At 36.0% G+C, this 72,089-nt stretch overlaps 3 protein-coding genes across 9 annotated transcripts; 1 reads left to right on the top strand and 2 right to left on the bottom strand.

Annotated features, from left to right (window-relative positions):
• Positions 1–1,947: 1,947 nt before the first annotated feature.
• Positions 1,948–2,994, bottom strand: LOC131165944 (ethylene-responsive transcription factor ABI4). Its single transcript, XM_058124123.1, has one exon. The coding sequence runs from the start codon at positions 2,992–2,994 to the stop codon at positions 2,104–2,106; it is 891 nt and encodes a 296-aa protein (XP_057980106.1). The 3' UTR covers positions 1,948–2,103.
• Positions 2,995–38,284: 35,290 nt separating this feature from the next.
• On the bottom strand, positions 38,285–40,089 carry LOC131166439 (alcohol acyltransferase 9). The gene has a single exon (XM_058125004.1). It carries the CDS (start codon positions 39,942–39,944, stop codon positions 38,583–38,585), a length of 1,362 nt encoding a protein of 453 aa, XP_057980987.1. The 5' UTR covers positions 39,945–40,089; the 3' UTR covers positions 38,285–38,582.
• A 15,843-nt stretch (positions 40,090–55,932) lies between these two features.
• LOC131165964 (pentatricopeptide repeat-containing protein At3g56030, mitochondrial-like) lies at positions 55,933–71,318 on the top strand. Of its 7 annotated transcripts, XM_058124150.1 has the most exons (6): positions 55,933–56,269; positions 56,420–56,491; positions 61,813–61,890; positions 68,867–68,984; positions 69,083–69,191; positions 70,213–71,318. In XM_058124150.1, the coding sequence occupies exons 4-6, from the start codon at positions 68,886–68,888 to the stop codon at positions 71,226–71,228; spliced, it is 1,224 nt and encodes a 407-aa protein (XP_057980133.1). In that variant the 5' UTR covers positions 55,933–56,269; positions 56,420–56,491; positions 61,813–61,890; positions 68,867–68,885; the 3' UTR covers positions 71,229–71,318. The 7 variants fall into 7 exon arrangements, 6 of the variants coding, with proteins under 6 accessions (XP_057980133.1, XP_057980136.1, XP_057980135.1 ...); XM_058124153.1 differs by lacking the exons at positions 68,867–68,984; positions 69,083–69,191 and having other exon boundaries at positions 55,973–56,269; positions 56,395–56,491; XR_009139695.1 differs by lacking the exons at positions 68,867–68,984; positions 69,083–69,191; positions 70,213–71,318 and adding an exon at positions 64,195–64,254 and having other exon boundaries at positions 56,139–56,269.
• Positions 71,319–72,089: the final 771 nt, after the last annotated feature.

Below are 72,089 nucleotides of genomic sequence, written 5' to 3'. Positions count from 1 at the left end.
AGAGGAGCACTCAGTCACTGGCTGTGACTGAAACTCAGTGAGGATAAATACCAAACAAGTATATTTCAATCTGAAAATAATACAGAGGAATTAAAATCTCTCTCACGGCTCACTGGCTAATCTCTCTCACACACCACATTTTGCTCACATTTACTCACACACAACTCAGCTATTTATAGTAATTATAGAAATCAAATAATCAACAATGGTGGGTGCAAATCTTCAATAGAGGTGGGCTGGTAGGTGGAGTAGGTTGCCTGCAAATCTCCAATGTCCACAACGGTGGGCTGCCGGTCTTCAATGGAGGTGGGCTGCCGGTCTTCAAGTTTAATCTTCAACACAAAATCAACCTCTATAATTGCTCTTACCTAGAGTTCTTCATTAAATCCAAATGGGGTCTATTCTTCCACATCATCTATGCACTCAAATTAACTAAGAAGCAAATAGTGTAAGAATGAAATACACAAACTTTTTGAACTCCACCCAACTCCTGGTTCCTTCTCACTCTAAATTCACCACTGCCTAATCTGAATACTGCCCATAAAGACTCCTGGGGAGAAAAGAATTGTTTATATATATTGGGCAATGGGCAATATTCCAACCTTGACCCTTCACAAATTAAGAAGACCCCAAGCTCTCAACTTTCCCCATTTCTAAGTATTGGTAATCAAACAATTGAACTATAATTTGACCCTAAAGAAAGATGCATGCATGCATTCATATACAGTTAGTCAAAAGAGAAAGACTAGCCAAAGGCACCATTCCATTTCACTTAACTGCGTAGAAAATCTTAAATGGCACAAGAAAAATTTCATACTTATCATTAATTCATGCATGGTATATGCACATAGGCAGACTTCTTGTACATTCCCAATCAAAAAGAGAACATATATACATCAGAGAACCAATTAATTAAGCTATAGTTAATATCTTCAAACTACGGTACCTTTTGAACAGTATGTATTTAAAGTTTAAACTACTAATAGTACAGCAGGAAATATTCCTAGAATGATAAAGAAGCACAAAGTAAGCTAATTCTGAAATCAATTCTATTCTAGTAAGCAGTATATATACATGAAGGAGTTTTTTTTTTTTTTTTTTTACTAGTAATATTGTATTCGAATGAAATTGATTGATCTACTTCTAAAAATTCCTCATACAATTTGTTATTCTATTTAGCTAGCCATTCATTCCAGTGTATAGCATAATAGTCTATGATTACTACTTGAGTGAATGAATTAAGCAAAGTAATCAAAACTCACTCAATCACTGGTTGTGATTGAACTGCGGAACTGCACACATAACTTTTTAATTTCAATAATTGCCTGAAAATTACAGATGACTCTCAATATACAGAATTTCTTCTCTCACTGATTACACTCCCTTTTCTACACCATATCTTTGACACACACATACATCTATATATATATAACAATGAATGTGATGATAGGTGAAGATTAATTCAAAGTACGCTGGGTTTGGTGGGGTGGCTGCCGACTGCAGCTCAAAAAATTCAATAGTGGAGGTAGCTGACTTGGTGGAAATGACTGCTACCGTCTATTCCTAGCTAGCAATGAACACAAAAATTACATTAATAAGGGTGTGTTTAAAACAATGGATTTCGGGTTTTGCATTTGAACTTGTGTGAATTTGGACGTCTAAATTTACACAACAACTACATATATAAAACCCTAAATTAACTATAAATTAGTCCCAAGTAATTAATCTCAACCAAACTCGCAAAACTACAAATTCATGCCGAACAAACACAGTGAAGAATATGAGATGGAGGAAAATGGAATATTCATTTTTGTTTCCTCCATTCACATTCGGGTAATTGCATGAAGTATAAAAATGCTAAGAACTTAAAAAAAAAAATAATGATAATTACCTGACGATGGAGTTTGAGATTAAATGCTTTAAGCATGCAGGATCGAAGACTAAACATGGCCCAGAGTTATATCAATCTCTTCAAACAGATGATCGAATTTGTGCAATACAACACATGCAACCATCTAATTAACTACACGCCTAAGATCGATCATTAATTGCTAACCTCAACCGCATGCATTTACATATGCACCGGTGCCCCTTCAAAATCCCTCAAAAATCAAACAAGAAATTAGGATCCCCGTAATCCCACAGAAAAGCCGCCGGCGGGTACTCGTCGTCGTTCGTCACCGCCCAGAGTGGCAGCGGAGACTCCGGCCAACTTCCCACCCCCGCTTCAGTCCCCGGAAGTTCAACCGCCGGCTCAGACGACAGAGACAAGCTGGCGTCCACCGACCCTACGAGACAACTGATTTCGTCGTAGAGACTTCCCATATGGAGATGATGGTGGCTAGGGTTCTGAATGGTTATGATGGGGTCAGCAGCCCCACCACCGACACTGGTTTTCACATCGGACGGTGGGGGTTGATTCTGATGAGATTCGTGTCCTTGCTGTTGCACCACTTGCTGATGCGGGTGCGGATTCTGTACCGCGCTGGGACACAGTACGGACGACGGGGATCCCACGAGGGGATAAAGCCCGTACGGCAGGTATGACATGGGGCCGAGGGCGGGGCGGGGGAGCAAGGGGCGGAGGGACTGGGCGGAGGAGGAGGATGAGGAGGCGCCGCGGGAGGAGATGAGGGGGACGGAGGGAGAGGGTTGGAGGTTGAGCTGGGCCTTGGAGCCGTAGAGGACAATGGCGGCGCGGTCGTAGGCGCGGGCGGCGTCCTCGGCAGTGGCGAAGGTGCCGAGCCACTTGCGGGTCCTCTTGCGGGGCTCTCGGATCTCGGCGACCCACTTCCCCCAGCTCCGCTGCCTCACGCCTCTGTACCTGAACTTGCCGTTTTCAGGTCCTCCTCTGCCTTTGCTCCTCTTGGCGGGGGAGGGGGCGACGGCGGTGTTAGAGGCGGCTACGGGGGTGGGGGAAAGGGGAGAAAGAGGGGGTTGTTGGTCAGGGGGATTAATATTTTTGGTATGGGCGGTGGTGCCACCGTCGACCATGGTGGAGCTTTAAAGGTGAATTGTGGGTGGGGAAGGGGGAAGGCGGAGAGTGGGCGAGGAGGGAGGCAGAGGCAGAAACAGCTACCTCGTGGTGTGTTATGGATCAGAGTGGGAATAGGTAAAAAGTCTGAGAGGGCTTTGAGTTTGGGTTTTGGGTGGTGGATGAGGGCGGTGCTCTGTTGAAGAGAGAGAGAGAGAGAGAGAGAGAGAGAGAGAGAGAGAGAGAGAGAGAGGCTGGGAAGGAAGCAGACCTAGCTCGTGCACATTGAAGTGGGAATTCGAGATTAATGGATATTTCCACTTTCTAGTTTCTAGTTCAGAATTTTCTAATATTTTTGCAGACAAGTTTTACAAAAAAAAAATTATGAAAGAAAAAATATTCCATAACACAAGAGTTGAAAGGTAGAAAATCGTGATTCTAAATTTATACTTCTACAGATTGAATGAGGCTATGGCTAAACTCAAATCATTCCAGGATTTGGCATTCATCAGCAGCCAAATCGTGCCAATGGACCAGGAGATCAAATTCGTGAGCACTCAATAATTAAATAAAATTTTTCTTTCTCTGCAAATTAATCTGCATGAATTTATTTATTGCTTTCTTCCCCCAGCATTGGAAATAAGCGTTCCTCGATTAATTAATTAATATTTCTTTTAATTTGACATTTCCCATGAAGTTTAAATTCCCCTCGCTCATGCGTCCATATTTACTTAATAAAAATATATTCATATTTTAAAAAATTTATTTAGAAGGGGCGTGTTCGAATCATGTCGATACACTTGAACTTAGCTCAATTAAAAAATATTAAGTTCGAAACTCAACTAAAACTCGACTGATTTTATAATTGTTAAACTTGATTTCGGCTCGGTTTCAAGTTTATAAAACTCGAACTTAACTCGATTAAACTCAACTCGTTTATAAATTAATATTATATATATATATAATGTATATATAATATTAAATGTATTTAGAAAATATATATTATATGATATATATATATAATATAAAAATAATAATAAAATTTAAAAAGTTTGATTAGGCTCAAAACTCGACTCGAATACTATTATTGAACTCAAATTCGACTCGTTTAAATACTCAAATAGCTCGAACTTAACTCAAGCTTGAACAAAGTTGAGTTGAGTCGAGTCAAGTTGTAACGACCTGCTTAATTAACATGATTTTTTTTTCCCACTGTAATAATTATCATACTCTAATACCATAATATTATCCTAAGCAGCGAGAAGCATAATACAATTAAACATTTCCATACATAATGATATACCATACTGTACAATATCAGAGTGCTATCATGTTTCCCAAAAGAATATATACATGTGATACTAAATCCCCAAAATTGCCCTCAGTTAGTTAGGGCAAATACAAAAACCCTCCACTGTACTCACTTTGCTGTCAGGGCACCACAGATGCCCCTCTACCTGCGAGCTTGATCTACTCGCCTACCTGGATTACCTAAAAAAGGTTTCAACACTGGGATGAGCCAACGCTCAGTAAGACGATATATGCTATTAATAGTGTATGGCAAATGAGTCATCATATCATAAAAATTCGTTTCCATATAATCATGTATATCTGGATCTATAAATACAGTACAAATCATAATATTCATTACCATTTTCATGTCATTTAACACATCCGCATTTAAGTTACTATTCAAAATACTTCTAACATACATAAGTACCTCCCTGGTCTCTGTAAATCATAATATACGTAATAATAACTGTAAAATTTCCCATGTGGATATCTGTATGTCATGATTTAACCCCTCATGACAAGGTTGTGCGGCCCGTAGGCGGGATCTACACTGGTTGGCCGACCAGCTTAATCACTATACTCCCTCGATCGATCTGCCCACCTCTACCCATATCTGATAGGGAGCCTGTCCACGTCAAGGGCACTATACGATCGACCTACAGCCTATTATCTGAATAGGCGGTTGTACTCTATAAACTGTATACTGCATGTAGCTACGGTACCGTGGTCTATAAACTGTATGGTTCAACAGGGTCTGATACTATATACATATTCATATATATACTCTTTCGCTGTTTTCATCATGTTTTCAAAATTACCATAACGCTATCTTTTTGTTCTGTACATACTATAACTGTAGCATCTCGATGCTATCTCTGTATAACTTTCTATATATTCTGTAAATATTCTGTCTGTGTACTTTGAATGTTATGGTAATAGAAATCATGACATGCTTTAAACTCTGTAAATCATAATACTGGAACTACGTAATCATAATACTGTATCCGTAATTCGTATAATCATGGTGTTAAAATCCGTAAAATCATGGTACTGTAATTCACATAATCATAGCACTAAAATACATAAAATCATGAAACTACAATTCATAAAACATACTCCCATACTACATACATAATTCTCAAGTCACACCATACTTGAGTACATAATTTTCATAAATATATACACTACATAATACTTAGAAATTTCCTAACATAGCATATATCCCTTACCTCAACTCTGAAAAACCCCTACTGTACTCTAACTCGATACCCGCAAGGTCTCCTACAAAACACCTTGAAACCAATATTTGTCAGAACTAAACATCAGTATTTTTCTGCTTGTATCATTTCCTACAACTACCATAAGGCCAAAAGGAGACTAAAATATCTTACCCTGAATTTGGGATGATTTTCAACTCCGATTCCCCGACAATCCGCTTCAGTAGATGCGTAGAGAACTCCGCCAGGAGCGTTGTGGTAGCTTCGGATCGTCGATCCGGCGACTGGTGGGGCCAAAAATGAAGAGAGAAGGGAGAGAGAGTCGTAGGAGAGAGAGAAAGGAGAGAGAGAGCGGTGAGAGAACTAATAAAAATCTCGATTTTCCTCCTTTTATAGGGCCAGGTTCATTGATGAGACACGTCATCTCGTCTACGAGCCCTTCACAAATTTCGTCGACGAGGTCCTGTGTTCGTTAATGAAATTCAGAGCAGCCCGAACCGTCTCTCGGTATTTTCTCGTTTACGAAGCCCTGTGTTCGTCGACGAAATTCTGAAGACCTTCATCGACGTGACCCTGTGTTCGTCAACGAAGCTGGACAATTTCCTGAATTTATGATTATTTAATATTATCTCCAAAGTCTATAGCCTCCTTCTGTTTCTGGTTCTATTCTCTCCCTCTTATTATTACTAACATGCTATTATTCTTCGGGTCACTACACAAGTTCCGTACAAATAGCTCGCAAGTAAACTTAACCTGCTTACACCCTAGTCATGAGTATGGAAGCTAACAATCTAATTTTGAAATATCCAATACTCCGTTGAGCATATAGAGTGTTTTAATAGTATTTCAATATACCTAATATACATGTTAGGAGTGGTTGATTTCTTTTTCTTTTTCTTTTTTGAAAATTTGAATTGAATCAAAATGGATCAAATTTTGTTCAAATTTTCTACTCATAAAACAAATCAATCTGTTTTAATTTTTTTGTTTATTGATTGTTGGGTTTGATTTCTATGTGTTTGAATTCATTTGGATAGCATTAAAGGATTTGACAAATGTATAACTACATATCCATTAGTTAGTCACACTTCATATAATAAAAAAATGTAACATATTGTTCATGTGTTAATGGTTTGATGTTGGAAATATGAGCAAAGCCAAGATTCTCAATTACTTAGACAAAATAATATGAAGTCCGCTACAAAAGAATTAAATATCTCAAATGATGAACATTTATAATATCTTGACAATCTTAATGATAATATTTTTTTATTAATTAAATTTTATCATTTTTTTCAATTTTGAGTTCGATCTTTTTACTACAAGAGAATTTTTTATCTTTCATTTAATCAATTTGTTAGCTTTGGTGTATTTCCAAGAGGGGGTGAATTAGGTATTTAAAATTTTCTAAGTTGATTTCAATTCCACAAGCAGTAATACTCAACTAGGGTCTATCTATAAACACATAAACCCAAATGCACAGATAAATGATATGCGGAAATTGAATCATGCGCAACATTCACACTATAACATACACGTGCAAGAATATAAATTGTGGAAATATAAACAGTGCACACACGATATGTTATCGGAGTTTGACTAATATTGCCTACATCCCCACCTCTAACTCGCAAGCCCGAGAATTCCACTAATACTCACTTAACGGGTGGAGCAACACCGGTTACAATCAAGTCAATTAATGGTGCTAACCTCAACCAATACACACCTTACTAGGATGATGTGCCTAGCTTTCCTAACCGGACCTAAGCCAATCCAGGACTATTCAATAGGGCTAGTCTCCCTCTTCAGGTCCACACCTGGAATACAATAGATATAAAAATTTTCGTACAAATAAATGCTTCTTACATAAGAAGATATGTACCACTATGCATAAGCACTAATCAATTCACATCAATAATATAGGAACTATAAGTTCGGTGCTCTGTGTGTGCAAACAATACTTAGAATAATGATTTTATCTAATCAAGCACAAGAGTGTATTCTACAACTATATTTGTGTATCAATATATCTCAATCACAAGCATAGAGTTTCAAAGATTTTTACAAAAAGTATTTTAAATATCTCTAAACAATATTTTCTAAATAATCAAGCATAAGGAGATATTTAAAAATAAACTTGTAAAAAGATTTTTGCATACACAAAAATACAAGCTCAATGAGTCTTGCAACAGACAATGCAAAGACTCACTTAGCTATAATATTTTTCCCAACCATAGATTTATCGATTAAAATCGAGGGGAAAATCTAGCCCAACCCTCAATATGAAAAATCAAATGTGCAATAAACAAGTGAAGGTTTCTAGCACAATATAACAAACAGGAAACACTCACAAGGCTTTGATTTCTCAAAAGAATGGAAGTATATGAGTGTATAGGATTTGAATGAACAAATAGGGTTTAGGAAATTTAAGAGGATTTGTAGTTAATCCTATTTGCTAATCACCACTAATCCAAGCAAATGAGCAAGTATATATAGGCAAGGACAGATTTATAACCGTTGGGGACCTAATGGAAATTTTTAGAAAAGTTTTAAACTTGTTTAAGGAAAATAACCCCATTTAACCATTTTAACCTCGGTAAAAATTAATTCAACCCGAGAGCTTTCGAGTGCCCAATTCAAGGTTCAGGTGCCCGAACAAACTCAATGCTAAACAGGTGTTTTTGAGGTTCGGTCGCCTGAAAGATACTTCGATTAGCCGAACAAATGCGCTTGCTCAAACAAACTGCAGTTCGGGTGGCCCGTCTATAATTCGATTAACCGAACTCACAAGTTCGGTCGCCCGAGGCCATTTTGAACGCAAAGGTTTGGGCTCCCGAGCTGGTGAAAAGTACCCTGACACATGTTCGGTCAACAAGGAAGATGTGTTCAAAATGGTTCGGTCTACTGAACATAAGTCAACATGTTGACTTGTCCAGGGTTCGGTCGCTCGACCTCTCACAATGTTTGCCTATTTAAGTCCAATTTTTGCTTCAATTAACTCCCCTAATATATTAAGTGATGTGGGGACTTTCTTATGTAATTGTACGAGGACCTAGGGTCTTTCTAAGGTCATTTTTCTTGCCGAAAAAATCTAGCGTTGATTGACCGATACCTAAGGTCTTTCAACTATGGTATTGAGCTTATAAGTTCATACATGTATGATGCACATTAATCATTACAGATCATTTTTAAAATGAAATTATTACAGACCCAAAATATAAAAATACGACAAGTAAATATGTCGAGGTCTTTAGTCTTCAAGTTGACACGTGCCATCAAAAGATCTTTGCTAATATGAACCTATACACAAACTTGACAAACATTAAATACCTAAATATTTATCATAATCAAAACAGCGTATGACCCATTGGGTCAACACAATTATTGGTTTTGATTTTTGTATGTTTGAAATTATTTGATTACTTGCAGATGATTGCACATATTTTTTTCTAACTTCTTTGAGTTAGGAATAAAAATTCAATAGAAACTTCTAGGATATAGAAGGTTTTTGGACATCTCAAATCAAATGAACATAAGATGCAAAAATGAGCCCATGAAATGATTGCTCGAGCAAAAATAGCACGTGCTTCTGTCAATTAGTCACAACTAATAAAAAGAAAAATATGGAACCTTCCTTATAGGTTAACCATGTTCTCCAAGAGACAAGTAAGATACAAAGACAATAATCCTACCAAGACATGCTCAATGCTCTTTACTATGTAAACTATTGTTGTTTTTAGTTTTTATACGTTAAAAATCATTTGATGCTTTGAATGATTACTGATTTTCCAATCCTGTCAAACTGCATTTACATGTCTTTAATATTAACTTAAGTTGGATTGTCTTTTTATAATTTTATATAAATCAAAGAAACTTCTTGTTGGGGTTATCCCATATCGATTGTACGTGGAAGGGGCTTGGTGGTTAGTTATTTAATGTGAGGGAAAACTTCACCCCATGAGCTAGCATTTGGGGTTGAGAAGGCTCAAGACCACCCAACACTGGCATTAGAGCCCATGATTTCTCCCCAAGGTGCCGGGCATGTGGTGCTACCAATTTGGAACTCAATTCGTGAGGAGTTTGGAGTCCGATGTATAAGGGGGAGATTGTTGGGGTTATCTTACATCAGTTGCGGAAGGGACTTGGTGGTCAATTATTTAGTGTGAGGGAAAGCCTCACCCCATGAGCTAGCTTTTGGGGTTGAGAAGGCTCAAGACCACCCAACACTTCTTGGATGCAGAAGTCAAAATTATGATTGCGCTAATAAGGGTAAAAACCAAAAATATTTCCACCAACTAGTCACGTTTAATTAATGGCTAGTTTAGAAATTAAAAAAATATTAGGAAAAGGAAAATTATGAGGATTTTACTTCTTTTTTTTTTTTTTGTTATCAAGGAAAATGAGAAAGAAAATTAAAAATATACCAAATTAATGAACAAAAATTTAATTTTACTCGTGCTTAGCATTTGTTTTTTCTTTTTTTTTTTAAACTAAATTATAATTATTTTTAATTTTTAATGGTATTTGATATAGAGAGAAAATATAGTAGAGAACAAATTTCCTTCTTATTTTCCCTCTTTTTTTTTTTTTTTTTTTCCTTTTTTCAAGCAAAATCCATAATCCAAACTGGCTCTAAAAGAGAACATAATATCTTATTTGTAATTTAGTAAAATGTTGTCCGTAGGGAGCAAAGCTATAGGGTTCAGGGAAGAAGCAGACTATAATAAGTCTATAGTATGCAACCTTACCTTATATTTTTGTAAGAGGTCGTTTCTACACCTCAAACTCATAACCTTCAGGTCACATGGCGACAACTTTATCATTATAGGCTCCCCTTTGATCATATAAATATATAAAATATTTTTATGAGTATTTCAATGCATACATAAAACATAAAAGGGTGGTGTTGCAGCCAAAAATTGAACGACCTTCACGATCCCTGATCACGACCACCTAAAAAGAGATAAATAAGCAAGGCTTGGAGGACCTGGTGTAATGACCTCCTATTTAAATGGGGTTTTTTTTTTTTTTTTTAATACTATGATATTTAACATGCTCTGATACTAAATTGGATTGAACCCAATCATTAACCTAAGCAACAAGAAGCGGAAATCAAATAAACATATCCATATATAATTATATTTAATATAATACCAGAGTGCTAACATGTTTCCCAAAATATGCACATATCACTGTTTCCCAAATATCCTCAACCGGTGAGGGGTATATAAAAATATTCCCAAAATATACTCACTCTCTCTCTAACAGGACAGTATTGAAGCCCCTTTATCTGCGAGCCTGTCTGCTCGCCTACCTAGATCACCTGAAAAATGATTCAACACTAGGATGAGCCAATGCTCAGTAAGACGAAATATGCTATTACTAGTATGTGGCAATTGAGCTACAATACTGAGAAAATCTATTACTATATAGTTATGTATCACTGGATCTGTAAAACACAATACTAGAAATATAATTTTCATCTTTTACCTATTGCTTAACATTTCTGTACTTTAGGTTTCTATTCAAAATACTACTTATATATGTATATATTTTATGTTTCTGTAAGGCTATACAAACATAATAATAACTGTAAACTTCCCTGTGGATAACTGTGTGTCATGATTTAACCCCTCATGACAGGGTTGTGTGGCCCGTATGAGGGATTTACCCTGGCTGACCAAGCAGGAATAAATCACTATAGTCCATAGTCTGATCAGCCCTCCTCAACCCATATCTGATGGGGAGCCTGTCCACTTGTGGGCTCTATGCGATCGACCTTTATACCACGTATTATCTGAATAAGTGGTTGCACTCTATAAACTGTATGTAACTACGGTACCGTGCTCTGTAAACTATATGGTCCAATAGGGTCTAATACTATACAATACATCTCTATATACAACTATCTGTTTTACCATGATTCTGTAATAACTATATAAACCATGACGCTGTGGAAAACTGTATCTATATCAACGATGTTTCTGTAATAAATTGTAAAACTATATGTCATGGTACTGTAAACTGTATCTGTATCAACTGTATAATTATGGTATTTCCGTAATTGCTATAAAATACATTCACTGTCTATATATTATGTAAAACACATCTCTAAAAATACTGTAAAGCATGTTTCTGTACTATATCTATATTCTCAAGCCACATAGTACTTTTAAAACATATTAATTACATTTGATAAACTGTATAAATCTCTTCTGTAAATAATACTTTGGTGGAACATTTATAATTTCATACTGAAAACATATTCTTATAACCTAGTATAGCATATTTCCCTTACCAGTTTCCTACTAAAAATCCCCTATTATAACGAGTCCAACACCCGCAGGGTTCTCCACTCAACACCCTGAAAACCATAAATCCCAGAACAAAACATCAATATTTCTTGGCCTACATCATTTCTTACAACTGCTAGGAAGCCAAAAACTGAATAAAAGACCTTACCTTGGATTTGAAATGAATTCCAACTTCGTTTCACCAACGATCCGCTCCAGCAGACTTGTAGAGAACTTCGCCAAAAGCGTCGTGGTGGCTTCGGATCGTCGATCCGGCAACTGGCGGGGCCGAAATCGAAGAGAGAAGGGAGAGAGTCTGTAGGAGAGAGAGAGAAAGAGAGAGAGAGAAGCCAAAAATGTGATAAAAATTCGATTTTTCACTACTTATAGGGCCAGATTCTTCGACGAGACACGTTACCTCATCAACGAGTCCCTTAGTAAATTCGTCGACGAACCCTACCCTTCGTCGACAAAATTCTAAGTAAGCCAAATCTATCTCTCGGTATTTTCTCGTCGACGAAACGGGACCTCGTCGACGAGATCCTGAAGACATTCGTCGACGAATCCCTGTATTCGTCGATGAATCTTGGAAATTCTTGAAATGGTATTCTCCAAAATGCAATGTCGTCGATGAACGCCTACTGCCTCCTTCTGTTACTGATTCCACTTCTCTCTCTCTCTTCATTATTTAAATACCATTATTTTCCGAGTCGTTATACCTGGGGTGTACTCCGGTGAATCGCTCTGATGCCTAAGTCAGGGATTGGCTTGAGAGGTTTTTTATGCAACAGTAAAGTAGAGTTTAGAATGAGATACCTTAACCTCTTCTCTAAATAACCATTTTATAGTGATGGATTTTGATTCAAGGGTGATGTGCCATTTATTAGCGAATTATGGCACAAGTGTGAATCGCTCCGGTTGTTATAACGTTGGCATAGATTGCTCTAGTCATCATGGAGCTGACGTCAATTGCTCTGCCTGAGCAGTTGACTTAGGTGGTAATTGCCCTCATCAATATTGGGCTCTAGTCTCCTTTGAATTTATGGTAAGTGATATATTTGGGGTATATCAGTTGTCCCCCCTTCAGTTTCGAATTTTTGAAGCTGGCTTCCAAAGTTCGAAAGTTGTATTTTTTTTTTTTTTTTTGTCGAGCAGCTCTTCTTGATGCATTTTGGGCTGCTCGTGGCTTCATGAGTCATGCTCTTTTTCTTCTTTTTTTTTTTTCCGTTTCTAGCCTAATGAGCTGTGCTCATATTTTGGGCCGTTTCTGGGCCTCACGAGCATTACTCATCAGTTGGGCCGATTCTTCTTTGCCTAATGAGTTGTGCTCATTTTTTGGGTAATCATTTGGCCTCACGAGCGTTGCTCATCTGTTGGGCCGATTCTTCCTTGTATAATGAGTCGTGCTCATTTTTTGGGCAGTCTTCTAGCCTCGCGAGCATTACTCATCAGTTAGGCCGATTTTTCTTTACCTAATGAGCTGTGCTCATTTTTTGGGCAGTCTTCTAGCCTCACGAGTGTTGCTCGTCAGTTGGGCTAATTCTTCCTTACCTAATGAGTTGTTCATTTTTTGGACTATATCTTCAGTAACATTTTGATAATTTATGATGCCTGGATGGTTGTTCAATTTGACAGGTTCTTGCAGTTTTGATTTCATTGGGGTTAAAGATGTGAGTTCTAGTATTTTCAATATCAGTTAGGATTCTTAATCGGTTCGGGATGGATTTGTTTCAAAGGGTTTGGATGTGTATGCACTAAGTGTTCGATCATTTGTGGCAAAGGGAACTGCAAATAAGCGTGCAATGATATAGATTTCGCAAACTATTTTTGTGTTGTCTGTGTCATATGTGGGGTCTATAAACTCATATTATTCGATTGTATCCCAATTGATTCGTGAGTCCCATGTTGAATGGGGTTATGAATGCAGTGGCAGATTGAAGTTTAAGATTGAGATCTGCGAGATGTCTACCATTGACGACGGTGATTTTGTTACTGTTTGTTTTGATTATGGTGTGGATTATTCAGCTGATTGGGCTCTTGGTGCTTGACTAAGAAGCTCAGTTTTTCTATTTGGGGTTTTGCCAATTGCAGTTGGTACAATTATGCAATTTCAGTGTGCATTGCAATTTCAACTCAAATTTCCAATTGTAATTTCAAATTCACTGTTTAGAGCATTGTTCAGTGCACATAAATCTGCAAGAGTCATTATTGCTGACCCCGTGGTACATTCGGCTAACCCATTGGAATTTTAAAGTTTGGCTTTCTTTATTTGACTGGCAGTGTAGCTGTCATGACCTCACTATGCATTTAGTGCATAGGTCACTGTTCAATCAATTAAATATCTTGAACAGCCTATTAATTATTATTAGCCATTAAGGCGGAGCTCTTCAAGCGTTGAAATTGTGCCATCTATTTATTTCATTTTTTTTAGAATTATTATTGTATGACGAAGAAAAAATCATACCTTGAGAATAGGCACGTTGGCTACATAAATCTTGTGCATAGAAACATCAATTGTAGTCAGATTCGTATTAGATCCGGAATTTCCCAATATCGCAAGTTGGGTCCCAGTTATTCGTCCGTCAATTTTCTTACTTGGCTTCTTCAAAATGAGTAAAGCGCCAATGACAATATTTGCATACCGAAATCCTTCTTTTTTTACATAAACCAATTTGCAACTAATTGCTTTCTTATCCTTGGGCAGTTGGGCTAGCTCCCAAGTCTGATTCTGATGAAGAGACTGCATTTCTTCATCCATAGCTTTTTTCCACTTGTCTGATTCAAAGTTCCTCATTACTTCTTTGAAAGTGTAAGGAACATTATCATCCACAACTGGAAGTCCATAGGCCACCATATCAGTATACCGAGTAGGTTTTTAAATTTCTCGTCTTGGCCTCTCAGAAACAATTGATTCTTGTTGTTGTAAAGATTCTTGAATTGAAATCTCCTCTTCTTGTACACTATTCCCCGCCGTAACTGGAGAGTTACCTCGTGTAGTCTCATTTCTCACTGGGTTTCCAAAAATTATCTCAACCTCCACCTGTTGTTGAGTTCCACTGTTCTTTTCTTCAATCAGTGACTCCTTGCATATTGCTTTCTTCATCATCGCAAGTTCATCAAAAGTCACATCCCTACTTAAAATCACTTTTTTCGTCTCTAGACCCCAAAGACGGTATCCTTTGACACCTACACTTATCCTCAGGAATATTGTTTTTTTGACTCTTGGATCCAACTTAGATTCTTTAACATGATAATAAGTCATAGTACCAAATACATGTAAAGAATCATAATCACTAACAGGCTTTCCAGACCATACCTAATAGGGTGTTTTTCCCCTATTGCAGATGATGGTAGACAATTGATGAGATGACACGCATATCTAACAGCTTCAGCCCCAAACCTTTTGTCTAACCCAACATTAGACAACATACCTCGAACTTTCTCCAACAAAGTTTGATTCATGCGCTCTGCCTCCCCATTCTGCTGTGGTGTATCTCTAACTATGAAGTATCGAATAATACCTTCATCTTGACAAACCTTCATAAATGGGTCACTCTTGTATTCACCACCATTATCTGATCTGAACTATTTTATCTTTCTGCCAGTTTAAGTTTCAACTAATTTTTCCCACTTAAGTAAACTATCACACACTTCATTTTTATGCTTCATAGAATATACTCAAACTCTTCTAAAAAAATCATCAACAAAAGTGACAAAATATTGCATACCACCCAATGAAGCCATTTTTGTGGGCCCCCATACATCTGTATGGATGTAGTCTAAAATACCTTCAGTCTGGTGGATTGCAGTGCCGAATTTCACTCTAGTCTGTTTTCCTAGAATGCAATGCTCACAAAATTCAAGTTTGCACACCTTTGCACCTTTCAACAAACCTCGCTTAGCTAATTGTTGCAAAGATTTTTCTCCTACATGTGCCAATCGCATATGCCAAAATCTTGTTGTATTTGAACCTACATCTTTCTCAGAAATAACAGTTGTTGAGCCAATATGTCACGCCCCAAAGCCGAAGATGGGTCCCAGGTGTGAATATAGTAACCTAACCTATTTCTATATCAACTAAAACATACATGATACAACACTGAATGAGGGTCCGACCCCGTGGGGTACACGTACACCCTATATACATTCACATACATATCCATACTCATCAAATACGCAGCGAAAAATGTTCTTTCTATGCCTACATCAAACCATACCGGAGTTTATACATAACTGGAATATACGTTCCCAAAATACAAAACATACTCTGGGTGTCTACAAAACTCAACACTCATAATCCGATTACAAAAATCATACCTACACAGGTACTAAATGTAGCTAAACGACACCCCCGCTTTCAGACACTAGGATACTAGTTTCGGCTACCTGAAGTACCTAAAAAATATTTGTATATTTGGGGTGAGACACCTCTCAGTAAGGAAGAAAGCAGATTATATCAGTGTGTGGCATACGAGTTTTATTTTGGCGTAAAACATAACATAATACAATACAGTTCAATACAGTTCCAGTATTTTTCAAAAATTCGTTCCAGTACATACTATACCAAACATACGGTCAGTGTTGTCACACTTAAGCATCTGATACCCTACAATAACCTAAGCTTCACAGTGATATCACTGCTAGTATAGTGTAGCTCACACCCATCGGTGACCATACGGAACGAACAGGCGATATTTCACACCCTCAGATATAGAGCTGGACACTCTCGTCCACAGTAATTAGTTGAGACATGGCATCGGTGTACGGTAATTAGCTGCCCCTAGCTGATTCAACGTATGGTAATTAGCCGCCCCTAGCTGATTTACAAAACCTGAAACAATTTTGGAACTCATGTCCCTATACTCATCAGCGTATGCTAATTAGCCGCCCATAACTGTTTTTACAAAAATCTAGAACATTTTACATACAACGGTTCATTCCACACTTAGTTGTTATACAGAAAATCCTATCGTTTTTAGTTCAAGAATACAGTTTAATACAAATATGGGTACGGTCATCTCAATACTATAGTTTTAATACAACATACGGTTTCTCCAACAAAATAGAGATGATACCCGAAACCCCAAAATTTTCCTAAAAACTATAACCCGAAATTCCCACATTTTTACCCGATAGATTTCCAAATAAGTAATCAAAATATATATACAATCGTAAACTACAGGTTTATCGATATAAACAAAATCCCCTTACCTTTTCCCGAATACCAAAATACGAACTCTACGGCTCCAAAGCTATGAACTGAGACACCAAAACCTAAACATTCAAGAACTATACTTCACTATAATTCTTACTACTATATATAAACCCAAACGAAACTGAAATCGGACCCTTACCTCGATTTTGGATCAAAATCCAAAAATCCTCGAAACGACTTTCCAAGCCGCTAAAAACGTAGAGATTCCTCCCTTGATCCATGCAGTAACATCGAATCGTCGAACCAGGTGACGAACAGCGAAGAATCAAGGAGAGAATAAGAGAGAGAGATCCCGATGGATCAAGAGAGAGAGATATATATATATATATATATATAATTTTAGCTTACTTAGCCATGAAGCAATGAAATAGGATATTTATAGCCCCTTTGATCGGGTCAACCTCATCGATGAAACGGCGCCTTCGTCGATGAGTCATCCACACGTTTCGTCAATGAACCAGCTCCTTCGGTGACGAACCCTATTCTGATATTTTACAACACAATCGGTACCTTTTCATCGACGAGGCTCTGAATTTCGATGATGAAGAGTACGAGGGCCTTTGTCGACAAGAACAATGGCTTCGTCGACAAAGCCAGCAAAATTTACCTTTCTACCCTTTTGTTATTTAGTCAATCTACATATCTTGGATCGGGTTCTTACAACCTTCCCTCTTTACAAAAATTTCGCCTCGAAATTTGTAATCTCTCACTTACCAACTCACTACATACCCAAATGCATACCCAACTCTAGAAAAAGCCGGCGACCACCCACATAGCAACCCCGTCCCAAATACATACATCCTCACTTATGGCGGAGGAATACCTTGGTTACATACATACACTGTCTCGGGAGCTCATAATATCACACACTCTCCTAGATCCTAACCACACAATACTACTATAATAACAAAGTATTACATACATACATACATACACATACTGACCCTATTATCAAAATTACTACTCAGAACAACTGCTGATATTTTTGGAATATTTCTGTCTCTAACTCACAAGAAGCCTCCTCAACCGTGTGATTCCACCACAATACCTTCACTAACGGTATATCCTTGGTACGCAACTTCTAAACTTTACGATCCAGAATCTAAACGGGTATCTCCTCATACGCCAAACCAACCCCAATCTCTAAGGGCTCGTAACTAATCACATGCGATGGATCCGGCACGTACCTCCTCAACATGGATATGTGAAAAACATCATGGATCCTCGAGAGCGTTGGGGGTAGTGAAATCCTCTAGGCCACCGGACCCACTCATTCTAGTTTGTCGAATGGTCCGATATACCTCAGGCTCAACTTGCCCTTCTTCCCGAATCTCATCACCTCTTTCATCGAAGCGATTCTCAGAAATATCTTACCCCCAACCTCGAATTCCAACTCAAGACAACAAACATCCGCGTAACTCTTCTGTCGACTCTGAGTTGATTTAATCCTATCCGTAATCAATCTGACCTTCTCAGACACCTGTTGTACGAGTTCAGGACCCAATATCTGCCGTTCATTGACCTCATCCCAATATATAGGAGACCGACACCTTCGACCATGCAATACCTCGAACGGTGTCATCCCGATACTAGACTAGAAGCTATTGTTATAGGCAAATTCAAATAATGGTAGAACTAAATCCAACTACCACCGCAGTCTAATACACAAGCCCATAACAAATCCTCCAAGATCCGTATCGTCTTTTCTGACTGTCCATCATTCTGGGGGTGGAACGTTGTACTGAATGTGACATTCCAAATAATAATGGGATTTAAATAATAAAGAGGAAGGGAAATGGAGACAGTAACAGAAGGAGGAAGTCGACTTCGTCGACGAACATTTTGCGTTCGTCAACGACATTGCACTTTGGAAGGAATAACCGAGGGAAATCATTAGGGCTTCGTCGATGAAGACAGGATTCGTCGATAAGGAAATATCGAGAGAGGTTTTGGAGCAGACTGAATTTTGTCGACGAGGAGTGGATTTCGTCGGCGAAATTATTAAAGGACTCATCGATGAATGACGTGGCTCGTTGACGAATCCAGCTCTATAAATATCAAAAATCTGGATTTTTACTTCCCAATTAAGAAATCTCTCTCCTCTCTCTCTCTCTCCCCTTCGGTTCTCTCTCTCTATTTCATCAATTTCGGGCCAAACTTACGTCGGATCGACAATCTAAAGCCACCACGACGCTCCTGGGGAAGTTCTCTCCAAATCTGTCGGAGCGAATCATTGGTGAAAGCAAGTTGGAAATCATCCCTGAGTTGAGGTAAGGCTTTTTAAGCCAAATTTGGTCTTGCAGTAGTTATAGGAAATGATATACACGTGAAAATACTGATGTTTAATACTGGGAGTTTTCATTTTCAGGGTACTGATCAGGAAATCCTACGAGTGTTAGACTAAAATATTTTGGGGGCTTTCTCAGTAGTCAAGTAAGGGAATAAACTAAAGCAGTCATTTTCATGCAAATTATTATAATTTATGAGAAAAGTTATTTTCAGAAAAGCATGTATGATATCTGTAAATTATGAAGGAAATGCACGTTTGGGAAAATATTGCAACTATGTTGAAATGTGTATATATATATATATACATATATACACATTTCAACATAGTATGTGTGTGTGTGTGTGTGTGTGTGTGTGTGTGTCAGAGATTATGATTTTTAGAATACAATGTATGGTTTTATACAGCAAATGTGTAGTATGAATGTTATTTTACGTGGAAAAATATCATGATATGATACCGATATGAATGAAATATGTTTTGAGAAATTATGAAAGAATACAGTACATTATGATGTTGAAAATACATGATAGATTGATTATTTTCATAATGATATACATTTATGTATGATTTCGGCGCGAGACCGTATTTATATATGATTTTGGTGCAAGGTCGTATTTATGTATGATTTTGGCGCGAGGCCATATTTATGTACAATTTCGACGCGAGGTTGTATTTATGAGAAGATCGGAACGAGGCCGTATTTATGAAATTATGAAAGATACTATATTATATGTTATCAGAACCCAGATATTAGTTTAGTTCAGTTTCAGGAGCTCGGTACCGTAACTTATAGATCAGATATTTATGATCAGATTAGTGTTAACCACCCCACGAGGGGATGGGAGATGGATAACCGATGTGGCTTTCAGTAGAGTGTGGACGTCCACCTAACAGTCTGAACCAGGGCGTGGCAGGCCCATCGTACTTACAGACATTTTTGACTCGGCAGTGGTCGGCCAGCCATTGTCGAGTCCCGCCTTCGGGCTGCACAACCCTTCATGGGGGGTAATACATGACATTAGCTTGCTATTCATCCTGGGTATATTTTCAGTATTATCAGTTATAACAGATGTTTTATGTACGATATGATTTATTAGCAAATATGAAAGTATGTGATTATTCAGTGCAATATGTTAAACGTTTATAGAAATATGAAATGTACTGTATATGTACAATTGCCTTAAATGTTCATGTTGCCACACAGTTGTATTTTATTTATTTTCCCTTACTGAGATGTGTCTCACCCCCAACATCAATTAAATTTTCAAGAGACCTCGAGAGACCGGCGGGTCGAGGCCGCCATTGAATCAGTGATATTACCCCGTTAGGAGGGTAAGCAATGTACTAGGGTCAAAATTGTTTTGGTTATGTGATCCTAAATGTATTTTGAAATATTTTGGAAGAATGTAAATAAATACAGTATTTTGGGGAATGTAGATAACTCTGGTATTATGTAAAATTAATGGTTGGATGAATGTAATTTATTTTTACTGCTGCTTAGGTTTCTGATGTTTATGTCAGGTTATCCCCGTTACCCACAGGTTCGGGTTGATATTGTTATTATTTATGTTTATTATGTGATAAGTTTTTGAGGTCGTTACACTGAAAGTAAGCTTTATGCCTAGTGCTTCCTGTAAACTCTTTCAGAATCGAGAAGCGAATCTTGGCTCTCGATATGAAACAATGGACATTGGTACTCCATGCATTCTGACTATCTCCTACACGTACAACCCCGCTAGCCTACTTAAAGAATATCTAACCTTCATCGGTACAAAATGAGCAGATTTAGTCAACCTGTCCACGATTACCTAGATGGCATTGTGCCTGTGTAGTGCTGGTGGTAACCCGGTAACAAAGTCCAGGGATATGTGCTCTCATTTCCACTCCGGGATACTCAATGGCTGCAACGGCCCTACTGGCTTCTGATGTTCATCCTTTACCTACTGAAACATCAGACATTGCTCGAAAAATTGAGCAATCTCCCACTTCATACCACTTCACCAGAAGGACTCGTGCAAATCCCGATACATCTTCGTACTACCCGAATGTATCGTATACAAAGAACGATGCGCCTCCTCTAGGATCTTCCTCTTTATTCCCTCATCATTTGGAACACACAGCCTAGTCCCAAACATCATAGCACACCTCCCTCGGAGATGTTAAAATCTACAACCAACCCTTACTGCACTTTCTCTACAACCTTGACTAACTCCGCATCATTAGCTTGTGCAGCTATAATCCTCTCAAATAATGTTCGCTGGATCACCAAGCTAGCAATGAAAGCAAGATGATTACCATCCACAAACTCCAAGCCAAGACTTTCCAAAGCTCATCTAACATGATGCTGACCTACTACTATAGATACTGACGCGTGCTCTGACTTCCAATTCAACGCATCAGCTACAACGTTAGCTTTCCCGGGTGATAACTAATCGTGCAGTCATAGTCTTTGATCAGTTCTAGCCACCTCCTCTGCCTCTAACTCCTTCTTTGTGAAAAAGTATCTAAGGCTTTTGTGGTCTGTGAAGATCTCACACTGTTCCCCGTACAAGTAGTGTCTCCAGATCTTCAACGCATATACTACTGCCGCCAACTCCAGATCGTGTGTGGGGTAATTCTTCTCGTACTCCTTGAGTTGCTGAGAAGCATAAGCAATTACTTTCCCCTATTGCATCAACACACATCCCAACCCCTTCAATGATGCGTCACTGTAAATCACAAATCCACCATCCCTAGATGGGATGGTTAAAACCGGAGCAGTGACCAATCGATGTTTCAACTCTTAGAAACTCTACTCGCACTCGTCGGTCCAATCAAATCTTACACCCTTCCTCATCAACAGTGTCAGAGGCCTAGATAACTTAGAGAATCCCTCCACAAACCACCAATAATACCCATCTAGTCCTAGGAAACTTCGAACATCCTGTACGCTCTTCGGTGTCACCCAATCAACCACTACTTCTATCTTACCAGAATCAACTGAGATACCACCCTTCGACACAACATAGCCCAGAAACGCGACCTAATTCAAGTAGAACTCGCATTTCTTCAGCTTAGCATACAACTTCTTCTCCCATAATACCTGAAGTACCAACCTCAAACGGCTTTCCACAGTTGTAGCAGTTACCACAGAAACGTAAATTCACCATCGTGCTATTTAAACCACTTAGCGTATGGTGCATAGGATGGATCCCCCTGAGAACTCTGCCGCTCGATATTCTGGCGATAACCCGACCTATAGTTCTTCTTCTTCTTCCACTATTCCTATCGAGGACCAGTCTGAGAACTAGAAGATACTAGCCTCTTCCTCTATCCTATACCACCTCATCCCCCTAGAAGTCAAATTTCAACTATGGTGACTTTATCCACTAGAACATAAAACTCTCGGATCTGCAGCATCCCCACAAGCTAGCGGATGTCCTTCCTCAGACCCTTCTCGAACCTTTGAGCCTTCTCATACTCGTTCGAGACTAGGTACGATACGAAACAAGATAACTCGATATATCTGGCGGCATATCTCTACTCCATCAGGGTTCTCTACGTCAGGCTAGAGAACTCATCAGCCTTCACGTCACGAGTAGAGGCCAGGAAGTATCTCTCAAAAAATACCTCCTTGAAGCGGCTTCACGTCATACCAGATGGACCAGCTCTCTGCTTCTCAAGTAGACTCACAGCCATCCACCATCTTTCCGCTTCTCCTACCAGCTAGAAGGTAGAATAGAGAACCTTCTACTGGTCAATACAGTGTAGAACTTCCATTATCTTCTCGGTCTTTTGCACCTAATTTTCTTCTATTATCGAATCAGGTCCTCCTGTAATTGTCAAAGGGTGCATGCGAGTGAACCTCTCTATAGTACAACCCGTAGCCGTAGGAGAGTGCTCACGTCTCCTAACACTCCGTTTGATCTCCCGCATAACCTGCCTCGTCAAACCTCGAGGCACGGAAGGAGACTCATCACTCGCAGTCCCCTCGGAACCACTATCCAAGTTTTTATCCTTGGGATCCATTCTGAAAGTAAGATAGGAATCAGTTAGAATTCCAATATCCTACACATTTAACACAATCATAGCAAACTAATCATATCAACTACAACTCTCACGGCTCCAAGTCTGTCCTACCACAACGACACGAATCCATCAGTAGTTTGCCGTGATTTTACTGAAATCGTCATTCCAGGAAAAACACAGAACACCGCCAATGAGTCCCCGTCTAGCAAAAAAACAACCCTCGACCCACTCTACCCATTTCCTACATCCTATACTCTAGTATGTTCACCTAACTATGCCTAACCAAGTCTACAAGACCGAACAACCTGATTTAGCTAATACCAAGCTGTCGCGCCACGTCCTAAGTGTGAATATAGTAACCTAACCTGTCTCTGTATCAACTAAAACATTTATGATACAACACTGAATGAGGGCCCGACCCCATAGGGTACACGTACACCCTATACACATTTACATACATATCCATACTCGTCAAATATGCAACGAAAAATGTTCTTTCTATATATACATCAAACCATACCAGAGTCTATACATAATTGGAATATACATTCCCAAAATACAATACATACTCCGGGTGTCTACAAAACCCAACACTGACAACCCGGTTACAAAACTCGTACCTACACAGGTACTAAATGTAGCAAAATGACACCCCTACTTCCGGAAGCTAGGATGCTAGTTTTGGCAACCTGAAGGACCTGAAAAACATTTGTATATTCGGGGTGAGACACCTCTTAGTAAGGAAGAAAGCAGGTTATATCAGTGTGTGGCATACGAGGGTTATTTCAGCGTAAAACATAACACAATACAATACAGTACAATACAATTCAATACAATTCCAGTATTTTTCACAAATATGTTCCACTACATACGATACCAAACATACGTTCAATGCCATCACTAGGGGTGTACAAAATTTACCGAGAAACCAAAAATCGCACCGAAACCGCACCGAAACAATAAACAATTCGGTTTTTCGATTTTCAATTTCAATTTCAATTTGCAAATATTTAAAAATTCGATGTCGGTTTCGGTTTCGGTTTTGGGTTTAAACCGAACCGAAAAAACCAAAAAATCGATTTTCATAAATATAATTATATATAGTTATACATGGACACGGTAACACACGTTACACACACGTGCACACGTGCTTAGGGTTTTAATTTTTAATCATTATTTTCCCTTTTCACCTTTTCATTTCACTTTTCACGGTCACCTTTTTTAGTTTTCAATTTCACACCGCCGCTTCCCTCCCGCCTCCTCCTCTTCGTCTTCCTCAAGCCTCATTCCTCAGTTCTTCATCTTCAGATTCTTCACTGTGAATCTGTGAGCGTCGTGCGTGCGCAGCGACCACCAGCCAGTGTGCCTCCCCCCTCCTCTTCCTTCCTCATTTTTCTTCATCTCCGCTGATCTTCTCGGCTCTCGCTGTGACCTGTGAGCCTGTGAGTTTGTGACTTTATCAGCCGGTTGTGTGTCGTCCGCCGTGAGTGCCTCCCGCCTCCACCTCCTCCTCCTCCTCCTTCCTCATTTTTCTTCTCTTCTCGGCTCTCGCCTCTCGCCTCTCGCTGTGAGTCTGTCACTCGTCCGGCCTCGTCTGAGTCGTCTCTCAGACTCTCACAAACTCACTCTCTCGAGTCTCGTCTCTGTTGTGTTATGCCGCCGTGCGTCTGCTATGGCCTGCGGCTCTGCCTCTCTCCTAGTCCTGGCTCCCGTGTCTTCAATTCGCACCACCTGCGTCTGCTGCTGCTGACTGCTGTTGTAGCCTACTAGCCTGTAACTGTAAGGCATAAGTTGTAAGTTTAGTTTTATTGTTTTTCTCTGTTTTATATTTTCTGTTTTCTCTGTTTTATAGTTTAGTTTTAGTTTTATATGTTTTCTCTGTTTTATATTTTCTGTTTATATTACTAATTTATTATTTAGTTTATTTTTTCAAACAATTACTATTTTAAAAAAAATTGAAAATCAGAGTTGATGCCTAGTTTTTTGGTTTCTGAAAGTAATTTTGTGGATCAAATTATTTATTGTTATATGTAAATTAAAATCAAAATTAAAGAAAAATAGCTATGTGAATTTAAAATATAATAAAAAAAAATATTCATAAATTTTCTAAATTTTTCAAGAGAGAATAAATAATATATAGAAAATGTTTTGAATATTTTTTTGTTGTCATGTATGATAAAATTGCTCCTATTTTTAAACTATAGTAATTAAGTAAATTAATTATAATAATTTTTATTTTTTATAATAATATTTTAAATGTTATTATTTTATTCATATGTATTAATTGTTATTTGATTTATAGACAAAAATAAGCGTATAATTAATTAATTTTTTGTTTTGTCATTTTAAACATGTCTCATCTAATAAATTTGCACTTATCTATGATTTTTATAGATGTCTGAATTTGGGGACAACGTAAGTCTTAATACAACTCCTTGTCCGAGCTCATGCCCGAGTCCAAGTCCAAGTCCAAGTCTAAGCATGAATACAGAATCAGTAAATAATGTTGCTGCAGGAACATAATTGGGTGAGAAGAGGAAATTTAAATCAAGATCAGAGGTATGGGATCATTTTACTAGATTATGTGTTGATAACACTGCAGAGGTTAAAGCTCAGTGTAAATATTGTCCTAAAGTGTTTTGTGCTGATTCAAGAAGGAATGGAACACGAGCTTTGTGGAATCATTTGAATTTATGTGCTAAGTATCCCTATAAGAGACCTCATGATCGTAATCAATCACAAATCAACTTCAAACCAGAGACAAAAATGGAAGAAAAACAGTTAACATGTCAAAAGTATGATGCTAATATTCTTAGAAAAGCTTTAGCATATATGGTGATAGTGGATGAACTACCATTCAGATTTATGGAGAGACAAGGTTTTAAATATTTTTGTAGCCTCATGGAACCTAGATTTAAGGTTCCATCACGAGTGACAATGGTAAGGGATTGTCTTCTTTTATATAGAGAAGAGAAGAAGAAATTGAAAAAAATTTTGAAACATAATTGTCAACGAGTTTGCCTTACAACAGACACTTGGACATCTTTACAGAATGTTAGTTACATGTACACAAAAGAATTTTAAGTTTTGGTCCAGTTCCTAGTCATCGAGGGGAAGTGTTAGGTTTTGCTATTGAGAAAGCTTTGTTGGATTGGGGAATTGATAAAGTTTTACTATTACTGTAGATAATGCAAGTTCTAATGGTACGACCATCAATTACTTAAAGAGGAGGGTGAACAATTGGAAGGGTAGTGTGCTCAATGGTGAGTTCATGCACATGAGGTGTGTTGCACATATCATTAATTTAATTGTGCAAGATGGATTGAAACTTGTGAGAGATTCTGTACTTCGAATTAGGCAAGCAGTAAAATATATTAGGCAATCACCTAGTAGAACTGCTAAATTCAAAGAGTGTGCAGATGAGGAAAAGGTTAATTGTAAAAAACATTTGTGTTTGGATATGCCTACTAGATGGAATTCCACATATATGATGTTGGACACTGCTCAAAAATTTCAAAAAGTTTTTGATAGATATGATGAAAAAGACCGAGATTTTACACTTGATCTTTCAAAAGATGGTGGAAAAGGAAAGCCAATGGAAGATGATTGGGATAATGTGAGGAAGATGGTGCAGTTCTTAGGATGTTTCTATCACTTCACTTTGCGTGTTTCTGGTTCTAATTATGTGACTTCTAATACTTTTTTCCATGAAATTTGCATGGTTAATGCTTTTTTGGAAAATTGGTGCAAAAGTGATGATTTTGAATTAAGTGAAATGGCATTCAAAATGAAACATAAATATGATGATTATTGGGGGAATCCAGAAAAATTGAATATGATGATGTTGGTTGCCACCATTCTTGATCCTCGATACAAGTTAGAGTATGTGGATTGGGGCCTTTTTGAACTGTTTCCTCCTCCTACATCTTCAATTTTGAGTAAAAAGGTGAAGGATGTTATTTTTTCAATGTATGATGAGTATAAAAATGGGGGTAGACAATTCCAATGTACTGGACCTAGTGGTAAAACTACCGAAGCTAGCTCTAGTTCTTCTAGTCGTATCTCTGGTATGGACTATGTGGTGGATGATGACGAACCAACAATGAAGATGATGATGGTTATGCTAGATAAATTCAAGAGGCATAGGTCAAAAAGAAGGTGGGGAAGGCAAGAGTGATCTTGAGAGGTATCTTTCTGAGGCACCTGAAGAGGGTAGTCAAGAATTTGATATTTTAGGATGGTGGAAGATAAATAATCCAAGGTTTCCTATCCTTTCACAGTTGGCACGTGATGTTTTGGTTATCCCCATAGCTACTGTTGCTTCTGAGTTTGCATTTAGCACGGGAGGTCGTGTTCTTGATTCTTTCAGGACATCATTGACTCCTAAGATTGTGGAGGCTCTTATATGTTCTCAAGATTGGTTGCGGAATTCACCATTACCAGTGAATTATGAAGAAAGCCTTGAAGAACTTAATAAACTTGAGAAAGGTAAAACATAATTTCTTAAGACATCTTTTTCACATTTTCTATTTGTTTTATTTTAATTATTTTTTTGTATTTATTTTCTCTAATTCATTAACTTTTTCTTTTTCATTCATTTCAGAATTTGATCAAATTGGCATAAATGATTCATTGGTAATTTTATATATTATGAACAATTGAACAGTGATAGTCAATTTAATTTTATCTTGTTATAACTTTCATATTATTTCATTTTATTAGGAATGATGTTTACATCGAGATTGGAGAATTGAAGTAATAATTTTGAAGATGGAAGAATGTGTGATCAAATAAGCATGGATGATTTATTGGTAAGATTATGTATTATGAACAATTGAACATTGATCGTCAATTTAATTTCATCTTGTTGTAACTTTTATATTGTTTCATTTTATTAGGAATGATGCTGACCGATATATTGCAGAATTGAAGCTACAATCTTAAAGATGGAACAATGTGGATGGAAGGATGTGGATTACTTCAATTCATTAAAATTTTGAACCATTGATGAACAATTAGAATGTCTATTTTGTATTTGTAATTTGGGATATTTATATATATATATATATATATATATATATATATATTCTTGTTTATTGTGAATGTTTGCTTGTTTGATTGCTTGTTTTGTGAAATTAGGGATAGAGAGAATTAATTATTAAAAGTGCCTAAGGATTGGGACATTGTGGAATTGATATGTAATTCTAATTTTAGAAGTGACCAACATATTTTATCATTAAAAGTGCCCAATATATTTTATTTTTTTAAAATTATGGGTCCCTATAAAAAATTAAAATGCTCAATAAATTTTCAACTACTTCATGAAAAATAAATGTTATTTTTTTTGAAAAAAAATCGATTTAAAACCGAAAAATCGCAACCGAACCGCCACATTTTCGGTTTTCAATTAAAGCATAATTTCGGTTTCGGTTTCGGTTTCGGTTCAGAAATCACATAACCGAACGGTTCGGTTCGGTTTTCGATTTTGGCCAAAACCGAACCGCACCAAACTGTGTGCACCCCTAGCCATCACACTCAAGCACCTGATACCCTACAATAACCGAAGCCTCACAACGATATCGTTGCCAATATGGTGTAACTCACACCCATCGGTGACTGACCGAAACGAACAGGCGATATTTCACACCCTCTGATATAGAGCCGGACACTCTCACCCATGATAATTAGCCGAGACATCACGTTAGCGTACGGTAATTAGCAGCCGCTAGCTGATTTAGCGTACGGTAATTAGCCGCCCCTATCTGATTTACAAAACCCGAAACAATTTTGGAACTCATGTCCCTATACTAATCAGCGTACGGTAATTAGCCGCCCTTATCTGTTTTTACAAAACTTGAAATATTTCACATACAACAGTTCATTCCACACTTATTTGGTATATAACAAATCCTATCGTTTTCAGTTCAAAAATACAATTTAATACAAATATGGGTACGGTCATCTCAATACTACAGTTTTAATACAGCATATGATTTCTCCAACAAAATAGAGATGATACCCGAAACCCCCAAATTTTTTCAAAAACTATAACCCAAAATTCCCACATTTTTACCCAATAGATTTTCCAAAATAAGTAATCAAAATATATATATATATATATATATATATATATATATATATATGATCATGAACTGCAAGTTTACCAATCCCGATTTCAAAAATAAACTGATATAAATAGGATCCCCTTACCTTTACCCAAATACCAAAATATGAACTCTACGGCTCCAAAGCTATGAACCGAGACACCAAAACCTAAACATCCAAGAACTATACTTAACTATAATTCTTACTACTACATATAAACCGAAACGAAACTGAAATCAAACCCTTACCTTGGTTTTGGATCAAAACCTGAAAATCCTCGAAACGACTTTCCAATCCGCTAAAAACATAGTGATTCCTCCCCTGATGCATGCAGTAATGTTGGATCGACGAATCAGGCGACGAATTGAGGAGAGAGAGAGAGAATTTTAGCTTACTTAGTCATGAAGCAATGAAATAGGATATTTATTGTAACGACCTGCTTAATTAACTGATGTGTGTTTTTTTTTTTACCATGATATCTAACATGCTCTGATACCATACTGTAGAAAAGCCCAATTATAAAACCTAAGCAGCAAGAAGCAGAAATTGAATAAGCATAACCATTATATACAATACAGAACCAATACCAGAGTACTACATGTTTTCCCAATATACACATATATCTGAATTCCGCAAAATACCCCAACTAGCTAGGGTAATACAAAAATCCTCCCAAAACATACTCACTTTGCTGACAGGGCACTACAGACGCCCCTCTATTTGCGAGCCTGATCTGCTTGCCTACCTGGATCACCTGAAAAATGTTTTAACACTGGGATGAGCTAACGCTCAGTAAGAAGACATATGCTATTACTAGTGTGTGGCAAATGAGCTACTATATATCATGAAATTTGTTTTCATATAAACATGAATAACTGAATGCAAAAGTACAGTGTAAATAATAAAATACATCACCCCTTTCCATGTTGCTTAACATAGCATTATTATAGGTTATAATTCAAAATACTTCTAGTGTACATAAGTAGAGTCCTTGTTTCTGTAAATCCGTACGTATGTAATAGAAACTGAAACTGCTCCCTATGGCTATCTGTGTCATGACATGCCCCCTCATGACAAGGTTGTGGGGCCCGTAGGATGGATTTACCCTAACTGGCCAACCAAGAATAAATCACTGAACTCCGTCAGTCAACCTGCCCACCTCAACCCATATCTGGATGGGGAGCCTAACCTCTTCAAAAGCCTAGGTGGTCGACTTTACCACGTATTATCTAAATAGGTGGTTACACTCATAAAGTAACATAGTATCTGTAACAACGGTACCGTGCTCTGTAGCTGCAAGTCCAACAAGGTATGATATCATATAATACTTTTCTATACATATCTATCTGATTTACCATGATTCTGAAGTATTCGTAATAACCATGATGCTGCATAACTGTATTGTAATTCATATGTCGTAATACTGAAAACTGAATAATCATAACACTGAAACTACATAATTATAATACTGATATTCGTGTAATCATGGTACTGAGATCCGTATAATCATGGTACTAAAATTCATAAAATCATGGTACTGAAATTCACATAATCATAATACTGAAATTCATAAAATCATGAAACTAGCATTCGTAAAACATATACCTGTACCATATTCATATTCACAAGCCACACCATACATAAATACATAATTTTCATAATTAAATAAGTTATATAGTATTTTAAGAAATACCTAACATAGCATATTTCCCTTACCTGACTACTGAAAAGCCCCTATGGAATACTAGCCTAACTCCCGCAAGGCTTCCTACAAAACACCCTGAAAACAATATATGTCAGAACATAATATCAGTATTTCTCCGCCTACATTATTTTCTATAACTACCATAAGGCCAAAAGGGGACTAAAAGGTCTTACCCCGAATTTGGGATGAATTTCAACTCTGTTGTCCCGACGATCCACTTCGACAGATTTGCAGAGAACTCCATCAGGAGCGTCGTGGTACCTTCGGATCGTCGATCTGGCGACTGGTGGGGCCGGAATCGAAGAGAGAAGGGAGAGGGAGATGTAGAAAGAGAGAGAGAAAGGAAAGAGAGAGGCGCGGTGAAAATGATAAAAATATCGGGTTTCCTCTATTTATGAGGTCAGGTTCATCGACGAGACACGTCACCTCGTCGACGAGCCCTTTATAAAATTCGTCGACGAGACCCTGTATTCGTCGACGAAATTCAGAGCAACTTGAACCATCTCTCGGTATTTTCTCATCGACGAAGCCCTGTGTTTGTCGACGAAATCCTTTATTCCTTCGTCGACAAAACCCTGTGTTCGTCGACGAAGCCCTGGAAATTTCTGAAATTTTTATTTCCCTCAAAATGCAATGTCGTCGACGAAGTCTACGGCCTCCTTCTGTTTCTGTATCTATTTCTCTCTCTCTCTCTTATTATTTAAATACTATCATTTTTCAGGTCACTACATTTATAGCCTCTTTGACCCGGTCAACCTCGTCGACGAAATGGCACCTTCGTCGATGAGTCATCAACACGTTTCGTCGACGAACCAACTCCTTTGACAACGAACCCTATTTCGATATTTTACAACATGTTCAGTATCTCTTCTTCGACGAGGCTCTGAATTTCGGCGACGAAGAGTACGAGGGCCTTCGTCGACGAGAACAATGGCTTCATCGACGAAGCCTACAAAATTCACCTTTTTACCCTTTCGCTATTTAGTCAATCTACATATCTTAAGTCGGGTTCTTACACAATAAATGTACTACCTTGTAAGTAATACAAGTTATTTTTCCTTATTCCTTTCATCACCACCAGTGCATCTAATTTGATCTTTAAGGTTCCATCTTTCAAAGTGATAGTGAACCCTTTAGATTCCAAGGCACCCAATAAAATCAGATTTTTCTTTAGACTTGGAACATACCTAACATCAGTCAAGATTTTAATAGTTCCATCTTGACATTTCAACTGTATTGATCATATTCCAGTTATTTTATAGGTATTATCATTTCTCATAAAAACAACCCCACCATTTAATTCTTCAAAATTAGAAAATCATTCCCTAGTGGGACACATGTGATAGGAACAACTAGAATCCAAAATCCACTCACCAAAATAATGTGACGAATATGTTCTAACAAGAGAAAAATCTTAATCACTTCCATCATCCTTGGTTATATTGGCATTAGAATATGTTTTTCTCTTATTCTTCTATTGTAATTTAGGGCAATCTTTCTTCCAATGCCCTCTCTCATGACAAAAGGTGCATTCATCTTTAGCAGGTTTCTCATGAGATTTACTCCTCTTATGAGGTTTACTCCTCCTTCCATGTATACAACTCTGAGAACGTCCCCTTATTGTTAGTGCTTCTGTTGTTTCCTTATGGACCTTCTGATCTTTTTTTCTACATTTAGTACTAATCAATGCAGTACAAACAGCATCAAAAGTAACTTTATCTTTCCCATACAAGAAAGTAGTGGTCAGATGTTCATAATCATCAGGGAGAGAGTTCAGTCACAATATGACTTTATCCTCATCTTTCACCTTTTCATCCAAATTTAATAAATCGGCCAAAATTTTATTGAAAGCATTTATGTGGTCATTAATCGAAATACCTGGTTGATACTAGAAGCGAAACAATTTCTTTTTCAAATAAAGTCGATTTTCCAAACTCTTGGTCATAAATGTATCTTCCAATTTCTTCCACAAATTCTTTGTAGATGTCTCTCTCATAACACAATATTTCTAATTTTTAGCAAGACACTGACGAATCGTACCACATGCCCGACAATTGATCTTTTCTCAATCTCTGTCACCCATATCCACTGGTTTATCATCCAAAGCAATATCCAATTTTTGCAAATACAGGATGTTCATCACCTCACATTGTCACATTCCAAAATTATTGGTACCATCAAATTTCTCCACCTCAAACCGAGCACTAGCTATCGTTTTCGATGTCAAAGCCGAAAGGGTTGGAGTTCGTGTGGATAGGGTTTCTTCTACTGCTGCACTAGTTTCTATCATCTTCTATATATTCAATAGCAACTAACAAAGCAAAAGGCCTAAGATGAATAGTACGTACCAACTATGTCTACTCTGTTTTATCCTATGAAATTCCACTTTGACCAGCCCGACCTCCAAGGAGCGACTAAGCCGCAATGGTCTTTGAGCACTCGCTTAGATAAGGTCTTTCTTAGACATCAAATGTGGAATCAAGGATCCTAACAGAGGAACACATCTGTATCGATACTATTCAAACTAGCTCTGATACAAATTGTTGTGCCGGGGGCACCCCACTTGTGCCAAACACCAATACTACAACTAATGCTATTAAATATATAAGAAACTAAAGTAATGCAGAAACTAATTATAAAAAACTATAAAAAGAACAAAATAAGAAATTAACTAGATTTGGTACAAAATTACCTACGTCCTTGGGCACCAACGATCAATCCACTACTTATTGACAAAATACAACTTTGAGATGTATTTTACAAGTGGAGAGTTAAGCTATTTATATAACTTCAACCTCAAGTCCAAAAAACACTTTTCACCAATGTGAGATAAACAAAGAAAAAATTTAAAACAACTTTTTATACTAATGTGGAACTATTCTACCAATATGGGACAAAAAATAACAATAAAGGAATAAAAATTTCAACAAGTATAAAAACTTTTAACTTTATAACCATCTTAACAATATACATTACTTTATAAAGTAAATTTGTCATCACTTGTTAAAATTTTAAGTTTTGATTATAACATATTAATTAAGTAAATTAATCAATTTTAATTTTTTTATCTTCTCATTTGCCAGTATTTTTTAGTTTTATTTATATGTTTCAAATCACTCGATCCTTTAAATAATTTAACAGGTCCATTCATTTGCAGACTTCTATTATTGAGAAGAAAATAATTTTACAAAATAAATTTTTGGAATGCAGAAGTCACGTGAATGTAATTTCTCTAGATTTGAGATCAAATGATTTTTTGAATGACTCCAAGAAATTATGAAGCACCACAAGCTACAAAAGGGATTGAGCACATAAATTATATTTGATTGCACAGAGCGAGAGAAAAAATTTAAATGGTTCCGTTATTTAGTCAATGAATGAATATAATATCTTATTTGTGGGTTAATAATATGATGTTGAAAACAACTACAAACTTAATACTTTCGACGGTAACATACAATATAATATGAAGTGTTAATATTAATAAGAATAAACTTTTTAAATTTTTATACTATCTCAAACATACAATATATTAAGTAAATTTGTCACTTTTCATTTTTAATCTCTAACTTTCTACTAATTAAGTACACTAATTAGTCTCAATTTTTGTTTTCATATATTGTTTGTCATCATTTTGGTTTTTTTTATTTTTAGAACCAATGGATTCTTTGAATGATTCCACAAATTCTTTTACCAACTTCTTTTATTTGAAATTAATCTTTCAAAAATTTCTAGAATGCCAAAACCACATAAATGTAATTTTTGTAAGCATTAGTTAAATAATTTTGTGAATGATTCTACGAAGAAGAACATATAGATTTACGAAGTACTATAAGCTTAAACATGAAGACGTGTCATGATTGTGTAAAAAGGAAACATATTAAGTGTCTTCTACCAAATAATCAAAGCCAGGAGAAGAAAGAATTATAATATATATATATATATATATATTTTTTTTGATAGCTTAGGGATTCCAGCTGTCATCGTATCACTTTAGACAATATAGTGCAGCACCAAATTCAAGAGGTGAAAGTCGTCCACCCATTGACGCATGCTTGATAATTCACTTGGATAAACTCTTAAGAAAAAATCGAACCCGTGCCTTACGTGGAGTCACAAGTCACCCTTACTACTCGAGTCAACTCAACGGGGCAAGGATCATAATATTTTTTTTGTAGATTAATGGTTGGAAGCAGAAATAATTTCAGGGATGTGTCCCTCCAAAACGTTGATGAGGTGTTCTTGTTGGGTTCAGTTAAGCATACGCAATATTTTTGTGCCTATTTCAATATTCCTAATGTATTTAATAAAGTGGGTGTATCCAAGGAACGAAGAGCAGCTGCTCGCATCGCATGTGGGGCTGAATGGAACAGCTACCCTCCCACCAAACAATTCTTCAATATATATATATATATATATATATATATATATATACAAAGGAGAGAAACCCATATGCAATTGCGACTTATATACCAAACGTTAGAAGGCAGAAACGACGACAGAGATTGATCGATCGTCAGGAAAAGAAAAGAGAAGAAAAAGAAATAGAAAGCAGAGCATCAGATGATGTTCCGTCAGAATTCTCTCTCTCTCTCTCTCTCTCTCTCTCTAATAAGTGTAAGTGCATGAACATGGAAAGACAGGCGCTGGGGGGCGGCTTTAATTCAAAAAAATGGCGGTGGGAGTTACGAGGCGGGGCTCCCCTCTGCCTCCTGTCGCTATTCTGCCACGTCCTCACTTCATGCATATATTATATGTTTTAATTTAAAAGCCAAATCTTTATTTCCCCCTCAACAGTCGCAGGCACAGCTCGCAACCATTTGTCATTTTGTCCCCCGCTTTCCTTTTTAAAGAAAAAAAAACAAAGGAAAAGGTTTTTTTATTAATTTGCATATTTTTCTCTTTTTAAAATATCAAATTATTTTTAAATTACTATATTTACATTTTATTAATTCTCCAAATATAGTAAAGGTGTGACTTGCACCCACAAAAAATAATTGAAGCCAATTTGCATGCATCACACTAATCTCAATTTCTTCCATTTCTAAGTATAAATTATAACAAATATTATCTTGATCTTTTAAATGATTTGTTTGTTCCTAAATATGAAATTTCAAACACAAATTAAATAAGATAATTATTATAATCGGTCTAATCTATTACTATTTAATTATTTAAAGGATTGTCTCTTCATCTCCAAAGTCAACATTCCTTAAGTACTATTTTGATATACGTTCAATATTTTTATAAATATTTTATGATAATATATAAAATATATGTTTTAATAATATGCATCTTGTGGTGGACTTATTAGTCTTCTAACAAATATTTTTTATTGCTTTATACATATAGCACTTTGTAATGTATAAATTTATTGTAAATGAAAAATATAAGTACAACACTCATAACATTGATTTTATGTCCAATTATATCCAAAATATCTTTACTTTTTTATTGGACCAATTAACGGAGTGTAGATCGGCCAGTTGAGTAGGGTGGTGGACCTACTTATTAGTCGAGATAAAGAATGCAATTGAATCAAGTCGATTCAAACTTCACCATGTTCATACTTGTTTATTAAATTTTTAACCGCATTCAAACTTGAACGGAGCTCGAATTGAGATTCCAATATACTTGCTCAATTTACTTGCCCAGCTTGCGAACCTTAGACAATATACTTGCCCAGCTTGCGAACCTTACCAAGTAGAGCTAAAGAAATGCTCACGAAAGATTTGGTTGTTATAAAACCTCTGTCCCTGAAAGATAAGATGCTCTTATGATTTTGTTAGGTTAATCTCGCACATTAGCAATATTAGTTGAGTTCAAGTTACTGAAAATGGGATAAACCAATCCATGTTTGGTTCATTTACAGCCTACCACAGACAAACTCATGTTGGGCCTTTAAAGTGTTCATGTATGGTAATGGGCCTAGCTGGGCAGATGGGTCTGTTCGTGTTTGACTTTTTGTTTGGATAACAGTAAATTTTAGATGGATGGGCGGCCCAAAAAGCTGGCGGGTGAGTCCAATCTACTATACGGGGCCCAAAAACCTTGAGAAAGAAGGTTGACTGTCTTGGCTTGTTCACTTCCACAACATTATTCTATTTTGTTATTCTTGAATAATTAAATAAGTAAATATTTTTTATGAAACATGGAAAATGTATTTTATGATTTTATATATTTCTTACATAAATCTTGCAAATTTTTTTTTTAAAAAAAAATATGTATTTTGTAATCAATTAAAAATTATTTTTCACAATTAAATAGGTCATAATATTCTTCAAATAACTTTAAATACAAGTAGTATATATATATATATATATATTCCAATTTATCTATCATTTGAGCATAGATATTTAGTATTAAAAAATTACCAAACAATTATTAAAATTTTTTAAACATATTAATTAATTATTAAAAGCATATTTGAAATAGACAATTTTGTTAGAGAAAGAGACAAAAGTTGTTCACATATAAAAATGCGGAATCAATAATTAAAAATCAACTAAAAATTATCAAATATTTTTAAATAGATTAAATAACCTATTTTTCATAAAATTCTCACCTTCACTAATCAAATAATTGAAGATGGAGTAGATCCATACCTCACCCGTCTAGAGTTGTAGGACTAATGAGCTTGGTTCACACAATTACAAATGGTACCTGAACTATGAAAGTAATATTATTTACTAATGCGAGCCTATTTTGGTGAAATGAGTATGTCACATATTTTAAGCCAGACACAAGATAATTGTTGTGATATAAATATTTTTACTTTTTTATACTTTTTTTAACATAATTTTTAAAAACACTTCGATACTTTGATAAATATTGAAAAATAATATTTGTTTTGCCCATTGAAATTTTTCTGTAGAAAAAGCGATACCCCTAAGCCCCTCATTTGGAGCATGAAAACTTTGGAGGAGAAAAAGAAAAATAGGAAAATGTTTTTTTTTTTTTTTTCAGATTTGATTGTTAATGAAAATGAAAAAATAAAAAATAGTGCCAAGTCAATAAATATAAAATCAACAATTATAACATTGATCCTTTAAATTTTTAACCATACTAAAATAAATTTTTATTTTCAATAATATTATGTCAGCGCAAAAATAAATCTTCCTCTTTTTTTTTTTTTTTTCATTATTTCCCAAATGATAAAAGACGTTCTCTAAAATCTTCTTCTATTTTTATATTGAACATTCCAATAAAAAATTTTAATTCTCTTTGTGGCAAACAAGGAATACATTTTTACAAATTTTTGGATTCGGAATCTGATCACTGAAACTTGGAAGCTAGGCCATGATGAATTGCTTAATCAGTACCGTACACCTACCCGCACCTGATCAATTTAGGAATCCCAAGTTCTGTCCACCAATTAAAATCAAGCAAATGCTGAAACCTATCTACACCCGTATATATTGAAGATTAATCTCTCATACAATTTAAGCTCAAACAGCGATGGTCCCACTGTCCACGTGAACGTCACGAGTAGGGACTCCTAACCAATCGCTCGTACTGGTCTACGGCGGAGGCCGGGAGAGCCACCGTCACCTTCACCGCCTCCCTCCGATTGTCCACCGGCAGCAGCAGGCAGTACCTGTCGCTGCACACGGGCCCCACGTGGACCGGCCTCCCCATCCCCATTCCCAAGTCTACCTTCTCCAGACCCAGCCTTGACCACTGCGACACTATCAGCACCCCCGGCCCCACCGAATCGGGTCTCGCCCAAGTCGATCCGCTCACGGCTTCCACCACCCCCCTCACGTGCTCCTCGTCCACCGTCTCCTTCGCCCCCTTCACCAGCTCCGCTGCATACTCCAGCCCCTTCTCCGCCAAGCACTTCGCGCTCGTCTCCGCGCACCCCAGCACGAACCCGTTCCCGTAGTACCCGCCCGGGAGGTTCGGCTTGACCCGGCTCCGAATGTTGATGGTGAAGAGAAGCTTCAGCGTCTGGTTCGGCGGCAGCTCCAGTGCCCGGGCCCAGCTTCTCCACACGTGGGCCGTGAGAACCTCGAACGACGTGTACGAGATTGACCGGTCGGGTTGGCCCGTGGAGGCTGCCCGGCTCTGGAGCTCGTCGAGGCATCTTTTGCTGAAGCATATGGATGTCGGGGAGAGCTGTTCGTGGTTGAAGCGGGAGACGAACCCGCAGAGGTCTTGGACGGGGTCGAACTCCGGGTGGGCAGCCATGATTTGATTCCTCGTCGGGGTCGGCTCCGTCGGGTCTAGAAGATGGCGGTCCCAGACCGGGTTGGGCTTGAAACCCGCTAGTCCGTCGTTCAACCCGGCGGCCAAATCAGCGAACGCGTTCAGGAACTCGGCGCTCCCGATTCCGTCGCATAGACAGTGGTTAATCCCGACGCCCAATGCAGCCCCGCCATCTGCGAGCCACGTCAGCTGGACAACAAGAGGTGGAGCCCCCGCGAGGACGTCCACCACGTGGACGGCAAGGAGCTTCCTCCACTCCGTGACGTGGCTCGGGGCCCGCTCGAAGTCAGAGACGGCACACCGGTCGGAGACGGCTTGAACGAAAAGCGCGCCCTGGGCTTCGCACACTACCTTGAGGTTGGAGCAGCCACCATCGCCGCCGTTGGGTGGGACGGCGACGACCCTGCCGGCGAGGGGGTAGTAGGGGACGAGGGCTCGAGCGAGGGCGGCCTTGATGCGGGCGGCGACGGCGGCTTTGTTGACGGCGGGGGAGGGGCGGTAGACGAGGAGATATTCGATTGTAAAGCGGAGGAAGAGCTGGGAATCGAGGGCGGAGAGGGAGAGGAGGCAGGACGGGGTTGGCTGGGAAGGCCTCACCATTTCCACTTCTTTAAGGCTGAGGAGGCTTCTCGCCATAACTGTCGAAGATCTGCGAATGAATGCTGTCACGTTGAGTGTCCGGAGGTTGGAAATGGTAATATATATATGGGGGTGATATGATATGTATATGTGGGGCAATTATTGATATATTGTACAATTAAATATTTATAGAAATGTCTTTATATGTGTGTGTCAGGGAGAGAGACAGGGGAGGGTATGTCAAGGTGGAAAATTATATTGGGGGAACTTTTGCCATCGTATTTTAAATATTAGATATGTAATAAATTAATTTTATATTTATTAATATATAAAATTTAAAATATTGACACATGGAAGAAAAAAAATTTCATCATAGTTTCCTATATATGATTTTCAAATTCCAACTCTAGTGTTCTAAAAGAGATGCAAGTTGTTGTTGGTAAAAGTTCATAATATATTTAATTTTTTATATTTGAAAGTAATAATTTTGAATCTTACTTTAGATTTGCATGAATTTGAACAAATTTATTTAAACATAATTTTATTTTATATTTTAATAAAATTTAATATACATTCAAATTCAAAATATTTTAACTCATTTTATGCATAATAAGTCTAATAATTTTTAGTGAATCAAAAATAATAAAAAAAGAGATAATGACAAATTTGTCCTTTCTTACACCAATAATCAATAAAAATAAATAAATAACTCTTTAGTTAATTTTGTCCGTAATTAAGGAGGATGAATTTGATCTTCATAAAATTTTAAATCAATCTTCAGGGAATTTTCCTTTTTAAATAGGACAAGGAGTTGGTGGATTCAAAGCACTCCTTCAATGATTAGCTGGGATTGCTTGATTTTTTGATCAACCGGTTGATATAAGCATAACAAAATAATTAAATTTTTATTTTAAAAAATTAAAAGTATGTGTCAAATAAATAATCTAATAATTCAAAAAAAATACTTAAATAATTTTACTGTCCCAAAATTTGTTATACACCATTTACATGCAAATTAAATGATTAAACATATATTTAAAATCAAACTATAGTTTAAAAATCAAGTCATATCAACCGGTTGGTCGAATTGCCATTTGTTTTCCAAGTTTAGTTGAATCTCATATTTAATAGCATAGCAACTTGGATAAAATATAAAAATATTTGTGAATTGGTTAGATCATAGGTCAATCAATTAATATAAATTTGGGTGTTCTTTATCTATTTAATGTTCATATTTTACACAAAGAACAACTAACATTCAACTTTATAATTTTAATTTATGAAATATGAATTTTGAAATTTTAATTTATGTTTTTTTAGCATTATTTTTGACTAGATAATTTGGATTTATGAAGTATGAATCTTTAAATTTTAGTTTATATTTGTTTAGCATTATGTTTGATAGGTTAATTGAATTTAAAAATATTGAATTATGTTTATTTGTTTTATGTTGTGTTCAGTCTTTAGATTTTTGTGAAATTATATTTAACAAACATTTTGTAATACTATAATAACTAGACATTTGGTATGATTTATTAGTAATTTTTTATATATTTTTTAAAAATATTAAAATATTGATAAAATTATTTTATCGAGCTTATGTCAATTGATTAATCTAAAGTGATTGAATCGGTAAACTGTTTAATTAGAGAATCGATTAGGTTTTCAGTTCATTTATTCAGTTTTCAAAATATCATACTAGCCAATTAATTCAATTTAATTCATTGAAGTCGAGTTCATTTTATTTTTATTTTTTATATATTTTAAAAAGTTTTAAAATAATAATAAAATTATTTTGTCATACTTATGTCAATTAATACAAAGCACTTAAGTTTACAATTTGATTATTTAATTTTCAAGAAATGATCAATTTTTTTAATTTAATTTATTTAAGTCAATATTATTTTCAAATATTATTTTATTAAAAGTAAATTTTTTTTTCATGTGTTGTTAATGGTTGACTGACTCATCGTGCTCTCAATAAATTAAAACTTCAGAGAATTTTTTAATAGTTTTTAAAAGTACATGGGGGTTGCACCGTGATATTTAAAAAACTGAGCCAAAGATTATTGAAGGAAAGGGGGTTGGTGTGGGGGATGCAGTATGCATGCATGCATGCGTAAGGAGGATTGTTTTCTTTGTCAGTGCAGCGTGAAAGATAGGAGGTGGCCAGGTGGGGGCGATGGGGGGATCCCGCGGGCATCGCTTTGTTGAAAATTTCATATCACATGACAAAATCCAAACAGCGTTATGTGGCTTTGCTTTGCTTTGCTTTGCTTTCTGTCTGTTCAATTCGGCCGAATTTGATCGATCCACTAACGCAGCCTCGTCATCCCTCTCTCCCTCTCTGTGACTGTAGATTATAAAGTGCTTTAGGATTTATAATCCGGATTGAGTTGATGGGGTTGGGCTTGGATCGGACTTGTTGCTGTCTCCAATATGCTTACATGAATTTTATATACATATAAAAGCAGTACTGCAGGTGCATGTGAAGGTGAAGGGTGGAGATATGGGGGGGATGGATGGAGAGGTGGGGAGGGGACCCGTCTTGTTTTTTAGGACATTATATGGAATTGATGAGCTCACCCAGGCTATTTATATATATGCATGCAGTGCAGAGACACCTGGTGGGAGGACCACGTATGGATGTCTGCGGGTCGGATCCGTTTGGGATGCACAACCAGCTCATATTTCTCTCTGCCACCCCCATGTGCTTATACGGCAGAAGAAATTAAGCATGCATTCCGGCCCACCATACTCCTCAAACTTTAAATTTTAATAAGTTAATTAGATCACATTAAATTTTAATAAGTTAATTAGATCACATTAGTGAATGGTAGGTGAAATTATCTTATGTTTTTGGCATAGTATGCTGTTCATTCTTTAGTTTTGTTTTTTAACTATATAATTATTTTTTATATTCTCTTTTTAATAAATTTAATTATTGATCGATGTTACTATTAGTGTATCCAAATAATGTTTAAGTATATATATATAAAAGATGCATATATATATAAAAGATGCAGCGTCATTTGAAGAAGAGAATTTCAAAAAGAACTATATTTCTAATTTGCAATCATAAATTGAAACGCTTTATGCTATAAATATATCTTGCATGCAGTTGTCACCATCCACCATCCATCAAAGTTAATACTAATTATTAATTATTATAGTAATAAGCTTAAATCACTTCGTAATTCCTTTCTACGTGAGTGAACATTTCTTATATAAAATGAGATCACTCTAATTTGAAAATGGTAACCTCTAAAGCTTCTTCCAGATATGCCCTTGCATACTAATTTCCAATAATGCAATGTACAATAAACGAATTAGCTGGCCAGCCCCACCCGACTTATTTAAGTAGTACAAACTAATTATTGGGCGCATTAATATTAAGTCAAGGAGTACCCCTACTTTAGGGTAAGTGGTTCTTGGGAAGATAAGCTTAAGATTGAAGGGGGTCCCTAAACTTCCAAACCTGCCCGCCCAATATATGGATGGATCCGGATAAATTAATGGACCCCATTGAATGGAGTTGGTGAAAAAAGCAGTCACAAAATATTGAAGCATCTTAAATAAGCTGATGCTGTCACATTAAAGCATCTTAGCCCCGTATATAATATAAAGTTTGCTTTTTTATAATAAATAAAAATTAATCTGCTCTTTCTTATATTCTATATTGTGACCATCCACATCCACGGGATACTTAAGATAAACCTTACGACTCGTTTGATTTGCTGGAATAACTATTCATTTAAATAAGATAAAATATAATTTAAATTTTGAGAATCAAGGGAACACTTATTCTTTATACATTCCCAATTACTTCATTGACATCCTCATAATGAAATTTTGAAGTAATTATTTTTTATCCATTTCTTATAATAGGCCTATAAAACGGTTTATATTACTATTTCCTTTATAGTAACTATAATTTATAATTAACCTACTAAAAATAATCTATCCCTAAGGATAGGTATTTTGCAAACCAAACGTAACCTTAATTATTACAAAAAAATTATTTTTTAAAATTTATTTAATTATGTGTACCTCGTTGCTTTCCGTTTGAAAAATTAAAAATTAATTAAGATGCATGATCTTCGAGATTCGTGGCACAAAGAAATTGTTCACCTTTGATTCTTAATTTTTCAAAAGCTACAATTAAGTAAGAGTGGAGGGGATCCTTAAGTCCATAAGCTAATCCTAGCTAAGCTTCCTTTATACATACCTGCAGACTTTAGATATGGAAATCTAGGTGAATATTTGGATGTAGCTAGCTCTATAACCTGCTGGCTTATGTCAACTCAATTTTCCGAATCAATCTCCATTTGTCAAGCACAAGGCAAATCAGTATTGGGGAACTAGATTTCGATGCTTTGTATGAGTTGATCAATGAATGAATTTTTTATATTTCTAATCAAGATTAATGCTAGGAAAGTTTTTTCTTAAAATTATTTTTTTTTTCTAGTTGTTCGTTTTCTCGAAATTCAAAATGCAACAAGTTCCGTCATGTTCAATGTCGAGCAATTAATATTATCGTAAAAATCTTTTTATAGAGAAAGTATAAATGTTCATATATTTTTTTATTTATAAACAATAGTTTGATTATATATAAGCGGTGTGATTCAACTGACTAGTTATTGAGCAAAAAAGGATCCGACTTGGGATTATTATTTGGGTTAATTTATGTAGTCTTTTAAATAGGTAAATGGGATAAGGGATAATTAACGTAGGTTAATTATTTTTCTATTTTCTTAGTGAGTCGTGTAGTTACACGTATCCACTTACACAAGATGATACTTCGTGACATAGTTAAAAAGAATAATATATTTATATTAAAATATATTTTTTAAAAACCCATACAAGGTGGCCAAGTGATAAGAGCACGAATTGACAATTTGAACTTCATGATTTTCGCACCTCCGGATCAAACCTGTATTTAAATGTTGAGCACTCACTCATAGTGAAGAAAACATTCTTGTGGGTCTGCCAGAAATAGTCAATCAATGAACAATTGGAGACTTTTGTCATCTCGATCCGTGATTAAAATCGTTAACTAGGAGGATCTGCTCACTAGCTTCTTTTATTTTATTTTTTTCTTGCGTATAGTATTATAACAATAAATATATCTAATCTTATTCATTCACAAGAGCTTGGGGTAAAGTTAAACTTAATAACTTCATAAAAAGTTCTTTCCTTTTTATTACACTTACATGTGATAGTACTATTTTTTTTTTTTCTTATTTTGATAAAATAAAATTAAGGACTCTTACTAGTCCTCCTTCCAAGTTTGCCTCTCCAACTAAAACTATATAGTTAGACGTATAGATATATGCGCACGTCAAATAATTCGACCTACAATTGAGATAACGGGAGGTTATTTTACAAAATTATATATATACATAAATATAAAATAGGAAAAAGGTATAGTTAGGTATGTAGGGTGACAGTAATCATAGGTATGGTGAGATATGCTAACAAGACAAAATCAAATAAGAATATAAATTACTATTCCATAATAATTAGTGTGATTTCAATTGCAATACTTTTCACTCATCTTGAGTACTAGTTGATCATTAATTTGAGTATTTAATTAATAGAGTCGATGAGAGGTAGCCGTAGAGGGCATCAACCCTAGAGTCTGCAAGTAAAATATATATATATATATATATATATATATATAGCTTTAGCTTGAAGTAGGAACTGAGCATCGTAGAGATGCTCTTCAACCGAAAAATGAATAATAAAAAAATCTGAGAACAACAACAGATTTTATATACAGAGAGAGCGTAATAGATTGAGAGATAGATCATAGATGCTCTTGCTTTGTTTCTTTTTTAGATTTTGATTTCTATATAGGCCCTATTAAAATTCCAAAGTGGGGGATAGCAATAGTGTGGGAGAGAGTGGCGAGACATATTGGGGAGCTGGTCAAAGAAGGCCCCACAGGGAGGTGTTAGAGATAAGAACCCTAAGGATTAGCATCCATCACCTTTTTCCCCCTTTTCTATTATTTCTGGATACGCTTGGATCTGCTTCCCCCTTTCAATTCCTCTCTCTCTCTCTCTCACAATTAAAGTTTAAAGTTTTTATACTTAACGTTTGTGAGAGAAAAATGAATAACACATAAGTTTACCTTCCGTTGGATCGTTCGAGTTGTATAGGTTTTTAGCTGACTTAAAACATTTAAATTGAAAAAATATTTAGGAGTCATCTGAAATCACTTATCTAAAAAATATTTTTTTAAAAGTAGTTTGGAATTACGTACTTTTTCAAATAAGTATATTTTTTTAAATTATATATACATATATTCCAAATAATACTTATTTTTTTGAAACAAAAAATTAAGTTAAAAACAAATAAGCTCTTGTTTAAGCGTATACCAAATACTACTTATTGAACATTTTTAAGTGCTTTTAATTTTTGAAAAGGTGCTCATCTCTTAAGCGTTCCAAATAAAGATTTAGTATGCGTACTTAACTGCTATGCTTTACTGACAAAGGCCTACAAGCAAGAGTCGATCCCTTCACGTAGGGTATTTTCGAACCCTCCGACCGTTATATATATATATATATATATATATATATATATATTAATATTTAGACTCACGTAAGTGATAGGATTCATATTATTGAGACAACCTATACCAAGTCATGCCTCTTGTATATATATATATCTAAATTTTAACATAATATCTTGTGATTAAAGGATTCTAAATTCTACATAAATTAAAGGATCGTCTTTGCAAATCTTTCTCGTCTATTATTACATATAATATTCACATCACATTTGTTCTATATATGAAATGGAAAAAATGTGAAAGAGAAAGGGAATGAAAATTTATATATCGAGCTCATATTTATATCTTGAATTGGTGGGTCTTGGTTCAATTGCATGTTAATATCAAGCTCACATTTATATAGCAACTCGAAGCATAATTAAGAAAATTTATTAAACTAATTAATGATTAATTATATATATATATATATATATGACATGATTAATTGAAGCTTGAAGTCGGACTACCTATTAACATATATTGCTATATATTCAAATGATTGAGCATTAATTTCATGTTCGATGATTAGGACTGATACTCATTATTATCACCCCTTAGAGAAGTTATATAGGACACTTCATCCCCCACGTATCCATATGTTTGTATTTTAAATATTAGACATATGACAAATTGATCCTACATTCATTAATATCATAATGAAATCCATTTTCAGTAAGTGTATAATTTAAAAATCGGGCACACAGACACATGGAAGAGGAACTCCCCTATATAATTTCTCCCTTAATTAGTTGCCATCCCCTTATATCAACTTACTTTAATTATACCCCTTTTAAATTGCAGTTTACTCCTTTCATTTTCTATTTTTAATATTAATATTGTTAATTAAGATCTTCTCCATCTCTCTTCCCGCATATATCCATAGGGGAGTACGTGTAGGGCTTAGATTTTTCCTCATAGGCCAAGAAGTGGGACAGGGTATGCCTACGCTAACAAAAGGGCTTAGGCACATTCAAATAAAAACGAAATCATTTAGCTATATTATTTTTTTGGAGGCTAACTCTCTCTCCCAAATCTATGAAATCTACCACTGCACTTTACACTCGAGCATGTATTGATTATAAGTGTTTTAAATTATTTGTGTTTGAACCAGGCATTTGAAAAAAATCATTTGAAAATTGAAGAGTAAATAAAATTTGGGATTGATAATATGATGATTGATGACTTGAGCGTTATATTGTTATGATTTCTAAATTGGACTAAACGTACATATGAATTTTGAGTAAGGCTAAGAGATCATAAATAAATTTTGTGCGTTTTGATTTCATAGTTTAGTTTAGATTCGAATTATAACTAATTCTAGTTAAGTTCAAAAGTTAACTTTAAATCTTAATAATTAAAACAACAATTAGTATGACCAAATTAAGATTTAAATTAATATTTTTGTGTGTGTATCTATATGTGCGTAGTTAATTGAGTATTACCAATTATACTCTTCATAATATCAAAGATTGATTTTCATGGTTGAACCGAAAGCTTATCTTATCCTTCATTGATTGAATTTGGGGGTTATTCAATATCAATTAGCTAGGACTCAAATTAATTGATGTAGTTAAGCTTACCATGCCTTTGAAACATGAATTTCATATCTTATGTTTGGACTTAATAATTTGAACATAACTTATATAATTTTGTGCTATCTGTAAATAAATTCATGCAAATTAAAATCTAACATTTAAAATTTAAGCTCTTAAACTTAAGATTAAATATTTAAAAATATTAAAAATTCTCCAGATAAATTGCACTTACTTGACCCTCACTAGTAGCGAGAAGCGAATAAGAAGTTAATGATAGAAAATGAATTTTCAAGGCAAAGAATATTTTACTGATGTGGACTATAAGAAAAAATACATATTATGTGTGTATCAAAGCACACACACGTGCGCGCGCGCACACACACACACACACACACACATATATATATATATATATATATATGTACAAATACTAGTGTTGTACACGTGTCTTGCACATTTTGCTACTTTTTGTATTCAATTTTTGTTTACATATAGAAGAAATAAAATTTGAAAAACAATGACAAATAGTCAAAAAACATAGGGCAAAAGACATTGATTTTTCCTGAGATTTAATAAAAAGACACTCACCTTCCCTGAGATTTGATTAATGTAACTTGTCTTTTTGATAAATCTCAAGAGAAGTGAGTGTCTTTTATCCAAAAATATAGATCACTTTCCCCAAACCATTGGTAGCACCTTGAGAGTCTCGTTCATTTATATTTTGTAACTTAGAAGAAATGGTAAATGTCTTCATCACAGTAAACAAATTGTCCCAATGTGCTTTGATGCTCCCTATCTATATTAATGAGAATTGTGAGTGTTGACTTTTTGGATCATATCCCGTTTTGATTATGACATATACAAAGTATCTTACCTGTGCATTTAGTATGTGTACAGGATTAACTTTACATGCATGAATGGTAAGAATTAAATAGAAGTCATGAAAAGCAAAAATTTAAAATCACTTGACGTATGACATGGCAATACGAAGTGCAAAAGGAATGAAAACATTATCTATATTGTGCTGTAAAAGCATTTAAGTTTTGGGTCTATAATATTTTAATATGGTCTGTAATAACTGCATCTGCATGCATGATAGGGATGAATGCTCAAGACCATAGATGGGTCGAGATCACCCTTCGGTCGACCAACGTCGAATTTTTGGGACTAACTCAAAAAGGTCTTAGAAAGAACCTAGGGGCACATCACTTAAGGAAAATAACAGGGGTATAATATAACTTAGGTCTTATTTGTGTAAGGGGTTCGGGCGACCGAACCTTGGTGTTCAAAACACCTCGGTTAACCGAATGGTTGAATGGTCAGCAAGTTGTCCTAACTTCGGGCGACCGAACTAGAAAGGACTCTACCGTCTTCGGTCAACCGAACATTAAAACTAACTTTTTCCAACAACTCGGGCGCCCGAACGTTAACGTTCAAATCACCCTCAGGCGACCGAACATGTGAGTTCAGTAAACCGAACTTGAAACCGAGCAACCAAATCTCAGACTTTTGGAAATTTGCCTTGTTCAGCCACCCAAACCATTTTTCAGACATCCGAAGTTCAAAATTACCTTTTTCTCATGTGTCTGTTCGAACGACCGAACCTAGGGTTCGGTCGACCAAAACTTTCGGGTTGGCCTAACTTTTATTAAGGTAATTAGGGTTAAAATTTCAATTAAAATTAAATCCCTAATTTGTCCCCCAACGGTTACTTTTGGCCAAAAATTATATATAGCCCCTCATTTGTTTGATTAGCATGAGATTAGCAAATAAGATTAACAAAAATCCTCTCAAATTTTTTATACTCCCATTTGCCTATACTATATATTTTCAAGCCAAATTTTTTATACTCTCTCTTACATTATTTGCTAAAATCTTTTTAAGAGTTGAGAGATTTATTTGCTTATACTTCTCACTTGCAAATTAATTACAAATTGAAGGGGAGTCTTGAGCTTTATTGTTGTGAGGGTTTTCCTATACAAATTTTTATATACTCTCAAATTTATATACTTATTTGAAAAATCTCCCTTGAGAGTTTGCTTGGTAATTTTCTCATATTGTTGTTGATTGATTAGCATTGTTGGGGAAGATTATTTTAGCTTATGAGTTTCTTGTATACAAATTGCAAAAACTGAAAGTTTGCATTCTTCCTTGATAAATCTTTTTTGAAACTTTATCCATAACCTCTAGTGTGCTTTATTTAAAAAATATTATTAAAGGTACTAGCTTAAGGTTGCTTAGATTCTGTGATTGCTTATATTGTGAATAACATATTTTAGAATCATATACCTTACTTACTCACATGTATACACATTGATATATATCTTACTGTGAGTAGATACCCTGTTTAGAACAAATCTCACTTAAGCATTAATTCTCTATCATATGTAAGTGCATTGATTTTACTATACTTATTGTTGGCACAAATCTGCTTGTTGGAAAAGCACATATCTTCGTACACAAAATTTGCATTGAATATCTATTATATTCTGGGCGTGGCCTGAGAGGGCATTGATCTAAACTGTAAGGATTGGTAGGGCCTTTTTTGGCCCATAAGGAGAGTGTATAAAGGTTGAGGTCAGCCCTGGTAATTTGACCTGGTTGTAATTGATGCCGCTCTATCCATTAAGTGAGCAATAGTAATAATCCTCGGACTTGCGAGCTAAGGCAAGAATGTAGGCAGTATTAGTTGAACCCCGATAATATATCGTGTATGCATTTTAAATTTCCGCAATTTATATTTTTGCACATGTATGTTATTCTGTGAATGCTGCTAATGATTTAATTTCTACACATTTTATTTATCTGCGCATTTGGGAGATTCCATAAACAGACCTTACGTTATGTATCACTGCTTGTGAAATTAAAATCAACTTAAGAAATTTCAAATACTCAATTCACCCTCCCTCTTGGCAAAGCACCAATTCCAATAGTAAGTATCAAGGAAAGTACCCAAATCATGGGGGTACTAAAACTGAAAAATAAATAAGTTATGAGAGAAATTCAAAATCAATACTCCCATTAAACATTTTTTTATATGGCTATATGGTGTTATACTTGCTTGTCAAAAATATCATTCATGCAAAGCTAGTTTTAGGGAATTATCATGGAGATGCCTAGATGTGATCTTTAGTGAGCTAAAATTTGATCTGATCCCTTTCTATTCTCAGGAGCACATCAATAATGTTTTCTTTTTCCTGTTTTGGTCTCCCAGGATCAAGGAAATCACAAATCACTTGTTGGAAGAAAGCATCCAAGTCATGAAAACTTTTCCCTTGCCTTTGATGAAGACTTGAAACCTATCAATAATCCAACATATGAATGGGGAGAAATCTAGCAAAGCTCCCCCCCGCCCCCCGTGGCAAAGACTTCATAAAACACTTTTTGAAGTCTACCCATGTCAATCCATTCCCTTAAAAAATCGTTCAAATGGAAATTCAACAAAATATATTTGCAGCCAAAGAAAGCAACTTATCGCTTAAAATAATAGGGGATTGCAGAAGATATAATAACAAAAATGAAAAAAATAGAGTCTTAGTCAATGTGCTACAACGAAAAAATGAAATTGGTCTACCATGTGACTGCATTTAAATAATTGGGAACTTCCTTTTTTATGTGTTCGTTGGAATCCTTTAGCAGTAATGAATAAGAACATATAATAGATAGAATACTATAGTAAAGATAAATATACAAAGTATAGACACCCCATTTTCTCCCCGACTTATATAATAAAATTAGACAATTTTTATTCCATAAAATGGGAAAATATAGGGAAAATTCTCAATACAACATTTTCACATTGAAAATAATAAAAATAAAAATAAAAGGAAAGGAAAGGAAAGATTGAAATAAAAAGGCCAGACTTTTCATGCTTGCACCTATACACACATAAATGAATTTCAATTAGAAAATCAGAATTGAAAACTAATTAGTTAATTAAGATTGATTGAATAATTTAAATTGATTAATCAAATTAATTAACAAATTAGTTTTAAATTTGATTGATTAATTTAAATTTAATTAATCAATCAATTAAATCAGGATTCAGAAATAGACCTATAAATAGAGGCCTTCTGAGGGTGAAAAAGACACAAATAGAGACAATCATACAGACAATTGAGTTTGGAAGAAAGAAAAATGAGTGTTTGAGAGAATCATAAAAGAATTTTGAATGAATTGTTGAGATATTAAGATCAAAGAAATCAAGGATTGAAGATTGAGGGATCCAAATTGCAGTAGAAGCTTGCGAATTGAGAAGATCGGGCAAAGAGGAAGAACAGAGACTTGTACTTGGGAAGCAACTACAATCAAGAGATTCTGGGTAGAGAATTTTGAAAACAACATAGGTAAGTATGGTTTGGATCTTGCAAATTCTTATTGAATTTGAAATTTCTATAGTTTATATTTAAATTTAAATAATTTCTTTAAAAAAAAATTGGATCAAATTTTGAATATCCAACCCATCCCGAATCCGACCTGTTAATCTTAACCCAACCATTGACCTAAAGCCTCAGACCCAGGTCAACCTTGACTTGGATCCGTTAAGCTTCTTGACCCATACCCATTTTGGACTTGAGGCTTAAAGCCCAATTGGACTCCAGCTAGTTTAGAGCCCAAACCCTCATCTGAATTTTAATCAAAGCCCCAAACTGAGCTTCGCCACATCTAATCAAGCCCATTCCCAAATTAAGTCCACCATGCTTAGCCTAGTTAGCTCAGTATAAATTTCATTAAGCCGAACCCTCTATAAACCAATCATCAAAGCCCCAAGCCCAAACTGAGCCTAGCCTATTTAGACTCAACCTAGCCTAAGCCTAATTTAGCCCGGCCAGCCCAAACCACAAGACCCAATTGACAAAAGCCCAAGATCTGTTTACTAACTCAACCTACCCGAAATCTAACCATAGTTAGATTCACCTAACCTGAACCCCTAAATTGCATTTGGATCCTAAGAAAATGCAAGAAAATTCAAGAAATTCATGTAGGGAAAGATAACTTATCTTAGGGTGTAGGGTCGACCAGATTGTCCTTGGTTTTCTTTGACGAATTAAACCTACAAAAATGAAAAAAGTCAGATTCTTCATATGATGTCACGTGGCAAGTGACATCATGATAACGTCATCCTGCTGTAGAAAATTCAAAAAAAAATATGAAAGCAGAGAGATTGTCACGTGGCGAGTGATGTCATGCTAATGTCACCCAGTTACAGTAAATTCAAAAATAAAAAATAAAAAAATAAGTAGTAGAGTCATCTGTCTCTTCTACTGGCAGGCACGTGGCCCACCAATCCCAACCGAGTCAAACCCGGTTCGAGCCGATTGAACTAGTTTGATTTTGAACCACTGGGATTATTTATTTTGCTTTTAAATTAATTTTTAATTAATAATTATTTTTAAAATAGCTGAAATAGTAAAAAAAATCACAAAAAGGGGACTCACAGGATCTCGTCGACGAACGTAGGGCGCTCGTTGACGAGAACTTACCAAGAGGGCTAATTTTGGGACCTGAAACTCATCGACAAGGGTTAAGTGTTCGTCGACGAACTCCCTTCTAGACTCGTCGACAAGGTGACGTGGCTCGTCGACAAGGCCACGTGGTTAGTCACCTATAAATATGCAAAATGACGATTTTTGACAAAAATTTCAGTCTCCCTTTCCTTTCTCTCTCTAGATTTTGGATTCTCTGTCTTCCCTCTACGATTCCGGCTCCGATTCTCCCCAATTCGACAATCAAAAGCCACCACGGTGATCCTGGGGAGATTCTCTACAACCTAGTCGGAGCAGAAATTCGATTTGGGAAGTTTGGAAACCATCCCAAAATCAGGATAAGTAGATTTTTAGGTATTTCCAGTATTACCAGTTTTATCTGAGCTTGGATTTTGGGTTGTGAGGGTATATACTGATGTTTTGTGGAATAAAATTAATATACTATATTTTCAGGATTAGGGTATTTTTGGGACCCTGCAAGCATGGGTTGAGAAGCCAGGCATATTTTTTTTTTTAGAACCCCAAGTATATTAAAGTTTAAGAAATTGTGAATAGGCAGTTCAGGAAATATGAGTGGATAATTTTCTGGGGAAATCCAGTGATTCACCGAGGAATTTGTATAAATTATTGCAAGATTTTGAGATTGGTACGCCGAGGGCGTGAGGGTAGAGTTGGAGGCGAGTCTCCTAGTCAAATAGGTAAGAGAAATATGCTATGTTAGGAAATTTAGGAATTTTATTAGTAAAATATGGTATTTGTTTAACAATGAGTAGAATATTAATTATATAGTTTTATGAATTTTAGAGCATGTATTTTATTAGATGTGTGGTCTGAGTAGATATTTGTTTAGTATAGAGTTTATACAGTTTTTCAGAATACCATAGCTTATCAAAATTTATGCACAGAAATATGTATTATCAAATTTTACAGAATTATAAATTACAGTGTATATATATATAGACAGATATTTTATAATTATTTTATAGACAGATATTTTACAACATTTACAGAATTTCATGATTTCCAAAACCATAACACTCAGACATTACAAATTATTCAGTTAGATATTACAAATTATTCAGTCAGGTATTTCGGTTAGATATTACAGTTATTTCAGTCAGATATTTCAGTATTTCAAATCAGATTTATAATGTTATGGTTATTTTGAAATCATAATGAAATAGCAAGATAATACATATTTACAGTAGTAGACCCTGATGAATTAGATCATTTGTCAGCAGAGCACGGTACCGTTGCAATTTTAGATTAGTGTTCTAGCTACCGTGCCAGGGAGTTTATGTCAGGGCCGGGCTGAGGATTGGTGGTGAGCAGTTTACCAGCTACCGTGTCACAAAGTTTGTGTTAGGGCTGGGCTGAGGAGGGGTAAAGGTTAAATCATGATATACAGTTTTCCAGGGTAATATCACAGTTATTTCTATGTATATAGATTTACAAAACAGTAGTAGATATTCTATAGTACTAGAATTAATAAATAGTACTCAGATATGTTAGTGATATTTTAAACTATATGAGATGTTTTGTCAACTAAATTTAGTTTAAGTTATTTGTCAGTATAATATGCTTGTAAGCTTCAGTTGCCACACACTAATAATAACATATTTCCTCTTACTGAACATTGTCTCATCCCAATGATTTAATATTTTTTAGGTAATCCAGTTAGGCGAGTAGATCAAGTTCGCAAATAGAGAGTTCGAATGCACTACCCTATTTGTAGGGTAAGTTTTAATAGATTGTTGTATTTTTGGGTACTAACTAGGAGTTTTGGGATATATGATACTGAGATGATGTGTAACTATGTAATTTTGTTTTGGGGAAAAAAACTGGATTCTGGTATTATAAATATGGATGTATGTTTTTATGTTTTTCATTGCTTAGGTATGTAATATGAGCAGGATTTACTCAGTGCTCACTTGAAGCCTGAGATGTTATAACAGATAATTTAGGGGTATCAGAGTAAATAAGTAAAAAAAATGGTATAATTTTTGGGTCGTTATAATATTTTTCACAATGTATGAAAGTACAGACCATTATGATACACCCGTATGTCCCTCTTTAGGGCGGATAGTTTATATGATTATGTATGAATAGTAGCACTCCGGGCCCACCTTAAGGGTCGGGGCGTTACAATGTGTCTATAGCTTGCATTTCCTTGTATGTCGTACTTATCAAGTCTTTCCTTGTATGTAAAACTTCCTTGTATAGTTTTTGCAATTCTATATATGAAACATGTAGAAAATGGTGTAGGCATCGATTGTTATACTGTGTTTGTACAATCTTTACAATTGAATGAAAGACACTATATCTATACAATTATTTGTTTATTTATATTTAGAGTACATCATAACAAATTTTAGTTAATCATAAGAATATTTGAGACTACAAAATATACTTTCACTTATTGTTTCAAATTTATCCCTTCTCACAATTTTAACGCTTCAACTAATATTCCTAATCTGTTTAAGAAGTATCAAATCTGTCTCTACAGGGATCAAATATGGACCAATCTAAATCCGACAGAATATTTTCTAATCTAAAAATCTTTAATTATTTTGTATTGTATATATTCTTAAATTTAAATGCATATAAATGACATAAATTTATTAAAATTAATTAACGGATGCTAATACTACAACCCGTCAAGTTATCGGACATTCCTACACTGGCCATTCCGCTGAGCTCAGAACAGATTTGAAGTTATTTTTCCAAAAATTATAGAACACAGACTCACCCAGTTTCAAAATACTCCTAGGGCATTTCTCGACAGATACTCGATTTCAATGGGTAAGTCTCTCTCTCTCAAAATGTTTACGATTATGCACATTGTTTTTTATCGCCTTTCAGACTGTTTATTGATTACTTTTTGATTTTTTTTTCCTTCTGCGTTGGGTTTGAATCCAACTCACCAGTCAAGAATTTCTGGTCTCTCTGTAGGATGCTGCTGTGTATGAATAAGAGTGGCTTCGTTCGACTGCTGAATACAGTCTCCACTCTTCTTTGACTCAGGTTATTTCAACCTTTCGCAAGCTCTGTTTTTCAATTTTTCTGATTAAGGGACTTTTTGTTCTGCAATTGTTATTTCATCACCACCATCATATAATAATAATAATAATAATAATAATAATAATAATAATGCTGTTTAGTAGACATTACAGCTGGTTCAGTGAATAGAACAAAGATGCATTTTAAGTGATTAAACTTTCTTGTAAGCATGCATGCAAGGTGTTTGATCTTTGGTTCCTGTTACAGTATATTTGATTGAACCTAAAGGCCTTCACCCAAAAAATAAAGAATGAAATAATTATTTCTTTATAATTAGTACATGACTTGTGCTCTTTTGGGTACTTTTATGGCTCATTGCAACAAGAGTCGTCTCTTAGTCAGATGGTTCTGTATACTCAAAATTGTAACATAGTTAGGGCTGCAAACGAACCAAGTTGCTTACTAGCGGCTCATAAGCTCGACTTATTAAGATTTCATTCAGGCTCGTTCATTATATACGTGAGTGATTCCCAAGCCCAATTTTGCAGATCTTTTAGTAAACAAGCTGAGCTTGAACATGAATGGGCTCGGGTCATTTCAGGTCATGAATGACTTGATTATAGGCTTGGCTTGGGCTTGTTTAATATGTTTGAATTAGAATCATTTATAGGTTATTTTAATAAGGTCGAGTTGGGCTTGAGAGACTATAGTTAACTAAAAAGTAGGGACTATTTGTGTATTGAATTATTTAGCTCAACTCCATGATGTGAATTTAGTGATATGACTAATGCTCAAGGTCAATAGGGCCAATAGGCTAGCTTGATGGGGCAAATTTTTTTTAAAGGAGTAATAGTAAGAGCCACTTTTCACCTTTTTGCCTAACAAAACCTCTCCTCTCTCAAAATTAAAGGTTTCAAAAAAGCCAAACCGTTAGTATCTTGGTAGCTCAGATCGATGAGGGCTCGTGAGCTTGTTCATTTGCATAATAAACAAGTTTGAGCAAGTATATTTAAGCGTGGTTTGAGTTCGTTTAAAAATTTAGAACAAGCTTGAGCATGATAAAGTTTAGCTTGACTCGTTGCAACCCTAAACATAGCTGTGTTCATCTTGAACGGCAAATCTTACCACATTTTGAACTGAATTGTTTTATCGTATTATGCCTAGGAGTATCCTATGGAACAAATGTAACATGTAGCTTTGTCCTTGTGGTTCACGTATCCTTGCCGCTACAAATGTTTGAGATTCACTCTATGTTTGGGAGTTGGAGTTTTGACTTTGAATTTAGATTTTTGTGAATTTGGAGGCAAAAAAAAAAAAGGTTGCCTAGTGCACAAAGCTCCTACATATGTGGGATTGGAGGAAGGGGTAGGCCACAATGGGCCTATATTGCGCAACTTTACTATGTATTTTTGTAAGAGGTTGTTTCCATGCCTTGAACCTGTGAACTCTATTTCACACGACAATGGCTCTATCGTGCACCAAGGTTCCTCTTCAATTTGGGGACATCATGCAATATAAATTATAAATATTTTTGTTTAAATACACACAAATTCAAGTTCGAGGCATCCATTTAGAACTCAAAAATCATTGAAGAAAAGGAAAGAAAATATTATGAATTCTCTTTTTCACCTTTGGTTTTTAAGGAAAGTAATAAACGAACAAAGTTTTGATTTCACACATTATTACCATTTTATTTTTCCTATTTTTTATCACATTAAAGCAAAATTTACTGCAAAAAAATTCGTGAAAAATGAATTTCTTTCCTTTCCTCAAGTATTGGAAAGGAAAAGAAAATATGAAGGAAACCAAATTTTCATTATATTTTCTCTCTACATCAAATATTATTAAGAACAAAAACTTTTCAAACATGATTAAAGAAAAGTCAAAGGTTAATGATGTGTAAAGTCAAATCTTTGTTTGTTGATTTTCTTTATTTTTTTTTCTTTTTTACTTTCCTTGAGATGTTCTTTCATTTTTTTCTCTTTCCTTTCTGTAAGAGTCCAAGTATTTTACAAATATTTTAAGGCTCTGTTTGGGACATTGGATTTAGGAGTTTGGATTTGAATTTGTAGGAGTTTAGGACCATAAATTAGATTTTGATTTGAATTCCAAATAAAATTTTAATGCCCAAAATCCACAAAACTAATGTGAAGCTACCGTTGATCCCTTATTAATTAATTAATTAATTAATTTGTAATTTTGGTTGTAATTTACAAATCCAAATCCTGGTGGAGTTTGGTTGAACCCTGCCCTGTCCTCCCAATACCTTATCTTTCACTCTCAACATCTTCAACTCCCTAGCCCTATGACTTCTTTCATGACTTCATCTTTGAAGCTCTTGACCATCATCCTCCATTTGAGGAGCTTCTTCTCTTGTGAAGTTGAATCTCTCATTTCCTCCGATTTCTCACTCTGTCAGGTGCTTGAAGCTTCACAATCCTCAAAAAGTCACTGTGTTCTATTCATATCAGTATCTCAATTATGGTAGGCAATTGGAAAATCTAATGAATCCTTTGGTTCTTGTGATTTTAGATCCAATGATTTGTTTTGGTTTTCATTTTTTTTTTTAATAAATGTTCACGGTTGATGTAATGATGGTTTTGTAAATGAAATTTTGACAAATATTTGGCGAAGTAGGAGTAGATCTTTGTACACAGAAATCCGGAGTCAAAAGAAAAGAAAAGAAAAGATAAGGTAAAGACAACAAATTTTTTTTTCTTTTTAATAAGGCAGAGTAGAAATGAGGGTTCAGAAAATTAGTTTAATGTTATGCATGGTAGATCGACTATGTATCTTTTAAGAAGATTAATGGAGAAGTTTAGGAAAAAGAAGAGGGACTTGCTCTCATGGTTTTCCTTGACTTAGAGAAATGCCTATGAGATGGTACCTATGGTAGTTCTTTGGTGGGTTCTGGAAAGAGAAGTCAAGTATGACGTAGGAACACCGATTTCATTAAGGTTATGCACAATAGATGTACTTCGTTTGTTGTTGTTGTTCTTCTTGTAGCATGGTAGAATTATATAAAGCGCCTGCAGACTACTCTTCAGTGTGCTCTTTGTTGTGAAGATCAGGACTATGTGGCCTGAAAATCAAGGGTAAACAAGATTTCAAACCACTATTGCTTTAGCTGGCTCTGAAGCTATGGCACTTGCATACCCATTGTTCAATGCATTGGCTATTACAGGAACTTGGTGGTTTCCAGCAGCTGTTGAGGATATATGGCTGTTAAATTGCATTTTAAACCAATAATGAAAATGCAATGACTTTGATTTTTGAGGGAACAAAATTGCTAAATGAGTCTTGAACATATTATGGACAAGGTCTAGTGCAGATTGCAGGACTGTTGGCATCAAATGGGATGCAGTCATGTCTGGCATCAAATTCTCCAGCAGCAATCACAGCGCATGCAAAACATCATGCCCCTGCCACCCAAACCTTTCTGGGTGCCTTGAGATGGCTGGCCCATAAAACTTGGATGGTGTAACTGGTAAGGATTGATTCCTTTGTCAAGCAATCTTATCACTATCCCCTTGTCAGAGCTATTAGCCCCTCTTTAAGTATTTGTTGTGTAAGTTATCCTTCAAAGAATGAGAAATTTGAGATGGGTGAGTAAGAAGAGATTGGATTTTTCTCATAAAATGAGGAGGGATCATTCCTAAGAGGGAAAAAGAGTAGGGGAAGTTGGTTTGTTCATTGTTGAAGATTCTATAAGTTTGAAACTTTGAAATGGTTCCTAGGGTGCCAAAATGTACTATTGCTAGAGGAAGGAAATGTGAGAGGAGGGTTAAGAAAAGGCAAAATGGCATTTGGTGTGGCAGAAAATTTGACCCCAGTAAGGTATTTGTAAGGGTGACTGTACATTTATTTAACTCTTGTGTGTAGGCCAGTATGCCTTATTGCTTGTCCTATTGCATGCTAGTGAAAGCAGAGAACAATATTGATGGGACTGCCCCACCAGATCAAAACTGCACAAAAAATAAACTGAAGTAAGTTTTTTCTCTGTAACAAACTGGGTGAAAAATTGTTTCCTTTAGTATTTTGAATTTTCAGTTATTCACCATTTAAATGTTGGGATCTGAGGTGTTGCTATGGTTATTTTCATAAATTGTCCAAATTTATATTCACAGAACATAAGTCAGATTCCCGCTGCTGCTGGGAGTTTTTGAACTTGTCCGGTGTTAGTTTAGATTTGAATTTTTCTGGTTTTAGTTTAGCTGTTGGGAGTTTTTCTTAATTATTAAAGCTGCTATAAGTGTTGACAGCAACCTAAAGCAGTACAGGTTTTTCATACCCACATGCACTGTGTTTTCAGCAGCACTGTTTGCAACAGGGCTCAAAAAACTCAAATGTATATAGTGAGCAGAATTTGTAAATTGATCACAATGTGTAAAATAGAAAAATCAGGGCCTGTTTAGTTGTGGAAAGGGTTTTCATTTTCCATTTTTAATTTTCCAAAAAATTATTAGAATATTAGCTTTTTTTTTCCCAAGGTCTGTATTTACAAAGGTAGAAAACAAAAGGGTTTGTTTAGTTGTGGAAAATAGCTATCATTTTTCATTTTTAGATTACAAAAAATTACAAAAAAGACATTTTTTTTTCAATTTCCCATGAATTATATGAGAAATGAGAAATATAGAAAACAATAAAAATATGTTTTCCCACTTTCATATACAAATTTAGAAAATTAGAAAATAGAGTGTCATTTTTGTAATTATTTGAAAAATTGGAAATGCAAAACAAAACTATTTTCCACTGCTGAATAGTGCCAAAACTTTTTATTGTTTTCCAGTCTTTTTTTATACAAATGTTGCAAGACTGAAAAATAAGCTGGATTATTTTTTTGTTCTTTGAAAAACTAAAAATTGAGAATGAAAACTGTTTTCCAAAACTAAACAGGTCCTCAAAAACTTCAATGGAAATTTGTCTCTCATCTAAAGTAGAAAAGAACAAGAGCTCAAGGGAAATGTCTCAAATAGGAAATAAAGCTACTTTTGGTGTTCTTATATGCAAGGATTTATTATTATTATTATTATTATTATTATTATTATTATTTCATATTAAGAAGTGCTTCACCTAGAATATGGCTGGATAAAATGCTGTTTATATAAGTCCTTCTGGTGAAATATGTTACAATGATCTTACTTTGAGTTGGATTATATTGTGCACATGCTAAGAGGCCTAACCATTGAAGATTTGTCATTTTTCATTGAGGGTAGGTTCCTCAGATACGTGTGCAAACTGTTCATGAAGATAGTCCTATTACAACTGCAAATGAAGAGTTGGTTAATTGTGCAACAGATGCATTTGATATTATATAACACTCAACTCCTTACATTTTGTTCCAGGTGATTTTTTTACGATTGGTTGGTTTCATATTTTTTCACTATCTTGCTGTCCCCAGAGCATCACACATAATATTTCAGGTAAAATCCTCTCTCTCTCTCTCTGCTTGCATGTGACATTGAGCTTTTCAAGTGTTTATTTTGTGTTTGGGAGCATGGATTTTGGGCCTCATATTTGGATTTGTGTAGATTTGGACAAAATTCAGGTCAATTTTTTGTTACATTTTATTCAAATCCATGCAAATCCAAATATAAGGTTACAAGTTCCAAGCTCCCAAACATAGGAGTAGTGTATAGGGCTCTTGAGTAAGTTTGATTAAACTGGGTAATCAAGAGATTAATAGCACTGATAGATTTATATATCTTGGATCTATTATGCAAGATGAAGAGGAAATTGAAGAAGGTGTAGTACATAGTGTCAAAAAAAAAAAAAAAAAAAAAAAATAATTAGAACAACCCTAATTGAGATAACGCTCTGATACCATGTCAATTGGATTGAATGCCTCTTTCTGTGTGGGTTCTCGTATTATATGGCAAATAGAAGTGTCAGTTATAAGGCTAAAAATCAGCAATTACAGCCATCTAGGAGAGTAGTTAAGGCAATTACAATCAGCTTATTAATTACATAATATCAACTACAATCAGCTTACTAATCACAGAATATATACAGCAATAATATAAAATCATGCCATAATTAGAGAGACTAATTATGGCACTGTATCTGATTGACACATAGAACTAAGACAGGTAGGGTAAAATGGAGGAGTGTGTTAGGTGTGTTGTGTGATTGTAGAATACCCTTAAAATTAAAGGGAAAGTTTTATAAGACAGCTATAAGGCCAGCTATGCTTTATGGTTCAAAATGCTAGGCAACTAAGAAACAAAATGTATAAAACATGAAGGTTGCTAAGATGCATATGTTAAGGTGGATGAGTGGTTTAACATTAAAAGATAAAGTAAGAAATAAACATATACGTAATAATTTAGGCATAACACCACTTAAAAAAACAAGATAAGGGAAGGGCGACTTAGATGGTTTGGGCTTTTGAAATGCAGGCCTAGTAGAGCACATGTGAGGAGGAGTGAGTTAGTTATGGTTTCTGGCATGAAAAGGGGTAGAGATAGGCCTAAAATAACTTGAATTGAAGTAGTAAGGAAGGATTTAAGCCCTTAATCTAGTAGAGGAAAATGCTTTGGATCGGGTGAATAGGCGGAGAAAGATTCATGTAGCTGATCCCACCTAGTGGGACTTAAGCCTTGTTGTTGTAGTTTTGACTGTAATGGTAGATGGTGTGCCATGAATGCTTCAATTAATCACTTTCATGGGTCCTTGCTTCAATTACTCACTTTCATCTCCTTGCTTCATTTTATTTCTTTAATAATTTATGTTACATATTAAGGAGAAATTGTTGCTTGAGAAGCTGGAATTAATGGTTTTTTCAATTGATTTGTTGGACAAGATATTTTGTTTATATAGTAATTTGGATCTAGTTTTCCTTTGTACAGAAAAATGGATACTATTATTGATAATCTAGATTTGTATAGTGAGGAGAATGAATTAAGAACTAAGAGATGAAGGGCTATGGTACCATCAATAAGAAAAAGACTAGGAAAGCAAGATATTTCTAGTCCAACGTCAAAGAGAAGTTGAAGGTTGTGAGGATTAGAAGTGGGATTTATTTAAGGTAATTAACAATTATTAATTACTATGGTGTTATTGTTTTTGTGAATATGTATGTGTGTGTGTGTGTGTGTGTGTGTGTGTATAACCCAGGATGCATAACTAGTTTTGCTGAAAACAATGATGTCAAAATAGGAAGATAGAGCCTCTAATGTGTTGGACCTTTTGACATTGTGATGAAATGAGGTTTGAGACACTATGTGGGCTTCCACAAGAGCTGAAGGGGTAGCACATCTTATTGCTGCTTTTAATTTCAATGTTTCTTCATTGTACCTCTATAATATGCATCTATGAACTTTCGGTGCTCATGATTCAACCCTTCTTTTTCCACTGTAAGATGTAAATTTGAACATCTTCATTCCACCCCATTGCTACATGATAAATATATTTGATTTAAAATGAAGATTCAAATGTTTTGTAAATATCTAAGTTGATCCAATCAATGGGTTTGGATTTGCTTTGAAAATCCATTTCATTAGAGTTTATCGAAACAATGGACTTGACATTCCATAGACTTCCAATTCAAATCCATGTATTTGGAAATCCAAATGAATTCAAAATCCATGCCCTCGAACACTATCTAGGTAGTGCCCCTTGGATTTAGATTCCATGTCCACTACTGTTGTCACTGTATTTGAAACTTAATTGTTACTTCCTTTTGCTCACGAACTTCGATTTTTTTGTCCAATGATGCTGTGTGTTAGCAAAGAATATACCTCTCTATGGTGGAACGGACGTGGTGAGCTATATATATTTGCTACAATGTATGCTCTTGCTGGGTGAGTAGTGCTGTTTCTTAAATTGATATGTTAAAAAATATGTTTTTTTAAAATTTATTTATTGTGGCTTTTATCACAGCTGTTGGATCATCTCTAAATCCAACGGTTGTGTGGTGTCATATATATATGTTTGTAAGCCATGGGAAAAAGAGTGTATTGCTTATCATTTTGTGCAAGGAGAGCTAGAAGGGGCTTTCTGTCTAGGAAGAATTTTTCTTCACTGGTTTGAGGTGAATGGGTGTACAGGGGATCTGGGATCGGGGAGAGTCTGATCGGATCTTGTACCGCCATTGTTTCATAGTAGATTTTTCTCCAAGTACACGCTCCGTGGACGTAGGCAATCTTGCGGAACCACGTAAAATCTCTCGTCTACATTTTTTTCTGTGAATGTTCTTTGTGCTATTTATTTTGTAGATCAGAAGATTAAAATCTCTGCACGTCAACAAGTGGTATCAGAGCACAGTTTCGATTGGGTGCAGATCTGATAGATCAGATCAGATTGAAAGAAATTTTTTGGATAGTTTTTTCCGCGGGAGTGCTCAAGATCAGAGCGGTTCGTTCATATCGGATTGAGGTACGCGGATTCAGATTAGGTGCCGAAAAATTATTCCAGAATTTTTCAATTGAAAAATCGGATTGAGGTACGCAGATTCATATTAGGTGCCGAAAAATTATTTCGAAATTTTTTTCAATTGAAGAAGGATCATTTTTCAATTGAAGGTGTGAAAAAAAAAATTCGGAAGAAAAAAAAAAATTTTGCGAATGAAGAACACGATGAATAGTGCCAGAATTGGCTGACAGGCCCAGATTCAGAATCGGGTCGGGCACGGAACGCAACGGGTTGACACGCGGGTCAAGAGGCTGGGTTGTGGGTCGGATCCAAGCGGAACCCGCAGGGTCAAGGCGCGGGTCAACATTCAGGTCGACTAGAACACGTGCGGGTCACACGTGCAGTGGATCAGGGATTCGGGTCGAGTGGAACGGGTAGGGTCGAGGCACGGATCCTCCCCGTGGAGCACTGACGTCATCCTGACAGGTGCTAACGTCAGAGGAGAGAGAAATTTTTTTTTTTTTTAAATGGTGAGTACTTCAATGGCCAAGTTCGAGGTGGAGCCTTTTAATGAAAAAAATAATTTCAGTTTGTGGCAAAGTACTGTGAAGGATGTGTTGGTCCAACAGGGACTAATTAAGGCACTGTATGAGAAAGACAAGAAGCCAGAGACCATGTCAGATGATCAGTGGGAAGAGCTGGAAATGAAAGCGGTAAGTACCATTCGCTTAAGTTTAGCTCCAAAAATTATATACAGCGTGTTTAATGAAACATCACCAGTTGAGCTTTGAAAAAAATTGGAGAATATTTATATGTCCAAGTCCTTAGTTAGTAGTTTGTATTTGAAGAAACAGTTGTATCAGTTAAGGATGACTGAGGGCATAGAAGTCAGAGACCACCTCAATTATTTCAATAAAATAATCATGCAGTTGCTGAATGTTGAGGTAAAAATTGAGGAGGAAGATAAAGCACTGATTCTGTTGTATTCGCTTCCCAATTCACTTGATACTTTGAAAACCACACTACTGCTAGGTAAGGAGACTCTTACAGTTGATGAGGTGACTATTGCCATTCTGGAGAGTGAGAATTTTCACGAATCAGATTATCTAGGACATGGAGAAGGGTTGGTGGCTAAAGGTGAGTCTAGCCAACAGCAGGGTAGGAGTTCTAGCAGGGGTAATTGGAATCGAGGGAAATCTCGATCCAAGTCTAGGGGTAAGAATGGGAACTGGAGGAGTGGTTGTTTTTATTGTGGGAAAGAAGGGCATATTAAGAAGGATTGTCTAAGGAGGAAAAAAGATTTAGAGGAAAAGAACAGGAAGAAGACTAAGCAGGCTACTGTAGTGGAGAGCAGTTCATCAGTTTTTGATGGGGATCTTTTGGCTGTTATTACAAGTTCCAGTTACTTAGCCGATACCTAGACTTTGGATTTGGTGTGCTTATATTATATGTGTCCATACAGGAACTGGTTTGACTCCTATGAACCAATCTCTGAAGGGACGGTGTTGATGGGTAATGATGCTTCCTGTGGTATTCTTGGTATTGGAACAGTCAGAATCAGGATGTTTGATGGTGTGGTTAGAACCATCAGGGATGTGAGGCATGTTCCAGATCTGAAAAAGAATCTAATTTCCTTAGGCTCTTTGGACAGTAATGGTTTCTCTTTTTCTAGCTAGGATGGTGTGCTAAAAGTGGCTAGAGGTTCATTGGTAGTAATGAAGGGTCATCTGAGAAACAATTTGTACATTTTGGTGGGTAGCACAATGACAGGTGGAGTTGCAGCTAGTACCTTTTCAGATACAAATACAGATGATACTACTCTGTGGCATATGAGGCTGGGTCACATGAGTGAGCGTGGTTTGCAGGAGCTACATAGGCAGAACTTACTGGGAGGTAATTCTTGTTGTAAGCTTAAGTTCTGTAAATACTGTTTGTTTGGTAAACAGCATAGGGTGAGTTTCAAAATTGGATAGCATACGAGCAAGGAGGTGCTAGAGTACATTCATTCAGATGTATGGGGTTCAGTACAGGTACAGTCTCACAGTGGTACTATTTATTTTGTCTCATTTATTGATGACTTTTCTAGGAAAGTCTGAGTGTATTTTCTGAAGCACGGGAGTGAGGTATTCAGTAAGTTAAGGGAATGGAAAACTCTGGTAGAGAAACAAACAAGGAAACAGGGAAAGTTTCTGAAATCTGACGACTGGAGTACAAAAACAACCAGTTAATTGACTTCTGTAAGGAAGAGAGGATCACTAGGCACTATATAGTTCCACATGGGCCATAGCAGAATAGGGTGGCTAAAAGGATGAACGGAACATTATTAGAGAGGGTAAGATATATGAGGATTCAGGCTAATCTGCTTTTAAGTCATTCTGTGCAGAAGTAGTGAGTGTGGCATGCTACCTAGTAAACAGGTCTCCTTTTGCAGCTATTGACGCAAAGATTCCTAAAGAGGTATGGACAAGTAAGCCAGTAGATTACTCTGTGTTGAGAATATTTGGTTATCCATCGTATGTGCATGTGCAGGATTAGAAAAGATCAAAGTTGGACTCTAAGTCCAAACCGTGCATATTTCTTGGTTTCCAAGAAGGAGTGAAGGGATACCGGTTGTGGGACCCTATGGCACGGAAGGTGGTCATTAGTAGGGATGTGGTCTTCGATGAGGAAGCCATGTTGAAGGATAATGTTGATAAGAAGGTGGAGTCTGATTCAGCAGGAGTACCTATTCAGGTGGAGCTGGACAATATTCAGAATTTAGTTACAGGTAATACTCAGACTACTGTTGTTGATTCTGTTGCATAGGATACAGTGAGACAGGCTACAGTTCCTTAGGAAATTTCTTAGACAGGTGATAGACATGAGCCTACAGGGCTAACCACCGGCAGAGAAGGGAGGAATGTTAAGCCTCCGGTCAGGTATGAGTTTAAGGACTTAGTTGCATTTGCTCTGATTACTAGTAGTGGAGATCCTTCTTATTTTCAGGAAGCAGTTCAGAATTCTGAATGAGATAATTGGCTTGGAGCCATGGTTGAGGAGATGGAGTCTCTTCATAAGAATAACACTTAGGTGTTGGTTCAGAAGCCCCAAGGACAGGAAGCTGATTGGTTGTAAGTGGGTTTTTAGAAAATAAGAACCTACTTTAGAATCATAAGGGATAAAATATAAGGCCAGGTTAGTAGCAAAAGGATACAAACAGGATGAAGGTATAGATTATAATGAAATCTTTTCTCCTTGTTAGCATTGGTTGTCATGCATGAGTTAGATCTGGAACAGATGGATGTAAAGACAGCTTTCCTTCATGGTGAGTTGGAGGAAGATATCTTTATGGAGCAACCGGAGGGGTTTGTGGAACAAGGTAAAGAACACCTGGTATGTAAGTTGAATAGGTCTCTTTATGGTTTAAAGTAATCCCCTAGGTAATGGTATAAGAGGTTTGATTCTTATATATTGAGGATTGGGTATGTTAGAAGCAGTTATGACAGTTGTGTTTACTTCAGATTGCTTAACAGTGGTGTATATGTGATCCTTATGCTATATGTGGATGACATGTTGATTGCCTCTATCAGTACTGATGATTTGAATGTGTTGAAAGCCAGGTTACAAGATGAGTTTGAGATGAAGGATCTTGGTGCAACTAAAAAGATCCTTGGCATGGAAATCAGGAGGGACAAACAACGGAAAAAGCTGTGGTTGTCACAGGGTAAGTATATTGAGAAGGTGTTGGAAAGATTTAATATGGATAAGACTAAACCGGTAAATACACCTCTAGCTGCTCATTTTCAGTTGTCTGTTAAACTGTGTCATTCTACTGATGAGGATAAGTTGGATATGGTTAGTGTGCCTTATACCAGTGCAGTAGGGAGTCTGATGTATGCTATGGTATGTAGTAGACCAGACTTGTCATACGTTGTTAGTTTGGTAAGCAAATATATGGCTAATCCAGGTAGAATGCATTGGAATGCAGTGAAATGAATTTTCAGATATTTGTGTGACACTTCTGATTATGGTATCTTGTTTGAAAGTACTGATGATTGTAATGTTCAGGGTTATGTGAACTCCGATTATGCAGGTGATTTGGATAAGAAGAGGTCTACTTCTGGCTTCATTTTTACCATGGGTGGTGGTTCCATTAGTTGGAAGGCTATGTTGCAACCTACTACAGGTTTGTCTACTACAGAAGCTGAATACATATCTTTGGCAGAGGCAGGTAAGGAGGCTTTGTGGTTAACTGGACTGATTCAAGAACTTGGTGTTATGTAGGATAGGTTACACGTATTCTGTGATAGTCAAAGTGCGATCCACTTGGCAAGGAATCAAGTCTACCACTCTCGCACGAAGCATATTGACGTGCGGTACCATGCAGTTAAAGGTTAGGTTGAAAGTGGTAAGTTCTAGTTATTGAAGATTCACACATATGGAAATGCTGCAGATATGCTCACGAAGCCTGTTACATTAGCTAAGTTCAAGTGCTGTTTGGACTTAGTTAATGTAATCTCTTGTTGATTGTTGACAAAGCATCCCAGAACATGGGGATGGAATGTTGTGCTTGGCTGTGATTAAAAGTCAAGGTGGAGATTGTTAAAAAATATATTTTATTTATTTATTTATTATGGCTTTTATCACAGCCGTTGGATCGTCTCTAAATCCAACAATTGTGTGGTGTCATATATATGTTTGTAAGCCATGGGAAAAAAAGTGTATTGTTTGTCATTTTGTGCAAGGAGAGCTAGAGGGGGCTTTCTCTCTAGGAAGAATTTTTCTTCAGTGGTTTGAGGTGAAGGGGCGTACAGGGGATCTGGGATCGGGGAGAGTCTGATCAGATCATGTACTGCCATCGTTTCATAGTAGATTTTTCTCTAGGTACACGTTCCGTGGATGTAGGCAATCTTGCCGAACCACGTAAAATCTCTCGTCTACATTTTTTCTGTTCTTTGTGCTATTTATTTTGTTGATCGGAAGATTAAAATCGCTGCACGTCAACATGATAAAATATAATCCAATGTGAAGCCAGTCTAATTCCATGATATGCTATTCAATGAAAAAGAGCTTCTATATAGTGATTCAGGTTTAGTGCATGTTAGTTTTTATATATTTGATGAATGGTCTCACCTGTTTGCTTTTCTTTCTGAAATTAAGTTAGTTTTGTGTGTGTGAAGCAAAAAAAATCTGATGCTGAAGGAGTCTGTTGATCTTTATTGGGTTGGCTCAACATCCTAAGCATATATGCTTGATTTTTTTTCTATTTTAATTTTAGGCAACACAAATTGGTTTGCAGTTGCAATGAATGCATGCGTTAGATGTTGAATGTCAAGTGATAATTTTGCAAGTTGGAGGTTATCTTTGACGAGTCAATAACATGCTTCCATTTCTTTCTTTGCTAAACCTTGCAGCCTCAATTGAAATCATGCTGGTTCTTCGCAAGCTCATTCACAAGTTGCCCAACTTTTGTTCTTTTTTCAGCATTGGTTCTCGCTCTCTCACATCCCAAGACCCCAATCTTAGGCTCAATGAACCTAGTTCTGTATACTATGATGAACTCATCTACGCTGCTGGCCGTTCTAGGGATTTTGCCACCATCCACCATCTTCTGAACAAGCGCATGAAGGATGGGTTCTTCAATACCAACAACACATTCAAGTTTATCACTAATGCAGCCAGTGATTCCTCTTCACTGCTCAACAAGCTCTCTCAAACCCTAGCCCGTCTCGATGAAGGGTTCCCTCGGAAGAGTGCATATGACTCACTTATCATGCGTCTATGCAAATTGGATCGTATGGAGGAGTCTCTGCGCCTGGTGGAGGAGATGATCCGTGGTGGTTATGGCGCTAATGCCTGTTCTTTCCACCTCATTCTCAGTGCACTTACAAGGAGGAAGAAGATGGAGGCGGCTTGGCATGTGATAGAGCTGATGAGGAAGATAAAGATTTCTTTGGATGTGACTGCCTACAACTACTTGCTCACAGCATACAGCTTTGCTGGAAATCTGAGTGCAGCGGCTGGAGTTCTGGAAAATATGAGAGAGGAGGGGATGGAGGCAGACACAAGGACTTACGATGCACTGGTCCTGGGTGCCTGTAAGGCTGGGAAGGTGGAAGGGGCTTTCGCTGTGCTGAGGAGGATGGAGGACTATGGAGTGTCACAGTTGTACTCGACACACGCGCATGTTATCAATGCGCTGTTGCGATCGGGCTATTATGCACAGGCAGTAGAGTTTGTGATGAGCTATGCTGGGAGGGATAGGCATTTGGATATGGAGAGTTTTGGGTTATTGGCTAATCGACTGATCGGTTCAAACAGGTTTGAAGAAGCGACGTTGGTTTTGGAGGAGATGTGTAAACGAGGTGTTCCAATGGAGGATAAATTAAAACATTTTTGCAATATACATTGTTATGAAGTAGAAAAGTAGTACGGTTCATCTAATTTTATAAACTATTATTGATATAATAGTGTGACAATTGTGCAGCTTCGATTTATACTCTTTCTTATTAGCTTAGCAGTAGTCATAGCAGAATGGACTTGAATAGGTTGATTTTGTATCATTTGTAATTTGCATCTTTTTGTCCGAGGGTGGTTTTAAAGCTTTTCCCCTCCTGTGGTCAATTTTGCGACAGTAACGAATGCAATAGGAGCTGTAAAGGCAGACAGGGCTTGAAGAAGATTCAAATAAAAGCTTAAAGGGGGTGCAAATGTGAAGTCTTTATTTGGGAACCCAAAAACAAAAAATGACTTTTTTTAGTGTCGTTTGGATTGAGGACTTTGTTTGAGGAAAGCAAAGGAAAGGAGAGGAAAATAAGAAAAAAAAAAACTTATTTTCTCTTGTATTTTTTTTTATATAAAATCCTATAAAAAAATAAAAGTTTGTTTTACTATGACTAAAAATTAGGAAAAATTAAATATTAATATTTTTTTTTATTTTCTTTCTCAAAATGTGAATTTTTTGATATTTTCCTTTCCTTTTCTTAACATTTTCCGAGTTCCAAATGGACCCTTAGTGCAAGTGGAATTGTCCTTTAGCATTCTCACAATTAGTCCACAACTGAAGTTCAATTTATACGAAGATGGACAAAAGACACAAACCTCTTTCAAGATTTGACAAAAAGATGCTAAACTTTCTTGAAGTTTAAAAATTTTCAAGCTTTTGAAGTTTTAAAAATTCCACGCATCTCCTATAACCTTTAATTTTTGAGATACTTATATTTATGAAAAAAAAAACTTATTATTTTGCTAAGTATAAGTAAAGGTTTGTATTTTTTTTATTTATTTTTTG

This window comes from Malania oleifera, chromosome 10 (genome assembly GCF_029873635.1).
Source record: "Malania oleifera isolate guangnan ecotype guangnan chromosome 10, ASM2987363v1, whole genome shotgun sequence".
NCBI lineage: Eukaryota > Viridiplantae > Streptophyta > Magnoliopsida > Santalales > Ximeniaceae > Malania > Malania oleifera.
The sequence above is the reverse complement of the archived record's forward strand: the minus strand, read 5'-3'. Positions and strand labels throughout refer to the sequence as shown.

What these genes read in the sequence shown, in the direction of transcription:
- LOC131165944 (XM_058124123.1), bottom strand. Translation starts at nt 2,994, where the DNA reads ATGGTCGACGGTGGCACCACCGCCCATACCAAAAATATTAATCCCCCT.
- LOC131166439 (XM_058125004.1), bottom strand. Translation starts at nt 39,944, where the DNA reads ATGGCGAGAAGCCTCCTCAGCCTTAAAGAAGTGGAAATGGTGAGGCCT.
- LOC131165964 (XM_058124150.1), top strand. Translation starts at nt 68,886, where the DNA reads ATGCAGGTGATTTGGATAAGAAGAGGTCTACTTCTGGCTTCATTTTTA. An exon ending in TATGTTGCAACCTACTACAG is followed by an intron (nt 68,985 to 69,082) that starts GTTTGTCTACTA and finishes GGTGTTATGTAG; the next exon opens with GATAGGTTACACGTATTCTG. An exon ending in GCGGTACCATGCAGTTAAAG is followed by an intron (nt 69,192 to 70,212) that starts GTTAGGTTGAAA and finishes TAAACCTTGCAG; the next exon opens with CCTCAATTGAAATCATGCTG.